The sequence below is a fragment of the Lupinus angustifolius genome, chromosome LG07, assembly GCF_001865875.1.
Source record: "Lupinus angustifolius cultivar Tanjil chromosome LG07, LupAngTanjil_v1.0, whole genome shotgun sequence".
Taxonomy (NCBI): Eukaryota; Viridiplantae; Streptophyta; class Magnoliopsida; order Fabales; family Fabaceae; genus Lupinus; species Lupinus angustifolius.
Window position 1 is genome coordinate 1,641,866 of NC_032015.1, and position 71,481 is coordinate 1,713,346.

Consider the following 71,481-nt stretch of genomic DNA (forward strand, 5'->3'; position numbering starts at 1 on the left):
AATGACCCATCAAAGGTAACATCTCACACTTGTATGGTGTAATTGATGATAAATCAAAGGGAAAGTTTAACAAAGCTCTTGTCAAGGAAAAAAACAATTGCAGTGATGAATGTAGAAGTGTGGAATTAGTGCATGCTTGACATTGTTTTCCTTTTTTTGTTTATAATTTTTTCTATAAAGTAAGTTTATTTGTAATAGACCTAGTTTATAAAAAATATTTTAAATCAAGAAAAACAACAAGTTATATGTTCAATGAGATAGGTTGATTAACCTTTTCATTTTATAATCACATTACAGTTTTAATTTATAATCATAATATACATCAAACATATATATGATAATAATGTTAATAGAACCAACAAAGTGTTAGTACAATGGTGTAAGACTTCATTAGATCTTAGGATGACAAAAAAGTTAAATATTCGATTCCTAAGAGTAACACTAATTGGGAGGGGTAACTACACAACTAAAAAAATTAATTCCTTACCCAAAAGAAAATAATGTCAACTGAAAGAACATACCTAATGAATTATATATCAAATTGTAACACAAACTTTAGGAGCATACCTCTAAATTATAAGTGTTATATCTAAAAGTCAATAATAAATGATAATGTAAAAAAATTATATTATGAGTGTATATATTTAACTATATTTCCACATTCTTTCACGGTAATTACAGCCTTCATACATATGATAATAATGTATTGTTAGTAGTTAACAGTGTAAATAAATTTATACTTGCATTAAAATTAAACTACAAAAACTTAATGTGCACAGTAGGATTAATTGCATAAGGATTAACCTTTGCAGTTACAAACTGACAAAGCAAACATTAACGTTTGTTTATACGTATAATCACATACAAACGCATGTGTTGACCCGCTAGGTTCATTGTATTAAGGCGTTACGCGTCTTAATAATTAACTCTTTAAATGTAGTTAATTTAGTATGGCTTTAAGCAGATTTGTCGTATGCAAGCATTGCTCCAGCTGTTTTGTATGTTCCTCCATGAAACAAAATTAAGAATTACAAATGCTGTCACATTCAAATACAAATGAGTACAAATGATTATACTCACAAAAATCTTAAGATTTCATCTCAAAATTGATCGAGTTCATAACATATCCCTTTATATAAGTATATCAATATATTTGACCTATAATTAAAGGACACATTTTATTTCATGACAATTAGAAAAAAGTTAAGTTTTAACTCTTATACAATATTTATATTATATCTCAAAACTAATTATTAATGAGAAGAGTTACTAACAAATATTTAATATTTAAAACAATACCTAAGATAATGAAATAACACAGGAGAATTTTTTAGTTATTGCATAGTTGTCCGCGCTAAATACAGGCTACTACTTCCCAATTACCAAGAATTGCACAATCTAATGCTGGTATACAACAAACTAAATTAATGTATTGAAATGAATACTATTGAAGTGGCTGCTTCCCCAATTACAATGGTTTAAAAATGTTCTGAGATTTTTATCTATGAGTTACAACATTTCTTCATGTGCTAAGTGAAAGAAGTATAGAAGTAGGATTGACATCATATCTTGACCCAAAACCTAAGATATTAAGTCTATGGGTGCATTCACACTTGAAATATCCAACATATTCCCCCAAGTGTGAGTCTCCCTTCGAATATTGGATACACCAGGGCTTAGCTCTCTATCTACTTGCATCATCGTTGGCGTATCTTTTCATCAACGGAACACACTCTTTTGACCTCTCATCGGGAAGACTTTCGACACAAGGATTCGTCATGAATCTATTGACCACTTGTCACTTTAATACTCACTTGAACCATCGAACCTGACTCTGATACCACTTGTTGGGAGATCTTCATCAATTGGTTACAACATTCCTCCATGTGCTAAGTGAAAGAAGCATAGAAGTGGGCTTGACATCACATCTTGACCCAAAATCTTAATGCATTAAGTCTATGAGTTCATTCACTTATACGCTCTTTAACTCATCCTTTTTTGCTCAATGTGAGATTTCTTCCTTCACACTTGGAATACCAACAAAAAAAAGGTAAAGATTTAGTGGAAAATAGTGTTGAAAATTTGAAATAATATATATTTAATAAATTAAGAAGTGATGCATTTAATTTTTAATAAAAATATATATTTAATTTCCTATCTAAAAGATAATAATAATAATAGAAACATAAAGCCAGTAATAATTATATCATTTTTAGCTGCATATTAAATTTTGAAACGATAAAATATAGTTGTGTGCCGAAACAGCTTTTCGAGAATAATGAAACAAATCTGACTTTTCAGCCAAATACTTCATCCACGTTCATTGTCTTAGCAGAACAAGGAATTATTTCATGAGAAATGATGGATACATGTTAGAATGGTATTCGTCAGTTCAAACATATTTCTATATTATATATTCCAGAATTCAAGTATGTAAAAACAAATTGACATTAATTTAATTATGCCATAAACTTATGTAAATATAAAATAATATTTGTATACCTAAAGAGTTTAATATTCACTACCGACACTTGAAGAAATTTCATATTGTTTGGACATTATTTATCTTTCTTTTATATAGATCATTATCTATTATTTATTTATAGGTTAAATATTGTTGATTCTTAAATAAAATTAATATAAATTAATTATATATATACTCAAATATAAATATTCATTAAGAAGCATAATTTTTATTTTAATTCTGGCAGCAGATGGATCGAAACCCTGACATTTTCTGCAACTTTTTGTTTTGTCATTTTCAAAATTTTACATTATTTAATATATTTAATTATGTGCATTATCTTAAATATTAAAAGATCCAGAGGAGAGGGAATATTAAGTTATACATAGAATATATGTTTACACTTGACAAATAAGGAGTAGGAAAAACATGTGAAGTCAACTATTATATGGTGGTGGGGAGTATAGAGAGAAACCACCAAAAAACTATTATATGGTAACAGCTCAGTTTTATTTGGAAGTTCACATCCCAATCTAGTATTGCCGATAATGTATGAAATTGGGTATGGATTGAGATGTTCTATGTCATTTTCTTATACCGATATATTATTATTAATAAAATTTTGATAAATATGTATTAAATAAATATTAAATTATTTTTGAAGTTAACAACATTACATATAGTAGTATTTGATTGGTTGAAAATAGAAAGAAAATTATTTTTATATAGATAGTTTGTATTCATTGGGTCTACCAATCATGTGTACTATAAAAATATGTACAAACTTGGTTTTCTTAAATAATCTAAGAAATGTCATAAAAATATAAACAAAAGAATATATCCCCATACTTAAAATTTGGCACTTGAGTGACACTCTTTTTCAATAATAACCTTATACATTTCGCTTCCCTAAAATGTAAAAGTTCACTTTAAAAATTTAAAAGCCAATACAATTATTGTTTGAAAAACTAACGGTTAATAATATTATAAGATACATAAGTATGTGTAGACTTATGAAATTGTCAAAATGTCAACCCTTAATTTAGGATTGAGGATTGTAATTCTGCATACCCTTTATAATACACCCTTTAGCTTTCTTTAAAGTGGACTCCTCATTTTTTGTAAGAGAATTTTAGGTCAGTGGACTCCTAATTAATCATGTATATGTTTTATCTTTACAATTTAGTATTTTATCATAAATTATATTTGTTATTATTATATAAAAAAAACCATGCACAAAGTACTTACATGTACCGAAATCAATTGCATTAGGAGAACAAGTGGTTACTCCTATCCACAACAACATTACACATGCCAATTCAAACAATTTGAAGGGCTCCACACCCAATCTATGAAGAGTAAGGGAATGGAGAAAATCGAGCAGAGAGAATGTTCTAAGAATGAAATTGAATAGCAAAAATTACCCCGTGAAAATAACAAGGAGAATGATCAAAATGAAATCAATTACTGATGGATGAACTAAACCAAGTTAGGACTTGATATGGACATACCTGCATCCTCTTTCAAGCTCAATAAGTGACATTGACTTGTACATTAGCTTGTCATGTATGTATCGGATTTTAAGGCATGTCATGAATTATTTCAAAGTTTGACGCAGCTTGTAAACTTATTTTGATGTGTATTATTATTATTCAATGAGACTTGTAAACAATATAAAACGTGTAAATATGTGAATAAACTTTACATGTAAACATACCAGTAAACTCAATAAATAGGTTATAGGTCAGTAGACCTTCACTTGAATTTGCTACTGTTTGAATTTGAGCATTACATTTTTAATTAAAGAGACTGTTTCCAAAGCCTTATTTTAGAAGGTATGGACAATTCTCACCATTATATATATTACTAACTATAGATATTTATTTATCGTTAAATTTATGTTCTATATTTCTTACTACGGTGGTAAGGTAAACTTCGAAAATTAAAGCACTCTAAATTTTCAATACATTTTCCATTTTAAATTGATACATATTTTATTTATCTCATATTGATACGAATACTTCTAAATATATGTAAATTGCAAAACTAACAATATAAACTATAATAGCTTTTATATTGTAACTATATTATATTATTAATCATTCATGTATATTTTTAATTGACAATGTAAAAAATTCTTCTAGTATATAAATTTAATCAACCAAACTATTTTAAGAGAAAATAATTTATAGTTTAACAGTTTAATTTTTTTTGTTAAATCGTTACCATCATCATATCATATATATAATGTTTTAATAACCATTTATTTTTAGATAAAAATAATATACATAAATATTGAATAATGTAATGATATTTAATTTAATATTTTCTCTTAATAGAGTACTTAATGTAGAAGGAAAAAGATATATTTTTTACACTCTTAGTACATGTTATCAATTGTGAATGAAATGATCTATCTTTTTTTTTTTTGTTTCCCACAGGTATCCTCTTATATTGGAGACAATCTTGTCCAAACCGGGAACAATAAAAGAATATTCTAACTATGAAAAGATATTTCATTTTTAATCTATACTATTTTCCAATGTGTATATAAACTCCCCAGTCTGTGTAATTCAGATCTATGAGCATGTACAGAGATAGACAGTCAGATTATTTAAGGAATGTTTTATTAAAGGATTAAATCACTGACCAAAGACATTAACGTTAGAAGGGCCACAGTTCCTGCAAAAGTGAGAGGATTTCAGGGATTTCTAAATTATACACCAGAGTATAAAATACCAACTCTATTTTCTTCTACAAGGAAGGTTTTGACATTCTTTGATTTTCATTAAAATCATTGATAGTGAATCGGTTATATGAGTAAACCAGGATTTGCGTCTTATATGCAACCCTTTTCTCTATAAATAAGAGAACAACAATATTGTTTATTCTCCTTTCCAATACATTTTTACTTTATTTTCCAATCTTGTCTTCTCTTTTATTCTGTAGAAACAATGGAAGACCTGGAACCTGTACTTAATTTCCCTCAGGTGGGTTACTCACTCCTACTCCATCTCTTTACTATGCTTCTCCTCTATCCTTAACTAAAATTCTATAGTTCTCTATTCTGATAACCATATTGCATTAAAGTTTGCATTGCATCAACTACTTCTTTCATTTATTTCTTGGTTTCTTGATTAATACTATTCTTTACGGGGATAAAGTTTTGGTCAGTTTAGCACAAATGATTCATTTCTTCTCCATCTATTTCGTTTTCTTTGGGTTGATTGATGGTGAATGATGAGAGTGTGAGACTATCTGCTGGGTAATACAATATTTGTTTCTTCTAGGCAGTGGAGTATTTTAATTTCTAAATATTTCTTATATTTTTTTGAGCATTTTGCGATTGATGCTTTTGGATGGAAAAGGTAACAAATTTTATTTAAAATTGATATTCTCAGTATCTTTGACTTTTGAAAACTTGTTTCTTTACCCATGGAGACACAGTAGCACAAGTAATTGTAAATAATATACATGGGTTCAGTTGTTTCTGTATGAAACTACCAATGTTATTACGGGAGAAGAACGATATTCATGTCTATTGTTTTTGTGTGTGGATGTCTTCTATGATCTTGCACCTGTGTTTTTTGATGAACCCTTGTGCAAGAATGTTGGGTTCCGAAATTCTATCGTTGACTCGTTTGCCCCTTAATTTACTAATATCTCCCCTAATTTTCTCTCTGTATTTTTTGGACGAATTTCTTTTATTAATGATACTGATTCATAATTTTCTTTACAAATAAATTAGTATGACCCGATCCTTGTTTAATATGGCCTTATCATTGTTTTTTGCAAATAAGTTTTTAATTTTTTTAACTAAACAATACACATTTGTGCTTATGGGGGATTGTTGAAACTGTGCTGTGTAACATGTCTTGTTCTTCCTAACTTAGAAACATTTGTGCATTTATTATGCAATGCCTAACTCATGCCAATGAGAATCTTTGATAATCCAAAACCAAAGTTAGTGTTAAACCTTACTATGGCCAAAAGCATAAATCATGCATCATATTGATCCTGTGTATTCGCACCAAAACTTGTCTCTTTCTCTATTTTTGCATAATATTCGGCTCAGATTTCATCCCTAGTATATTAACGTGCACTTGCTGGCATTTAATGATCAATATGTATTTAATATCTGCATTGATATGTTTGCATAATATTCGGCTCAAATTTCATCCCTAGGTGTACTTGCTGGCATTTAATGATCAATATGCAATAATGTCTGCATTTGTAAGTGTTTTTTATTTTCGTTTTAGCACATTTGTCTTTAAAAAATCCAATTAACATTTCCTTGTTTAATTTCCAGAGTGAAGAAGAGTTGCAGGAGAAGCTATTGAATGTGACACTTGAACTTGAAGCAATGAAAAATGTGAAGGATGAACTATTCAATTTGCTGATGCTGGCTTATGGAGAGAGGGATGAAGCAAGAGCAGAGCTACAGAAACTAATGAATAAGCCAATGCCCTCTAATACAACCCATTTGCAAAGCATATTTGGTAGTGTCCAACATGAAAACCATTTCATGTTCCCTGCTGCAAAAGCTAACTCAAGCATCACAGAATCTAATAGCCTCTCACATGGTTCACCACCTGTTGATTCATTTTTTGAAACAGTTTCTTCTCCTGAGTTTTCAAACATTAACATCACCAACAACAACATCAACAACTTAAGTTATAGTAACCTTAATCAGCATTTGGTTCCAGGGTTCAGTAATATTTCAGCATCTCATGATGCTGCTAATGCAATTATTGATTCTATTGCTAAAGTAAGGCCATTGCCTCAAAAGGGTAAACTTCTTGAGGCAGTGATGGATGCTGGTCCATTGCTTCAGAATGTTCTCCTTGCTGGTCCTGTTCCTAATTGGAGAAACCCCCCTCCTTTGCAACACATCAAAGTTCCTCCTTTAACCATCAAAGAATATGATACTACTAATAATACCAACAGTGACCTCACTTCTTCATATCTGAAACCAAAGGTTCCATCAAATGCTACTCTTTCTTGTTCAAGTTCAATGCTCAATTTTGCTACTCACAACTCTAGCTATTTCAAATATGCAAGGCAATTGAATTCAAGTGTTAGCACCCAATTCCCATCAAGGAAGAGGCAAAGGCGTCAGTGATTTTGAGGAAAAGTTCCTTCCCCAAAGTTCTTTTTTTCTTTTATATAAATTGAGTTACAACAATTGGTGTAAATGGCATACGGTGCTTGTGATTGAATTGGAGATTAGAGTATTTGCTAGTTTTGGAAATATTTTATTTTCATCTTACTAAATTTAATTTACATCTTTGTGATGCTTAAACTCAATAATTATCAGAATTTTCATACCTTCATACTTTATTCTTGTGACAAAAGTACAAGGGAAATTTGATAAGACCAGGCTGGTCCGAAAGTAATATTTTTACTAGGGAAAAGTCTATAATTAAGTTATATGGGGTAGGGTTTTTTCCTTAATATGAGAAGAGGACCATAATGAATGGTCTCACAGTTCTAACTACTTACTAGACTTTGAAACGATTTTAATTTACAGTCTTAATCAAATGAGGGTTGAAGGAAAATTACGGTTCAATCATGTTAAATCCGGTTAAACTAGATTAATCCAATAAATAAACTGGGCAGTTCACTTAAAATTTAAAAAATAGAATACTACTATCATATTTTGTTTTACTTCGGTCTTAAAAAGTTACTTCAATATAATTATACATGATTATTAACTATATAAAATTTTATATTTATATATAATTATATATTCCTAGATAACAATTATTATTTATGTATGAAATCGCTCAGTTATATTGGACGGTTTAACCATTTAAACCTAATATGTGACATCTTCCGGTTTGAGTCCGGCTTAGGTTTCATAACATCGCTTAATATCATCATCACCCATAATCTCTGTGGATTAAATATTATTGGTGAATAAAATAAAAATTGTTTAATTTAAATACTTAATACCAATATGTTTTTCAATCACACGACACAATTTAGTTTGTTTGACCTCAGGTTTCATCCCTATATCTGCATAGTTTACTTTTGCTACATTATTTTCGGTGTAGAAATTCCAAAACAATTCTCTTGGGCTGAATGACAACCACACTAAGTGGCATCACACCATATATATTGACCAAAACAGTCACGTGTTAGGTTCACAACTCCGTCTATTGCTTCCAGTTCCCACTATTTTTTAGGTGAATATTGTTCCCTCTTCTTTTTTTCACGTGGCGTATATTCACACTATGGGAAATTGGGAATACACTTTCATTAAAAGAGGCAGTAATACTAATAGATAAAGATAATAAAAAAAATGGAGTGTGAAAACATTCACCTTTTCCATGGTTTTAATTATTCTCATCTTAATAAGTGATATATTTAAATAAGCAAAAGGTTACGTACTTAATTTCCCTGTCACAAAATCCTTTTTTTTTCCTCGACTTGCAAGTGAATGTCTATTGTCTTGTTTACTAGCATAGGCGTATTCCATCTCCAAATCTCTTCTTTATACTTGCTTCAACATGTTTCTTCATTCAACTTTCCAGTTAAAACATAAATAGTAAATATTACAACTTAAAATTTCCAGGCAAGGAGCACATAACAATATTTGTGAATCATGATTGACATTTTGAAAACTTTTTAGTTTACCAATTATTAATCATAAATGCTTTATTTTCTATATACTTCCGCTCTTGTATTCAAAAACTTTTTTTTTACTTATTAACATGAGGATATACATTAAGAAGTAACCATTGCATGATCCATCCACCAAATTTTATGTATTATCCCCCTCAATGGGGACATGGAAGTGTTGGCTATGTAACATTTCCCATCAACGATCTTTATTACATTTTGGTTTAAGGTTTTCCAAAGTGTGAAATTTAAAAAATTGAGTTCCATCATTGTTGACCGGTCGAAAAAACTAAAGCTCTATGATTGTTGGTTTAGGGGAGCCGAAAATACAAAGAGATCTTCCATGGGTAAGGAAGAAAACATAATAATTAAAATATTGATTTTTAGCATCGAGTCTAAATATCAAAAGAGTTTAAAGCTGTACTTTTATCATTATTTTCAGTTACTGATGCATGAGTAAGAACCCCTGAGAAACCATGATCAACCGAAAATTCAACATGATGATCATTCTCTACAGCTAGGAAGAGGCATATCGAAGTTCTGTGCAGAACAACCTTACAGCATCACATTTTAAGAAGAATTAGTTAAGACGGAAGCCAATTAACATGGGTTGTGCAATTTGCCTGCAAGAGTTTGCATAACAGTGGCTATAACATCATCCAAAATGCAGTCATACACGTTTGCCAAGTGTGCCCTGCTTTCTTGTACAGATACAAACTAAATCTGAAATGCTTTCCATCACCCTAAGCTTCAATGTAACTCGGCCAATATTTAATAGAAGCAGTACACTATACCAACACGACTTATTAATTGAGTGATGGGGGGAAGAATATATGTATGTTTTTGATTGCTTATTTAGTATAAGAAATATTCACTGATAAAAGTTTTCTAATAGTTACTACACCGATTGTTTACATAATAATAGCAGATTCTGGCAAAACTAATCAACATTGCATTCAAAGACTTGTGTAACCGCTAGAAATTAAAGAAAATAAAATATAGCCATTTCAATCATCAATTTAAATAACTCTGAAGTCAAAATTGAAACACAAGGTCTACTACATGAGAATTGAACCAAAATACATCAAATAATAACAGCACAAAATGTAAAATTGACCCTGGTGAATACATGAACCACCTTAAATAATGCCAATCTTGTTTGCTACATCCAAAGCATCATAATCAGGTGTCAACCTGACATAGGCCTTCTTAGTGCCATCAGGCCTGCAACACAATAAATCAAATCAATAAATTGCAACATACATGCCTCATACAGAACCACACCAAATAGGCAAACACACCATTACCACATTCAAAAAGAATATCTAAAATCATTTGGTTGATCCATTACATCATAATTCAAACCATGCAAACAATTAACCTAGTGTTATTTGACTCAATTCCCTAAATTTTGAGCAATCCAAATAAACATAATCTGCTATAATAATTTAACTGATTTGTGATTACAGCAGAGAGCAGACCAAACTAGTATTAATGCCTGAAACTATAATTGAACAACAGAACTAGTGGATATAAGCTCAAATTGCATTAATCAAAACATAACAGAACCACAGATTAACATGAAATTAATATGAAATTACTACCACTCTGTCATTGTGGTTAGCAATAACAAAAATCATTAAAGAATGAGAGAACATAATTGCTGACCTGATCAAGGTGTTGACCTTCTTGGCCTGGATGTCATACATTTTCTTCACAGCATCCTTAATCTTCTTCTTGTCGGCACGAAGGTCAACAATGAAGACCAAAGTGTTATTGTCTTCAATCTTCTTCATCGCAGACTCGGTGGTAAGAGGGAACTTCAGAATCTGATAATGATCAAGCTTATTCCTAGGAGTAGCACTAATGCGAGGATATTTGGGGTTCCTATCCTTTGTCAATGTCTTAGGCCTATGGAAGGTAACCTTTGTTCGGATTTTCTTCGCCTTCTTCTTGAAGGTAGGGCCTGATTTCACTGCTTTCGCAGTTTTCAAGGCCTGTGCCTTTGGATCACCCTTCTTAGAACTATCAACTGAACCCAAAAAAAAATAATTAAAAACCCTAAACAAATTAACTAGCAATAAAATTCAAGCAAATCGCCCTGCTAATGTTTTTTATTTTATTAATTGTATTGAAAATGGGAATCAGAAAAAAGAATATGAATCGTAATAACATACCTTTAGCGGGAGCCATAGGATAAGATGTGTTCAAAGAGAGTGAAGCTGTAAAATAAAGAAGTAAACTGAAATGATCAAACGTATTATACTAAGGAATAAGCATAATAGATGGAAGAGGGAACAATGGTTGCAGCGTAATATAGATGAAGTGAAGTTACAAACCTGCACAGAGAGGTAGAAGGTGAAATTAGGGTTTGGGGTGTGCGTTCATTTATATATGTATTTACGAAATGGCTAAGACTATCCCATTTCTCATAAGATGAATGGGCCGGTTACATGGTAAGAGGTCTTGTATCCAAAGCCCACGTTGAGTGAAAGACCAATTGCATTTCGACTTCAGTCCATAAGGGATACATTTTAATTATTAAATATTTTTCTTATAAATATATAGTACATAGAGTGGCATAAAGTGTGGAACAACAGATGTACTCCCTCCCATAAGTTACTACAAAGCCGGGGAACAAGATAGGACGTGGTGTCCCTTTAAAAAAAACATGATATGAATATGGGTACTAAAATAAATTTTTGAATATTTTTTACACTTCAAGATTTTCTGAAAAATACATAGGTGACCTAACCTCCAGAATGAGAAAAAATCTTATATGTGAACTTAAATTCAAGTATGTATTTTCCAGAAGGAAAAAACATTGTGATAGTAAGGTTAAGGTCAGGAAGGAGATTTTTTTTTCATTTATGTGGCCTTAGGGTTGTGTATTGTGTCTCTCTAAAAATATTAAGGTCTACAACAACATAACAGAAAATATGTGAACCGTTAACCAATATTATGTAAAAATATATATATTTTGGTGCAACAAAAATTAGTAAAATGAAGAAGACTATATATTTTGGATGAGAAGTGGGGAATGAGGGATGATGAGTGAGAAATGGAGAATGGTGTTTTATAAAGTGAGGAAGAGGAAGGTTAAATATAAACCCGATTCAAAAGTTGAAATGAGAACTCTAATCACTTAGAATTTATTTGAATGATGATTTTGAGAAGTGGAAATGGACAAAAAAATAAGAAATGATTGTTGAAATGGGAGGGGAAGGGAGAGTAAGTTTCTTTTTTAATATAAAATGATAATGTAGTATTTTCTCATCAAAAATTAGTTATTAAAACTAAAGTGTGCAGTATAAATCTCAATTCCCTTGCTAAATATATAGAGGACAAGGTTTTGAAGGGTATAGTAATGCTAGACTGTATGGGCTCAAGCCCATATTTACGAGGACAAGGTTTGCGAAGGGTATGGTAATGCTACTGTATGGGCTCAAGCCCATTAGGAAGAATGAGATAGCTATAATTATTATTTAGACAATCAAATAAGTAAACAATTATCCCTTCTAAAATATCCTTAGGTATCCACAATAAAAGGGTTTATTGTAAGCTGTGTTTTATGGAATCAATCAACTTAAACAAAAGTTTTTTTTTAATGTAGTTTTCTCACCTTCTTTATTCTTTGGAGTGGTATAGTTGTTAGTTTAGTTTGAACTTCAAACTTCAAAGTGTTTTGCTTTCTATCAACCACCTTTAGTTTATTAAGGGTAAGTTAAATTCCATGTGTAAAATATAGAAATATGTAAAATACAGAAAGAATACAGTGTTGGAAAGAAATATTATTCAGATATGAATGACATACATAATAACCAGCAAGTTACAAATTCCATTGCTACACATGAAGAAAAGGAGTGGGATTCAATCGTGCCACTGGAATACAAATAAGATTATTAGCCCTAGGAGCAGTCAACCCTGGACGTTCATCCATATCAATGGTTTTACCATGCTCTACGATTTTACCATTAGAATCAAACATGTTCCACTCGAAGCACTGTACCAGAACTCCAATCATAGTTGGCAATTCTCTCATGGCCAAAGGCATTCCAGGGCAACCTCTCCTTCCAGTTCCAAAAGGCAATAACTCATAGTTATGTCCTTTGATATCAATACTATTCCCTTCACCTTCTAAGAATCTCTCTGGTTTGAACTCTAATGGGTTCTCCCATATCTTTGGATCCCTTCCCATAGCCCAAATGTTAACACATGTTACTGCGCCTTTTGGGATCATATATCCATTAACCACACAATCTTCTATTCCCTTCCTCATAATCATTGTTATGGGTGGGTGAAGCCTCATAGTTTCTTTTATGATGGCATGGATATAAGGAAGGTTAACACTATCTGCTTCACAAATTAATCGTTCCCTCCCAGTAACCCTATCCACCTCTTCCTGAGCTTTCTTCAACGCTCTTGGATTGTTGAACAATTCTGATATTGTCCATTCCACTGAGATGGCAGTTGTATCTGTAGCTGCTGTAAAGTAGTCCTAAGAAATTTACAATCGAAACGTTAGAAAAATTCTAATCAATTTTTTATAGATTTTGTTATCCAAGATTGTATTTCTACTTCTATTTGTTAAACTCAGCCTTAAGTGATGAAGATAACAAAAAAAGTCCTTCTGTTATAATGTTAGTAATAATATTTTTTTTCTAATCATTAATGATAGTTTTAAAATATTTATCTTAAAAAGGAAAATCGAAAAACCAAAATATTTAATCAGATAATACACCGCCTCCCAGTATTGATTTTCGTTCCTTATGTTGATTACTAAAACATTACCCTAGCAAACCAATTAACCATATTAAAAGTAATATGTAGTATAGGTAGTAGTAATAGTCTAGGTCAATTATCTAAAAATGTAATTGTCGAGCTAGAAAGTTGAGTTGGCAAATGGTTTGAACGGGTTTTGAGATGAAAAAAATATCTTCGATAGAGCTTGTGCCTTTTTTTCCTACTGAGATTGGAGACCTGAACCAATGATACCTCAACTCGAAGGTATCAAATATTTTGAAGCTATTATAATAATATATAATATAAAGGAGAGATCCTGCAACATACTCACCAAGATTAATGATTTGATATGGTTCCTAGTCATCTTGACCTCACAATCTTTATCCTCAGATACATCTAGCAAAATGTCAAGAAAATCTTTCAACCTGTCTTCACCATCTTCAACACCACCCTCTGGCTTAGTACCCTTTTGGATTTTTCTTGATTCCTCACGATCAGAAATGATCTTCTCCAATAGAGCATCATATCTTTTATGTATATGCATGGCTCTCTTTCTAAAACCCTGCAAATCAAGGTTCTTGAAAACTCCTATGAAATCAGACACATTAAATTCCCCGAATATTTGTGTCACCTCACGAACCAAAGCCCTTGCCTCCCCAGACTGGTCATCAGTACTCTTAATGCTCAACATCATCTGCGATATTATGTTGTTGGAAAGCTTCAACAACTCTTCAGTAAGGTCCACTCTCTCTTTAGCCTCTGATTTTTGTGCTAGAGTTCGAACGAATTCATGGATTTCACGTGTCCTAATGGGTAGGAACTGCGCAAGGGTTCGGTTACCTAAGAGCTCAGTGGTGCTGAGCTTTTTAATGAACTTCCAGTAAGTGTCATAAGGGGCAAAAGCAAAAGTTGCATTATCATAGGTAACCAAGTTGATAGCAGTGCTCATTTTACGAGAAGAATAAGTGAGCTCATTGATTTTGAGAATCTCTTTGGCAACTTCTGGGGAACTAGCCACAACAAATCTAGCATATCCTAGTTTAAGGTATATAAGAGGGCCATGTTTGAGAGATAGATCTCGAAAGGCTTGATGAATAATGGGTTGAAGAAGGTGAAGATGGCCAACAATGGGTAATGCGAATGGGCTTGGAGGGTGTCTCAGATGTTGTTCTGATTTGTTTTTTCTCTTAGAAGAGAGGAGTTTTAGAAAGATAGCAGATAGGAAGATAATGAAAGCTAACAAGAGAGGTTGAGAAATCATGATGGTTATTGGTTTGATTGATAAAAATCTAGATGGAGAAGAGTGGATGAACATGGCTTCTTGTGCATTATGGTACCGCTTTTTATAAAACATTACGTGCATTGTGAACATTGAATAAGAAAATGCACTGCACTAATTGGAAATATGTTAAATAATTGAACATAGAACTGAGAGCATATTCAATGACTTATTATTTCTTTACCTCCAATCTGTGTTTAAATGGCGGATTTTTATGGAAATGGTTAATACTTAAGTTTGACGGGTTTATTATGTTTTTTTTTTTTTTGCTTACTTTTTATTTATTTATTAAAAGTATAGTGCAGTTTTTCTTAAATAGTGGCTCTCTTTTCACACTTCCAATTTTTTCTTCACATTTTTTAGAGAGATCCCAACTACCACCCATAATTTATTGAGTGTGTAAAAATTCTGTTTGTCGAGTACAATTTCCATAAACATTTATTTATTTGCCCTAAATAAATTGTATAACCAGGACTTCACTTTTCAAATTATAATTGACAACAACGATGTAATATTCTTCTAGACAAGTTGTGTGAATTGTTATGGAGTGCACGAGTTGTGTATTTTGCATTGAATTATCATGCTTAGTGGAAGAGATGATTTGTGGTATCCACGAGGTAATGTTGGATGTGATAAACTTGAGCACACCTACCAACTGAAGATAATTAAACATATAATCAAGGTACCCTATCATAGTTAACAACATCGATGAGATATTAGCGTGAGCAACGAGTTCACAAATTCATAAAAAAAATTGAATTAGAGGGGATTGTTATAATAGTAGTACCTCTCGCAAGGGATGAGTACTTTTACATCTAGAATAACATTATTAAACATATATAATTTTAACATTCGAAGATGTAGCAATTACATTTATTTTATGCTTTGTTTCTTGACCCGATACCTTCATTTTATACATTTAAGTTTTTGTCGGTCGTATTTATTATTTCCTTAAGATTTTAGTAATCTGAATATTTAGTATAAAGCCATAAAGGTTAAAATCTTATTCCCATTCAACAACTATCTCGATCATCTGATTCGTAATAACAAATTGTTTTTTAACTCCGTTTGCCTCGAGATTGAGGTTAATTAACAAAATCATTCTTTTTTTTTATATATAAAAAGTACACTCGAGACTTGCGTAGATCTCGCAACGAAAAAAAAGTTGATTGATCATGTGAGCAAATAAACACCCCAGTGTTTACCAAATTAAAAATACTCAATCTTGGTGAAATGGCAGTAAGGGAGATCAATTAAAAGAATTAGACAAGCAGTGGAATTGTGAATATCCTGAAATAGAAGGAGAAAGAAAATATTTTAATTATAATTTTTTTATTGAAAAATAACTTTAAAATATAAGTGTTGATTTTTTGTCAAGTGTTACAATCCTTATTCAATATTAGAGAAAATCTTCATCATCCATATTATAGTAGTACTATATATCCAGAAAACTAAACAAGGGAATTTGATGTTAACAAATTATGCATATTTAATTTTTAGCAAATTTAATTTGATGTTAACAAATTAAGTATATTTAATTTGATGTTAACAAACTGTGTCCCAAATTATATATGGATTCAATGATATTGAAAAAACAAAAATATAATGAATATTTAATTTTTTAATTAACATTATATATTTTTATTTGAAACACAAGTTTTTCAATTAATTTTTGTATTATTTTGATTTGAGAAACAGTTTGAATAAGAAGATCATTATCCTCTCAAAAGAAGTAGGGCTGTTTAGAATACATTGCAATATAAGTTGAGTGTTTGTATAAGTACGTGCTTACACGACAAGTTTTTGGTTGACTCTAGATAAAATATACCCAAGCTGGTGTAGATAAATTATAATGACAAGTTGTGAACTACAATAGTCCATGCAATAGCGTTCCACAAATTATACACTATATATATAATTAGTTTATGATTGGTTAAAAAATATATTTAAATTAAAAAATTAATAATTAACTATTTTTTTAATCAATCATAATTAATAATATATACAATGACACAATTTATGAAACAATAGATATGTACCTTGTAATAGCATGCATTATTGCCAAGTGATATCATATTATGGTATGCTTAAGAAGATAAATTTTGACGATTAGGTATTTTATTAGTGTGTACCAAGCACCCCGGGATCTATCTTTTCCTCTCTTCAAAAATCAATTAGTTTTGTATAGTTAACTATTTTCATGGTGATACGCTAAATAGTGATTTCTGTCTAAATGTATACTTGAAGAACTACTATATGATATCATAGGTGAAGACCAAACTATTAATAATATGTAAATAAATCAAATAAATATCGGAATAATACCAACCGGTTGGTAATGTGTTATAATTAAATAATTACTAAACTATTTTTAATAATTAATAACCCGTTAAATATTGTCCATATATATCTTATTACTACTTAAGTACTTTGAATGTAATACAGATAACAAATCAAATTATTAGTCAGAATGTACCCAAAAAAGTTAACAATGTACCCAAAAATTAGTTCAGTGCTGGCTAATAACACGACTAATCAATATTAAAAGATTTAGACAACTAGTAACCATCTACGTCAACCCTATCCGACATCATACTTATACTTCCTCTCTCTCAAGACTGAAGAAGATGATAAACTTTTGAAAAATAAAATAAAGATAGAAATTATTCAATCACACTTAATAGAATGTAATTCAGAAGCATTTTTATTTATGGTTATTACTTTAATCTGATTCGAATTTTTATACAATTTTTAACATCTTTTTGGATTGGATGGAGTATAATTTTCTTTATCACATTAAAATCTAAATTGGGTGTTTATGTAAGTTTACTCGAAAAAATATTGGTCGACTCGAGTAAAATATGGCCAATTTGGTGGTGGAATAATAATAAGATAAGGCAACTAGAACCATAGACTTACAATGGAATCTCATCTGGTGCAGGTGGGAAAAGCAGTATCATTTTTTCAATATATGAAAATGCCCTTTTACACCTGACCAACTCAACACGAGAAAAAAACATATTTGTTGTCTCACTTATATATTATTACTTTTAATTAATTAAAAAAATTATATAAATTAAAATTAATATTATTAAAAAAAATTAGTCAATCATTTCTACTAACACGTAGAGTAACACAACATGTAGACCCACATCACCACTGCATCATATTACAAAAATTGGTATGCAAAATAGATAAACAAATAAGATTAAATAAAGAAAAAGACGTGGGCAAAACGTTGTCCACCTTCAGTATTATTAATTCACCTGACATAACGAATATCAAATGCAAAATCCCACGGGATTCAACACACTCAACAACAATAATTTAATATAATAAAAGAATAACAAATAGTCTATCAACTCTGAAACCTCAAAAGCAACCTTGCCTTTTCTCTTTGAACTTTGTGCACATATACCCACTTGCCAATAGCAATAAACACTAGTGACAGATACAAGAATTTTAAATTCTGGAACTAGTTCAACAAATTGTATTTTTTACTTGAAATTGTGGTATGTTAGTCTTGTCATTAAGTACTTTACTTTGACCAATTTTATTTAGTATTTGCCATCTTTTTTTCGTGTTAGCTATCCCGGGTGTGAAATTTTATTGTATTGGTTTCTACCGTTATTAGTAGTGATTTTGTCCCTTATATAGGAAAGTCTCCATGCTATACCCATTATTTTTTCCTAAATTAAATCTCGTGGTTTTTCATTCTCACATGCATCCAGAGAATTTTTTTCACCTTTAAAATGCGATATCTCTTTTGTACATTTTAGACTCCTTGTCGTTGCTATCTTTGTATTGTATCACACAGTTGTCTTATGAGTTATGATGGTTGGTTCTCACATGATTCAACTATTTATTCTGCAGTTATTATATCCTTGGACACTTTTCTGGTTGGTTCTCACACAATTCAACTATTTATTCTGCAGTTATTATATCCTTTGGATATTTTTCTTTTGTTATAGACAAATGTTAGTATATTAGTATTTTTATGGTAGATAAGAATTGAATGATCGATCTCCTTATCACTCTATTTCTTAAGTCTTCCAAACTTTGTTAGGCGCTCTTACTGAGTATTGTAAGTATGAAACGTGAAGTCATCCCACATTTTGTAGAAATTGATGACTTGAAAAATATCTAAGTGTATGAACTTATATACCCGATATCCTAAGATTTTAGGTCAGGATATAGTGTTAAGTTCATTTACATGTTTCTTTCACTTAGTCAATATATAAAGATCTCACAACAAGTAGTATTAGAACCGATAATTCGACAATTTAATCGAGCATTGAAATTACAAATGGTCAATAAATTTATGTCAGATTTTTGTGTCAAAAATCTTCCAATACCATATTTCCTTTAATAATAAGATAAGTCACTAACAATATAAGTAGATAGAACGAAACATATCTCGAAGTTGAAATTTCTTGATTTGGTGCATTTTGATTTATGTGGCCCATGAATACTAGAACACTTGGGATAGTTCATAATTTCTTGCTTTTTATTGATAACCATTCAAGATATCTAAATTTATACCTTCTAGACCACACATATAATCCTAAATTTATCAAGAAAGATATTATAAATAATAGGTTTCAGTACAATGTGAGGTAAAGGGCGAGTTTAATAATTTTTTGTTTAAAGTATGGACTGTTACAAATTTTAAAGACACATGTTACTATTTTTATTTAATATTTATTAAATATTGGAACTTCCCGAACTAGAACCATCAATACCGGAGAACATGTGATTTGATGAATAATATGAAATATACGGAAAAGTAATGATGGTGGGTATTATGAATCCTCATAGGATACTTGAATTTAGGGTTGAAAATGAGTCTAACCTAGTCAAATTAGAGTTTAACTCAGTTCAGCTTGATAAGGATTGGTTCGATTTGAAGCTCGGCTTGAGTTCGATATGAGTTATTTTTTTAACCCGAGTTCAGTTCGATTAAAGTTCGCGAACTTTTCGGTTCAGTTCGATTGGTTCATTTTGATAACTTAAATACTTAACTAATTTTAAAAAAAAATACTACAAAAAGTTTTATACATATAAATATAATCATCTTTATATATATAATAACAATATACATATATATATATATCAAACTAGCTTATGAAACTAACGAGTCGAACTGTATTCAACTCAAGTTTAGTTCGTTTATTTAACGAGCTCAATTTTCTGCTCAATTTTGACTAATTTGATACATGAACCAAATTTATTAAACTGAATATTGAATTGAGTTTCGAACGAATATCAAATTAGTTCAGTTCATTATTGTGAGCTACTCAAATTGAATGGTTTATCAAGACTAGCTTTAAAAGAAGAACATCAATAGATATGAACATTACGTAAAGGGAAAAAATATGGCAATAATAATTCTTAATATTTTGGAAATTTTCCAGGGGTTATCCAACGTTTATTTAGACGTAAGGACGGTAAGGTGGACTTTAAAATGTCTAAACGACATCAAAGTATTTTGTTAACTTGTGATACTTATATTTATTTATTTCTAAATCTTTTTAGATGAAAATTTCATCAGATATAGACTAAAATTCGATAATCATTATTAATTTAATATATAAATAATATAATATCTATAATAAGATCAAAATCACGAGAGGATAAGAGCTATTTCAGGAGCACTATTTATTCAGGTATAATAAGTTAATATTAATTATTAAGTAAATTTTGTTTTTTCTCAAGATACCATTAAAAAATGGAGCATTATCTAAAAGATGGGCCTAGTCACAGCATTATTGGTTAGGCCCTTGGGACGCCCACAACACTTTCTCATATTTTGTTGAATGAGTGATGTTTTTTGGATCTATAATCTTATTTTGGATTCCAATTATTTTGAAAATTCTTTAACGTCCATTCTATGAAATACATTTAGGATGGTAAAAATACTTATTTGGTGGGTACCCGAAAAAGTATACCTTTAAAAATAATTTATGAGTGAGAGTGAATATCATGATATCTGCTTAGAAGACACTCTTGCATCTATAAATTATTTTTTAATTAAATATTATATATATATATATACATATTATATTTTATATAACTATATATTATTTATATTAATAATTCTACTTGCTCATAACCACTATCAAGATTGATACACATACACATAGGATAATTCACACATATGATGCATATTGATCAAAAAATTACAGTTTTGGTGCACATTTTAGGAAAATTATAAAACTAGTGTAACTTTCCTGAAGATTTCAGTATTTTCTTTTGACTGACTCCCCCAAAATCGACACTAGTGGGAGTTTTATTAAAGTATAATTTTTTTAAACTTTCCCCCTAAATCGTCAATAGGGGGAGATTTATATTTCTTTTATTTTTTTTCTCCTCCCCCTAAATCGGCAATGGGGAGGAGTTTTTGTTTTTTTATTTTTTTTAATTTTCCTCCTAAATCGGCAATGTGGGAGTTATATTATTAGTTTTAGGGTTTATTTGTTCAAACACTAATCCTAACAACACATAACATAATAAAAAATATATTACCAATTTAGGAGAGGAGAAAAAAAAATATAAATCTCTCTCTTTTGACTATTTAGGGGAGAGAAGTTAAAAAATTATACTTTAATAAAATTTCTCGTAGTGCCGATTTTGGGGGAGTCAGTAAAAAAAATACATAAATCAGTAATTCCATTGCCGATTTCTAGAAAGTTATACTAGTTTTGTAATTTTTCTAAAAGGTGCACCAAAATTGTAATTTTTTGGTCAAGGTGCACCATATGAGTGAATTACCTAATATGAGATGAGTACAGGGGGAATATTTGTCTGGTCTATTGCGCCTTTCCATATAAAAAAAACCCAGTTAACTTCGTTTCCCTTCCTCAAAATAGTAGTTTATTGGTGGATAATTGTTTTCTTTTATGATGGGTTGATATAAGGAAAATATGGCATGATATCACCTCTTTTAAATGGTATCCCATTTTATGTCTAAGTTAATTAAAATATAAATTTTTGTTATTTTTTATTTTTAAAATTTTTATTTTATTCATGTGACAAAATATAATAGGTCTGTGACAAAGAACATGACATGATTGAAAACATAAGATGCTTGTCAAATATATCCACCGTGCTTCACAAACCAACCTTTGGTTCCTATAAATCTATCCACATCTTTTTGGACTTTCTCATTTTATCATCATCTTGGACCTCCCAATATGTCATCATCATCTGCTCTGAACCTGACAGCCACTCCCCTGAACCAACACTGCCACATGCCCACACCACCCCCCATAGTTGTGAGAAGGCATGCCTTAAGCTAGATTCAATAGTAACATCTCTAAAAAACTCTTAATATCTCATAGACTCCATTATTTCAATCTGTAGTAATTGAATATTAAAACTTATAGTATTTATAACTGTCCTCATGAGAGTCATTATCATCTCATCAAAGCACAAAATCAAACAATCAAATACTCCAATGGCACGCTTTCAATATCTTCCTATGTCCTCGAATGCCATAATCTTGATAGAATTTATATTCTTTGCAGTCACGTTCACTTCTTCAAGTGCCAAAAACACTCATCACATCACCACAAGAACATGATTCTGCAGAGTCCCCGTTTCGTCCAGTGTCCCTTCATTGGTGGCCACTGCCCCCGCCGCAATCACCACATACTATCCTTTTTGATGCATGACATTGTTGGTGGCTCAAATCCCACAGCTAGAGTAGTGACTGTAGTTGTTAATTTTTAGCCAACTTAAAAGATGTGGTTATGGTAAAACCAACTTTAGTGTTTCTTTCCTTTGCATATATAATCTTCAAGAGCTTTGGCTATAAATAGGAGTACTTCATGCCATTGTAAGACACACCAAATATTTAGCTTAGTGCATATTCTCTCTTCTTCTTATCTTGTTCTAATTGTGTGAGAAATACTTGAGTGAGAGTGAAATTGGGTGTACTTGAGTTTTGGGAAGTGAGTAAAACACTTGTAGTTCTCTTTTATCATAGTGGAATAATCATTGTTACTCTTCAGTTGTAGACTAGGCAAATTACCGAATCATATTAAATTTTTGGTGTCATTTTCTCTATTATATTTTCTCTATGAGTCTTCCACTCCAACAGTTCGGGATATAGATAAATTATAGGTCGTGTTGCAAACATCACACTCAACAACAACATCCCTCCGAGCAACAACAACAACAACCTTCATTTCATCACCGTCCTTAGTGGTAACACGAGGAACTCTTCAGAAACAACAGCTGGATTGGGTTCCCGGTGAGGAATACGAATAAGGTGCTACAAGGAATGACAATAAAGTAATTGATAGTGTTTTGCAGTTGCAGCTACAATTTTGTCGTGCTCCAATCTTTGGTTAAGGCATGATGATGAAGTAACATAAGGGCATTAGTTGAGATCAGGATTGGTGGGGAAAGCACAGGGATTTTACATAGCAAGTGTAGTTGATGGAACAAGTTACATAATGACTTTCACTGCCAAGTTTGAAGAGAATGGTTATGAGAATGATGTGCACAGAAAAGAATCGGAATGTTGAGGGATATGCTATCATTAAGAATAAGACCTTTAATTTCCCGTAACTGAACTCCATGGTAGTTAAAATCGCGATCCCACCCGTGGCGTCACACGTTTTTACGATCTACAAGACCTAACTCGTGCTCGATCTCAGTTTGTGCTCAACCTACTTGGAGTCGGATGAAATCATCGTGTTGGAGCGTGAAATCGAGGGAAATCGTCATGTTCAACCTTCTTAGAAACTTTCTCCTTTGTTTTCTCATTTTTCGTGCTCTGCTTTCTCTCCTTTCTATGTTCTCTCTTTCTTCACTTTCCATTTTGTGTATTATGATGTTCTCTTGCAAAATTGAAGGAGACAATTCAACTAAAATTAGGGTTTGACCAATTTTGAAAGTTAAAACAATGACAGGGTCAGACCTATTTTTAGTTGTTTGTTTAAGGAGGCTTATTTATGCATATTTATTTAAGTCTCTAATACTTTTTATGAACTAAGGAGACCCATTTCTTTTATGAACTTATTTTTTAAATGTAAAAACATCTATACTCTTAACTATACAAAAATATATAATTGCATAGAAGAAAAATAGTATTGAAACAAGTGAAACTTTTTAAATTATCTAAATTGGATACTATTTATCTATTCAAAATCTTAATATCCGGTAGTATATATGTATGCATTTTTGTACATTTATATTAATAAGTAGATCTTACGAGTCATCCTACATTTATGATTTTTGACTCCCTTCCTAATCCTAAGTAAAATTTTGATTTTAACTACATTGTAGAACTATGATGCACCTCACTGTTTATCTTTCTTGTATATCAAGATGAACTTCTTCTTTCAACTTACAATTATTGCGAAATGTTTGGATATCGTGGAATGAATATGACCATGTGAGCGTGTTGTACTTTTCAAGTCATAGAAAAGAAATGAATTTGACCTTGCAACAATTCACGCGACCGAAGTGTATTTGCTGCGGTTTTGTATTCTCTTTTTTATACTTATTATCCAGACATAACAAGTATACGGCTAAATCAGTATATCCCCTGTTCATTTCAATAGTGTTATTTGAATTACTCAAATTCCATAACTAATTCAACATATCAAATTAACTATTTCTTTTACTTTTCATATTTTATTACTGTACACTTCTTTAAAAATTCATCTAAAACCCAAAAAAAACTTAAAATTGACAATTTGATTGTGAAAATAACATTGTAGTTTTCATGTATAACATGCATTCTTAAGAGGGATATTTCTACTTCTTGTGAGCTGAAGTTCTCTTTGTCTAATAAGGTTGGTTCAACACAAGCTCTCACTTAGTAATATCTATGGGAAAGGTAGTTTTCGTTTTACCTACAAGTAGAGAAAGATAATATCCACTTAATTGCAATTTTATTTGTCTAATGACTTAAATATGGTAATATCTGATTCATACATATAATACCCTTCCACTTTGAATTAGCTTAAACTTATTTTTAATCAGTACTCTAAACTATGAATTTTAGTCATGCCACCTTAATAAATTCAATTGCTTTCATGAGACTAAGTTTAAGTCCTAGTTATGGATCAAAGGTCGTCACAAAGTTGCTCTCATGTCTTCGTTTGAATGGTACTCTAATTCGTTTTTATGTTTGGAATGTTATTGTTAGAAAAATTTTCTTAGTGGTTTGGGGTTATTGTTTTTGGTTATGGGTTTGGTTTTTTATTTATAATTGTATTTATTTCTTTGTTCTTTCTTGAATAAAAAATTTACTTATAATTTTTTCTTTTAGTTTTGGGGGAATATTAATTTTATTTTTTTCCTTTTTTGTCCGTCATTTTACCAAACTCAATGTGTTTTTAGTATATTGCTATTTTACCATGAACTTAAATACTATAATTAAATTTATTTGGTAACAAAAACCAAAAATATCAAATTTTAAGAGAATAAAAGTAGAATTAGAAAGGATAGTTCGATTATGACAAGTACTGCGTGAGATACTTATTCACGAGGTTTCATATACTGAAAATATTAGAGGAGGAAAAAATGTATGCACTAATAGCTATGAGTTTTATACACTATCATTGTATCATTGCCATTAATTTTTTATTATTGTTGATTTTTCAGAAAAAATAATCCAAATAAACAGTGAATGATGAAATGCACATATATAAATCTTTATATTATCAGAGTATATATTTTACACTCAAAATATTATTGGTATTATGTAAGCCAGACAACATGTTAGGTTGAAGATGAACAACAATAAAGAAAAAAATTGTACGTACTAAAAAAGTTTTTACAATGTTAATTCATCATTCACTAGTGATTTTAATTATTATTGACTTTAAAAAATATATAATATACTAACAATGTATATTAATCTTTATATTAAAATTATATAAATATTATACTACAAACCTTGTTTCAAATATGTTAGAGCTGGCAGTGTTCCAATGTGGATAAGATTCACCATGAAGAGTGAGTGATTAAGTATAAATACCCCACTTGATGGGATTTTTGGAAGAGTATAAAATCTATGTATTTATAGTGTAAAAATTTATACACAATTAGTATATTATCTACTAATTATCTGTATTACTTTTATTTAAAAGTCAATACTAAATAAAAATAAATGATAAATAATTGATGGTATATAAATCTCTTACACTATCAATGTATATATATATTTTTTTCTATTTTTGGAAATTCCAAGTGACATATGGTGAAGAAATCCCTCACTAAAAATGGGCAGTTGTCACTAACGATTTACTTAGCCATCAAATCTGCTTCAACAATAATCAAGGATACGTTTGTCAAACAACTGTCCTACCTAATTCTTAAATGCTCCAACTAACCAAGATTATACTTATATATACAACTTTTTGAATTATTTTTTCAATTTTTAATTAATTATTTAAGTTGTACCATTCGAACTGAACCGAACAATTTGCGAACTTTTATCGAACTGAACTCAAGTTAAAAAATAACTCGTATCGAAATCGAGTCAAGTTTTGAGCCAAACCAAACCTTATCGAGCTGAGCTCTGGTTCGGCTCGATTCGACTCATTTCCAACCCTACCCTATACTATATTAACATTATTACTTCAAGTCTCATGGTGGAAAAATTTATCGTATGAATTTATTGAGTAAGTGGGAATTTACTTGAGATATCATGATATTGTTAGTTATCAAGATTAGAAGAACCTTTCCGTTATCTATCAATAAAGTAAAAAAATTGCACGAATAAGAAAAATAAATACATTTTACTAGTTTTTAGTTTTTTACAGCTATTATAGAAATTCCATTTTTAAAAATAAAAATAATGAATACAAGAGTACATAATATGATGAAATATTAATTTCTTATAATAATTTTACATTGAAAAACAAATAATTGAATTTCCGTTTCACTCAACCACGAATAAGTTTGAATTCTTAAATGAACGACAAACAACCCTTTCAAGTTTTAATGTAGATACATTTTTCTTTTGCAATAATATTTTACTTTAAAACTATGATATAATTATGTTTGTTAAATTTTAATTAATTCTAATTGCAACCTCTGAAAAATTGTTTAATGAGTAAATAACACTGACACCTCCTGAGTTTTAATGAAATTATACAAATCATCATTTACTTTTCTACAAGTCTAAATAATATAATAAAGATACATTGATTTGTATATTATTTGTGGATTTGTCTCCACAATATATCATGTTTTGTTTAATTTAATTTACATTTATCACATTTTTTGTTTAAAAGATTACACTTGTTTCTTATACAGGGGTGGTCAATGTAATGAAAATATAAAAATTAATGGAGGTTTGTGTAAGTGTAAAAAAGTGAGGGACAATTTGTATAATTTCACTAAAACTCAGGGGTGTTAGTGTAATTTACTCATGAAATATATGTCACTCTTCTCTAGGCTGCATGATTTGAAGTGGTTCTCTTTAAAATCAAATAATTATGACTCATGGGCAAGGTTAATGTGGTAATAATTTACTAACAAGATGTTAATAGTGGTATAAGATATCGCTAGCTTTCTAGTATGATTAAAATGTCAATATTCGATTGGTGTAAAAAATTAGTTCTTTCTATAGGCTGATGAGATATTTTGACAGTACTAAAAAAAATAGTTTATCAATATGAGGATAATATTGAAGAGTAGATAGTAACAAATAACCAGAAAATAAATAAATAGGGATCTGACTAAAATTTTGGTGCAAGATTTTATATTCTTAATCAGATATAGAGGGGTTTAAGGATGTAGGCTTGTATCATCATGGGAGAGTCTTTGTGAGTAGAAAAAACCTAACAATGAACCAGAAAATAGATAAATAAGGAGAAAAATCTTTACAATATTTAATATTTATAATTAGATAGAGAGGGTTAATAATAATATATTTCTCTTTTTTTAAAATCAAGTGTTACCGACAATGGAAAACAAATATGACTTCGTCCACAAAACAGAAGCTGTAGAGTAGGCATTGCTTCAATCTGAATCACTCGTTATACCTACCAACCTTGTTTTCAAAAGGAAAAAAATGAAGTCGTCTTCAGTGCGAAAAAGACAGTGTGGTGAAAAAAATTAGAAAAAATATCAGTATCAAGCTGAATATCGGGATTTTTTTACCTAAAAATACATATTTATTATTCATCCAAATGTATTAGATAATGCAAATTCTTTTATGATTGTATGATATCTGAAAAGTCATGTGTTCTAATTTATAGAAAATCATAAATTAACGATTTTACTTTGTATCGTTCCTCTAAACTACTTTAAAACTTTAGTTTAGAACGTGAATATTGGAATATTGTGGACACTTATGCTTAGGATAGACTGATGACAATTTATTAATTTCCTGTTTTGTAAAGATTTGACGTTGACACTTATTTTTCTCCATCATTTGCTTGTAAGGGAGTTCTATTACTTGTCAAATCATATTATAAATAAATATTTCTCAAGGCAATTTAATATTTGTAAGTTTTAATATGATTAAATTATTAAAGAACATATAATCTTGCATCGGAATCTGTACAAAATCTAGAACCATAAATTTCTCCAAATTTCAGGACAATTCGATTGTGAGTTTGTGACACATGCTACATCATATTTGGCTTCATTTTAAAATGTGAACGTCCATGGTCTAATATCATCAATAAACATGATTATTACATTGGTATAGTTACCTAATTATTTGAACACACATGATACAAGATTAGATGAGAAATGGGGATGGCACTAAACAAGCCACGATGAAGATGAGAATATTGAGTATTTTCATCTCATCGTCAATTCTCGACCACATAAAAGTGGATTGCACAAGGTCCCAATAGTCACTTTTCATGAAATAGCAAAAAAGTGATTCAAAACTAACAAAAACGACGGAAAAAAGTGCAGAACATAGACGTTAAGCACGCTCAAATCAGCGCCACATCATGCTTAAGTAGTTGAAAATATTAAAAATAAAACTCAAATAACAAGTTCAAAGTCAAATAAATATAAAATACCAAATTCTAAGACATGAAGTTCAATTACTCTAATTACTTTAATTAATTAATATCAATATACTAGCCTAGGGATGAATACATCATTGGGTTGGCTATGATCCTTGCCCCTTCCCTCTATTGCATGTGGTGTAGAATTTATCCTTTTACAAAATTTCATTCAAATTATGACAAAATTTCCTAAAAACGTAACAAACAGTCATGTAAATGATGATCCATGGTTCATAACATATATAGACACAGTCAACCAAAATTTAAAAAAAGAAAGTTCTAGTTTCCTAAATCAGAATATTATTTTTTTATTAAATTGCTAACCAATATTCTTAAAACATTAGTCAGCATGAACCTATGAAAAATGACCATCTTATATTTTGTTGAAGAGGCTTAAGTTGGTATAAGTATAAAAGAAATAAGAAGAATACAGAAAAAATAATAAACTTGGTTGATGGTTATATTAAAGTAAAAGTTCTTTCATAATATAGGATATTTGTTGTTTTCATATCAGTGTATATACCAGTCGGAGTAATGATATTGTTATCACTTTTCTTACACGTTCTTTTATACATAACCCTTCTTTTTTTTATTCCTTTCTCATTACATTATTACTTAAAAAGTTGGTATAGGGAAAACATTTTCTTACTTGTGGCATCTAACTTTTTTCTTCACCAGTACAGTCTTTTCTAGTTTAAGAATGACGCACAGCTTGTAAAGAGGACTATCTCTCTTAAAATAAGTACGTGACCAATCATCTTTTAATAATTATTAAGATAAAAATATTATTTTTTTATTTTAAATTTTTTTAATTTAGCTTCACTTTTTTATTGGGTCGAGATAAAAAGTAAAAAAGTAAGACAGAAATGATGACATGTTATATCTATCATGTATTTTTTTCCTATATCTCAGGAAAACAAATGATGTCCACACATAACAAGAGTTATACTATATGTGTGGCTTCCTTAGAATCACTCGTTACTCCTACCTACTAAGCTTATTTTTCTGAAGAAAATAAAAATGAAAACTGCATTTATTATTGAAGAGACAGTACACTGCGTCCAGAACAAATATATACTGCTTTCTTCGTTCTACTTAAATTAGTATATAATATATAATTTGAATTGACATGTCATATTTTAAATATGCACAAAAAACAAGAACTTTGATAACTAAATTGACATGTGAAGGCCCCAAGACTAAAGTAAAAAAGAGTAATGTGATTTTGCAATTTGCAATATTAAAAGAAAAATGATAAGAATTTTGCATATGGCATTAAAAATGCATGTAGTCCGATCAGTGCTATAAAATATTTTTGGAGTTTAAAGTCTTACTTATAGGACACTACAGTATTTATACTTATTCAAATAATTTAAGAAGATTTTTTTAATTTAATTTAATTAATGAATGATAATTTAATAAATTAGATATAATTATTGACAAAATTACAGATGGTTCTATTTACTTAATATGCGTGAAATTATCTTACAGTATTTGTAGGACATATACAACTTTTTGTTTTATGAGTAAACGTTCAGAAAATATATGGATTAAAATAAATAAAGCTGAGATAATAAAATCAAATTTTGATACTTTTCTAAGGAACAAAAAAGGAGTGTAAAAAAAGTTTAATTGTCATGCTCTATTACTATAAAGAGTCAACGTGTCTAGGTGTGTGATCAAGGAATATACAATCTCACTTTCTCTACATTATTATCTATTAATATCATTACAAGTGAAAGTGATCATTTGTCCATAAAAGACTATATCAACGTCTATAAATATTTAATAATATAAAATATTAGTTTATATTTTTAGTCTCATCTCTAATAAATTTAAAAAATAAAAAGTAGAATTTTAAAGTATTTTAATAATTAGGACAAAGATTTAAAATAAATGAGTTTGACAATTTAAGTCTTATCCCTAACCAATAAAATACATCAATTTTGAATGGGTTGAGCTAATTAAAATCCTTGATGTCTCCCCACATTTACCCTTCAATGAACGTAATACTATAAGTAGCTGTTGGTAGTTGTGTACTACAGAGAAGCCGGTAGTAACCATAACCATGTCTCTGCCATTCTTGTTACTGTTCATTTTCTTCTTCTCAGTTTTTCTTCTAAAACTTCTTTCCCATAACCAAAAATCTAAATCAAAAACACACTTGAGACACCCTCCAAGCCCATTAGCATTACCCATCGTTGGCCATCTCCACCTTCTTCAACCCCTTATTCATCAAGCCTTTCGAGATCTCTCTCTCAAATATGGCCCTCTTATATTCCTTAAACTTGGATATGCTAGATTCGTTGTGGCTAGTTCACCAGAACTTGCTAAAGAGATTCTCAAAATCAATGAGCTCACTTATTCTTCTCGTAAAATGAGCACTGCTATCAACTTGGTTACCTATGATAATGCAACTTTTGCTTTTGCACCTTATGACACTTATTGGAAGTTTATTAAAAAGCTTAGCACCACTGAGCTCTTGGGTAACCGAACACTTGGGCAGTTCCTACCCATTAGGACACGTGAAATACATGAATTCATTCAAACACTTGCACAAAAATCAGAGGCTAAAGAGAGAGTGGACCTTACTGAGGAGTTGTTAAAGCTTTCCAACAACATAATATCGCAAATGATGTTGAGCATTAAGAGTACTGATGACCAGGCTGAAGAGGCAAGGGCTTTGGTTCGTGATGTGACACAAATATTCGGGGAATTTAATGTGTCTGATTTCATAGGAGTTTTCAAGAACTTTGATTTGCAGGGTTTTAGAAAGAGAGCCATGCATATACATAAAAGATATGATGCTCTATTGGAGAAGATCATTTCTGATCGTGAAGAATCAAGAAAAATTCAAAAGGGTGCAAAGACAGAGGGTGATGTTGAAGATGGTGAAGAGAAGGTGAAAGATTTTCTAGACATTTTGCTAGATGTCTCTGAGGATAAAGATTGCGAGGTCAAGTTGACAAGGAACCATATCAAATCGTTAATCTTGGTGAGTACCTAGCGCCATCTCCTCCTTTAACTATATATGACGATAAACGCTACTCCTCTAGTTAAAAAAAGATAAAATTTTGATAAAATCAAAAGAATGGAAGGAACAAATTTTAATCTTTCGTCTAATAAATCAATCATAAACCCAATAATTAAGTATATTTTTTAGTAATTATTCAGTCACATAAGATAGTTTTTCAAACATTTTTATTTATTATTATGACTTTAATTTGAGACAGTTTTCATCACAATTTTTAACCATTTTAATTTTTTTACAGTATAAATTAAAAAAACTACTTAAAAAAGGAAGTTTTATTTGTTATAGAGATTGATCTGCTTATTATTTTTGGGAAATTCTATGTTTTAAATATATATTTAAAAAATTTAATTGATATTATTAAGTTACTTATTGATAAAACTTCAATATTTATATATTACTAGTGTCTATGTCCTTTGACACACATTTTTTCTGATATAAAGTGTGTCATATTTATGTTATCATTCTTTAAGTAAAGTAAAATTGAAGCTGTGATATTTGGCATGATTAAGGGTGGTAACAATCCACGTGAAGTTTTGTTGTAAAGAGACTGAACCCATAAAGCAGTAGGAGCCTAGTCATGATTAATTAGTTTGTTTAAACAATTTAAAGCTTATGTCTCATATCTTCAAAAGTTTAGTTTATCAAGGTGTTGGTTCAAGTGGTATATGATTATTCCCCTTAAGTAAGATATTCGTTTCGAATCTTGTGGATAGAAAAATATTTGTTGGAAGAATTAGCTACACATACCTTTGGATATTCTCAGCTCGAACGTGATTGCCTCCGGTGGAAGGATACATGGGAGAAACCAAAAAAAGTTTAGTTTAACATGTTAGTATGGAGTTAGACTCCTCTCCATTAATGGAGAGGCAAGTTAGGGGGGAATATACTAAAAACTCAACAGACAATGACATTTATGACCTTTACTTTTCATTGAAATTACAACTTTGGCCTTAAAAATACACTCCAAAGTGTAACTTGCAGGAGTCTTACTCGTTAGTATGTTTAAAGACTTGTTATACTATATGGTCTTGAAATATGTCATCATCACTAAACTAAAATAGGTTAACAAAGCTACTTTTAACTAGTCACATCTAACACTAACAATTAACTTATATTTATAGGGAGTAGATCTAAACCATTAGATATCCATTAGATGAATAGATCACTGAGCAGTTTAACAAGTTTAACTTTTAACTAGTTTAACAAGTTTTAACTAGTCACATCTAACACTAACAATTAACTTGTATTTACAGGGAGTAGATCTAAACCATTAGATATTCATTAGATGAATAGATCACTGAGCAGTTTAACAAGTTTAACTTTTAACTAGTTTAACAAGTTTTAACTAGTCACATCTAACACTAACAATTAACTTTTAACTAGTTTAACAAGTTTTTTGAATCAATGAGTAAATCCAAACCATTAAATTTCTCCTCATATTTTTATATTGAAGTTATATATATATATATGATGAATACATTTACACCCAATTTAAGTTACACTAGTTATACTCAATCTCAACCATTCAATCAGTGAAATAAGTGATGAGAGAGAAAATGAAAAATCTTAAATAACTTTTAAGTTTCACTCATTTGGTGTGTTGGATTTGAGAAAATAAATGACTACAATTGAGTATGACTAATGTAACTTCAATTGAGTGGAAACAAATATCTTCTCATATATATATATACACATATACATGATATTACTTATAGTAAAATAATATAATATAAACATTTTTATACTATAAGGTCAAAGATTCATTTCTGGGAGCGACACTTATCGAAAAGGACAATCACATATTTAAATGATAGTTCCTTACCTAAAAAAGGCGAGGAAATATCTTTGGTAGTACAAAAAGTAGGTCGACCTGTTAGGCTTAATATGTATTTAGAACACCTAAAATCTGATATGTTAAGCTAAATGCTAAATAGACTTTTACAAAAATCTGAATCTAACAAATATATAATCTAACCTAGCCAAGTAATAGTCCTTTGATATGCAAACTAACCTATTTCCACCTTTAGGCATGATATACACAAAACTTAAACTTTCCATCTTGTGCCCCCAATAATTAATACAGACTTATGGTAAATGTTTTTTTGTGCATTGTTGTAGTTGTCAAATGTGTTCTTCTTATATCAAGGGAGAGAAATGACATAAGTAGGAGAATGAGTATAAGAAAGAAAAAATAGTGATTAATGATGGAAATAAATAAAAATTGGAAGTTTGTGCTAGATGGATGAGGTTACAAAATAGTAAATTTGGAATAAGAAAATTATTGTTACAATGGTTACTAATTGTTTTGGTTTTAGTTTTATAGATAGTATGAAACTATAGATTATAAAAGATTTGTAATTTTAGCAACAAGTTTTAAATATTATTATTTAATATTTTATATTTATCTTTGTTTGGACCAAAAATAAATCTATGTCTCGTCTATTTTTAATTCTTATTCTATTTTCTTTGTCTTGTCGTTATAAATCAATGTTGTTCAACCAACAATTCCCTTTCTCATAGGAGAAGGATCATCTTTTTCAAAACAAAAAAAATTCTGTTGTCATGTATTAAATCAATTACTTTATAAAATAATATAAAAATATTAATTTCTGTTATTATAATTTTTTATTTTTAATTAAATAAGTTTTTTGATTGAATAAGAATATCAAGTAAAATAAAAATGATGACAAATGATCCCATCCTTTCTTTTAACCTCAAAAGTCGCAATACTTATGAGGTAGAGGACTAATAGTACCTTTTAGTGGGGGACCTTTTAGTGTATACATCATTATACTATTTCAAAACAATTAAACAATTATTTTTATCTTGCCAAAACAATTATACAGTAATTACATATCTCTCTTACCTAAAAAGAAAAATCCTGAATTTAATTTATTACTATTTCAGGATTACTTTACAGCTGCTACTGATACAACTGCAATATCAGTAGAGTGGACAATAGCAGAACTATTTAACAATCCAAGTGTTTTAAAGAAAGCCCAAGAAGAAGTGGATAGAGTTACATGCAACAAAAGATTGGTTTGTGAAGCAGACAATCCAAATCTTCCTTATATAAATGCCATTATAAAAGAAACAATGAGGCTCCATCCTCCAATATCAATGATTATGAGGAAGGGAATTGAAGACTGTATAGTTAGTGGCTATTTAATCCCAAAGGGTTCAGTAACATGCATTAATATTTGGGCTATGGGAAGGGACCCAAAAATATGGGAAAACCCATTAGAGTTCATGCCAGAAAGGTTCTTAGAAGGTGAAGGAAAGTCTATAGATACCAAAGGCCATAACTATGAGTTGTTACCTTTTGGAAGTGGTAGGAGAGGTTGTCCTGGTATGCCTTTGGCTATGAGAGAATTGCCTACTGTTATTGGAGCTTTGGTTCAGTGTTTCGAGTGGAACATGTTTGATTATAATGGTAAAATCTTAGAGAATGGTGAAACCATTGATATGGATGAACGCCCAGGATTGACTGCTCCTAGGGCCCATGATCTTATATGTATTCCAGTGGCACGATTGAATCCCACTCCTTTTCTTCAATTGTAAAGGAAGTTGTGACTAACCAACTACTTATTTCATTCTGTAAAAAATAATAATTTTGGACACTCGTATCATTATGTATTATATCTTTCTGTATGCCAGATTATGTGGTATTTGTGTTGCAAAATTAGATGTTTTTTTATCTGTAATAAAATGAAATTTGATATCTTGAGTTTTGAGGTGAAACATTTTATTTTGGAATGTATTTGTGTTGTACTTTTTTTCCTATTATACCAATGATATACATTTTCCATATGGTTAAAGAAATAATCTATTTTAAGGTATATGTTTGACCCTCCATATAAATATCATTTTTAGGAATCGAATTATTGAACATTTAGTTTTTCTGATAATTTAGCCGAACCTTATATTATTAAATCAACACATCAGATAATATGATATACTTTAGGTAAAATGAATTTTCTCTCCCTATATAAGTTTATTTCTCTATAAAATTTCTTTAATAAAAATGAAATTCATCCTTCAAAAATCTATATAATTTGAGTACCCTCAAAATAAGTAAAACTGACAAGACTTTGTCATGACATTATTTTTTTCTTTAAGATTGACTGCAGACTTTTAGATTTTACAACCAGGTGCTAACCAATAATACTCCTGAAAAGCATTCTATTGTTTTTTTAACTCCACTTTTTAGTTTCTTTATGAGATACTCCGTATTAAACAGTGATGTGGACATAAAATAATACTCCTACAAAGCTTTCTATTTAATTGTTTTCTTCAATCTAATTTAGACTTGCTTTACAAACTAAACTCACTATTCGAGTTAAGTACATTTTTTATTAACATTGATATTTTAAATTTTTCTCTTACACTTCCCTTCACATATTACTCTGCAACTTAAATTGGATTGGGGATTGACACTGCTACAAGAGAGAATGTCTTCCATATCATCTGAAAACTTTTCCTCTTCTATTAGGATAGCTAAATTTGAATAGGATGACTCAGCTTCAGGAAAAATCAATTAAGTAAGTCCCCTTTTCACCTTGAAAGAACTGTTCTTTTTATCTTTCTCTTTCTTTTCTATAAATTATTATTACATTTCATTAGTCTCTTTCTCCTTTTCTCCTTGCGATTAAAAAGGTAGTGTGAGTTTAACATTTTGTTTTTATATATCAAGGATGTATCTAAATCTATAGTTGCAGTCTGGTCCTTTCAAAACAGAAAAATTATGTAAGTAAATTTTGTCTCTAAATCCAATTATCTGTAGAATAATTGTATATCTTGTATATATATCTCCTATTGAAATTCTTTTGCATCAAAATTAACTATTGTTTGGTACGGGCTACTATGGTGACACGTACATTAAAATCGAAGCAATGTAAAACATATATTAATAGTATATAGAACTTTTGCACAATGAATACATACATTTATCTTATATTTAAAAATCTTTTACACTATTACTCTATATATATTTTTATTTTATATCATTTATTAATTTCTTAAAATGTATGGATAACTTGGGTAAAAAAAATAATATTGTAATATGATAACATTGTTTTTTTACTAAATCCATCAAAACCAAACCAAACTCAATCTATAATATAATCTCTAGCAAAATAAAATCAAGAAGATAATAAAAGAATCTACTTATTCCGGTCACAATCTCCCCCGTGCCAAACACAATATTTTTCTTTCTCTCACTTTGTTCTTTTTTCTCCAACTGTCTCTCTCCTTGGTTTCTTCTCATTCTCACTTTGTTCTTTCCATTTTCTCAATAGTCTCTTTCTCTTCTATCTCTCACTTTTTTTCTTCTCTCTTTCTCCAAATTCTTCAAATCTAAAACATCATCAAAATCTTACCATGCTGGAGCATAACGTGGAAAACAACCAGTTTAGCACCCAAATTAGCTAGTTTTTTTTTAAATGCAACAACCGGTCGGTTAAGTACCAACTCGACCACTTCATTGATTTTGAGGAATACCAGCCAGTTTCAACTAAATCTAGTGTATATCTGGTACAACAATTGTCCCATACTGAGAAGGGGTCTAGTTCACCGACATTTCGGTTGAACCGATCAGTACAATACAATTTTATTAACACTTGTTGGGATTATCACTTGTTTTTGGATCCCACCAGAACGGCTCATATGCGGTCTCAAGAAATCGTATCTTTAGATGTTTTAGAGTATCTCAGTGGTGGTCGTGAACAAAAAAATGAGGTACCTTAAAATTTGATATTAGTGGGAATGATATATTTTTATTATTAAATAGAGAATTGATATGCAATTATAGCGTAGTTTTCTTAGATGCTCTTTAGAGTATAATGTAGACATTTAATGTTACTCATTTAAATAAACATAGTTATATATAAAAATATATATTTAATAACATTCGCTTATGTAAACGCTACTGAATATATAAATTATGTGACCTATTTAACGACAATGGAGTTGCACATGTATGGATGCTCTTATAAAGTTAAGATAAAATATATGTTATATTTATGTCTATTTTTATTTATTTCTATATTTTCCCACCTAATGTAACAAATATTCTTAATTTCTCTTTCAAATTTTTGTTTACTGCACTATTTTTTCAATATATATGTGGGTTTGGGATGAAACTGCTTTTTATATTTCTCTCCACCTTTTAATCCAATTTTTTCCTTCACTAATTAGAATTAAAGTTGAAAGTAAAATATGGAAAATATGAAAATTTAAAAGGAATATTTTACTCAAATAGAATTCAATTTTCAAATTATTCAATAGTTTCTTAAATTTTGTGAATACCTGTAAATACTTTTTGAAATACAATTACAAACACAAAAGCTTGGTATTAATATTTCAAACTATATTAAATTTATTTAGTATTTTCCTTGTTTCCCATTTATATTTCTATCTCATAATTATATTCATTACTTCTTAAAGTGTGATCATCTATGGAGTGCAACAAATATCCTAAATATTTGTTGGTATATTTGCATAACCATTTAATTTTTAAAAATTTTAAAAATAGTGATTTAACGAAAATTTAATATATATATATATATATATATATATTTTACTTGGTTCATCATTCACTGTTTATTTTAACTGGGACTTGGGAAAAAATTATGTAATACGAACCAAATCAATAATTTCATTTATTTTTATCTAAAGCCAATATCACATACTGTAAAGACTAAAGACGGACAAGGTAGGCTCTAACGTCATCAACTACAGCGATTGATCTAACCTCACCTTCTGTTAAAAATACGAGATAATGACTTTGTGGAATAAGAATGTGATGAGTCACCAGTCCCATACAAAATATTAGACAAGTAATTTCCTATATACTCGGGTTTAAACCCATTAACTGAAGCTGACCCGGACCGATGCCTCTCGTAAAATTCCTTATACCTGCGCACCAATTTTGAACCTATCGAAATTTTAATTTCTTCACGCAATTTCGGGTCCGATACGATCCACGCAGACTGTTTTCTGCACGTTTCTTGAAACGCTGCGTTGAAGCTCATATAACAGGCCCTAACTTGCTCCGCCGGCATCTCCACCGTGGGATTTTCCGGAAGAAACGATAACACCTTGCTCCATCCCATTCGTTCAAACTTGGACACGTACTCTTTAACCTTCAATTTGTGCTTTGTCAACCAATCTTCCCCAAGAAGGAACCCTAGGTTCGATTTACGAACCTTTTCGACAACGTATTGCATGTTATTGGCAAGGAACAAGTAAGAAAGCGCCACGTCCTTGTATAGTTCAGCCTTTGCGTCGATTTTGCACAGCACGACGAGGATTAACCATGCGATTCGTTCTGATATATCAGACACCAACGGATTTTCATTGCGCATTGGACTGCGATAATAATTTTCCGGCAGTGGAGATTGTGGATAATCAGTGATGATATCACCGAGCACGATGCTGTAATCGGCGAGGAACGTGATGTAGTTCAAGACGTAGCGCGTGAGGGGGTGTATACCACCGGCCGGAACCGGAACCTTTGACGATTCCTTTTGAATAGCTGATTCGAACTCCGATAACATCGCACGAATGGCATCGCCGAGTTTAACCATTGAATTTACCGCAAGTGAACGGACAATTGAAGTTGATTCAAAGGAGAAGATGGATTGAATTTGAGGCCAATTGTCTGATATGGCTTCGTACAAATCAAGAGTTTTAAATATTTTCTCAGGAGTTTTCTTGGACTTCGCCACCATTTCCGGGAGTCCAAAGAGTAGTGCTGCGCCCTCTCTTGTAATCTCAGCAAAGCATGACTCCGCGATTCTCTTCTCCGATGCAGTGGCGAAAACGTGATCGCAGAGGATTCTCTCACCGTGAAAAAGAGTGCTGACGGCGATTTTCACCGCGTTCAACCACGTCTTGACCTTCAACTCAACTACCTCCCAGTCCATCTTGTTGAACTGAGAGAAGCTCAACCGTTCCACTCCGAGATGGAACAGAGCTTCATCGACGATCGATTTTCTAATGTTGATGTAAACTTTAACGCACTCTTTGCCATAGCCGGAGGAAATCATGCAATCAATGATGGCCTTCAAATCCGCCATGGCGATCATTGACATTCTCTCTGTCTCCGATATGGAGTTTCCGGCAACACGAAACTCATCGTCCACAGAGATTTCATCATCGAAATCGGAAAAGCTGCTCCTCCGATCAGTTGAGGAACGGTTAGAAACGGTTTCTGGGTCCAAGTGCTCTCTACTTGAAGATAAAATTTGACATAACTCTTTCTCAAGCGTCTTCATGGCGAGTTGCATCAAGAATTGTAATCTCACAAGTGTCTCGGAGGTAGGATCCTGTGAGACCAAGTGCTTCATAGCGGTTTGTAGTCTCTTGACGGCGTTAAGGTACTGTTTGGCTTCAAAGCGTGTGCCACTGAAAAGATGCGCGGGTTTGGTGTAAGAGGATGATGAATGGTTCGTAACGGAATCCCATTTGGTTATAAGCAACTCTGCGGTTTCGATGTTTTCTTCCTCTACGGAATCTGAAAAGGTTCGGTGAGGAGACGAAGGTGACAATGATGACAATGATGGAAAGGGTGAAGGTTTGTAGAAGATGCTTCTCATTCCCTTTCTTGGCATGTTTTCAGGTTCAGTATATTTGTTGTTTTCTATTGTAGTGAGAATAAAAGTTTTGGTGCTTGTGATTTTGAGAGAATAGTGAGAGAGAGAGAGAGAGAGAGAGAGAGAGGTACTTATAAACGTCAAAGATTTACGTCAGAATACGAGTTTTGTTTCATGTGTTGCTTTTCTTTGAAGCACACGGCTTTGTCCACGAAGATTCCAGTAAGATGAATAATCAAAATTTGCTGCCGTTTGGGCTTCATTGAATCCCAACTTATCATTCGCTATTTCTTTACTGGATTGAAAGCGAGTATTTATGGTAAAATAATTAATATTAATTATATTTATTGATAATAATTTATGAAAGATTTCCAAATAAATCCATTTAAATAAATTATCTTCCAATTAATTTTGAATGTCTCCGTCACATAAAACTAGGAAAAGTAAAAAAAATAAGATACACCAATAGTTTAAAGGTTTTTTACTTTGTCATTACATCATCACTATTAATTTTTAGTCATTATTGACTTTTAAATAAAATTATTGCAAATGAAGGGTGAATAATACACTGACTATGTATAAGCTTTACAGTGCACACATTTTACACTCATGATTTTATTAAATTTTTTCATACCTAAAAGAAAATAATACGTATCACTTATAAATCTCAGTCATTAATAAATAGAGTATTATAATATACGATATTATTTTTTATAGGTAGAAAAATTAGTACAAAAATTTAATAGGATAATATATTTTCCAATACTGTAATATAATATAAAGAAGAGGAAAGAAAGAAATATAAGTCCTTACATATACGAGGTTTATACATTGCATTATAGGATATAATGAGTCTACTTAAATCTTTATATTCACACTAGATATTAAACTTACCTTCTAAGAAAAATGGAAGTTGAATAATGTAATGATAGCACAAGTATGATATAGAAATAAGCGTAAATTAAACTTGTATTCCAACAAATTTTTACCGATAAAATAAAAACGTTTTAACATCTCTTCACTTTTAGTATCTTACATGCTATATGCACATGAAATAATGAACATATTAAATAAGATGACTTATAAGAAATAAAACTACTATCTATGGTTTTTTATAGGATCATTTTTTGATCTTGATTTTGGATCCATTTTAAGACCCTTATCAAATTTCTATGTAAATTAATTGATTTTGTACTAAAATATTATCATTAATTATCTTATGCTAAAAATACATAGGGATTTTATATTATGTTCGTAGGACACATATTATGGATACAAACAATTTCAAGATAAAAATTGCAATAAGAATCACCAAAATTATAAAATGTCACAGCTTATTTTCTAAAACTATAGGTATTTTGAAGTGAAAGTAGCAGGTAACGTGGTTGTTTTATTGATATAATACAACTTTCTGATGCATTTTTTGAACATTTAAGATGATGTTTTTTGTAAATTTAATAATAAAAAAGTCATGAAAAGAATAAAAATACTATCTATGGCTTTTTATTTGATCATTTTATGAGATTGATTTTGAACCCTTTTATAAGATTCTTGTCAAAATTGTAAGTTTATTGAGTTTTTCCTAAAATATCATTATTAATTATCTTTTACTATAAATAATAAAGGGATTTTTAATGTTTTCAGACGTGCTAAGAATAGCTAATGAAATAAATGCTTATGGGAGATGTAGAAATATCACATTTTAAAGTAAAAAATAAACCATTTTCCATGTAACCTTCCTTTCTTAAGTATTATAAACATCTGTCCTGAAATTCATTTTTGAAGAAACTTATACACATAATATTGCTTGTATATTCCATATCCTTTAACATTTAAATTTTTCATATATTATTTATTTATTTTTGATGTTTTAGAAATTTAGCACATATTTATATTGATTTCTCAATCATACGTTTATTTACTTTTATTTTTCGTCCTATATATATCTAAATTTTTATTCAGTGTAATTTCTAATGTAGATTCAAATACAGTTATTATAGTCAAATTATTACATCAACTTTTTATATCATTAATATCTTCTTAAATTATATAAATAACCTTAAATATCAAAATAATTGTATTAGAGGATAAGTATAAAAGTGGGGATAACACTGATTTAGTAATTTAATAAGGTGGAGCAGAAAAAGTCACCAAAAAATTGTTTAATGACAGCTTATTTCGAAACACGGAAATAGGTATTTTGAATTGCTACATGGTTGTCTTAATGATATATAGTTTTGGTAGATGCTCGTTTTTATGATATAATAATGCAACTTCCGATGCAATTTTTGATTTTTAGCATTGAAGATAAAGATTTTCTCTATTTCTGTTGAACCTTTCATATTAAGGTCAGCAATTTGAAAACTAAATTTAATTTAATATTTTAACACATATATGTAAATTATTTAAGTCTCGTGATCTTTTCTAGAGATTCGGTGGATGATTCAGCTAATACATGTCTATTTTCTAGAAGTAAATAATTTTTTTTGCTTTGAAAGCTAAACCCCATTACGTTGTTGATGTTCCTCACTAATACATGTCTATACATTACCGGTCTATCGTTCATCGTTTATTTTTAATTAACATTAACTTTAGAAAAATTGATATAAATAAATAATGGATAATATAATAAATGTATACAAATTTTTATATTAATGGAGTATAGATATTTTATACATAATAAAATTGACACAAACCAACCTATCATTTATGACTTGGAGGCCAACAATGTGAGATTGACGTATACATGAAACTAAGTGACCCCTTTAACGTTGATAATAGAAAAAAGACATGGAAACTTAGACGGGTTGAACAAGATCATTCAAGTGTTGCTTTTGTTCTTTTTCTACATGTCAGCAGTGAACATGCATGGTTCAAGATGAATCATGTTTAGGCAATAAATTCTCATGGATATGCTCAAGTGGAAGTAGGAATTGTGGGTCATATAGACATTGAATTTCAAGGTTTATATATAATAATGGTCCAAATATCAGTCAATGGTTGGCAGCCTGGTAAACCAGAGATAATATTACGATCATTTTTTATCTGCTGACATGCAATTTCAAGGCATAATCACTAAGATTCACTTTCGATATTAAAATAAACGAAACAATATTGGTCTAGTGGTGGTATAAAGCCTAACTAAATCCCTGAGGTCGAAGATTTGATTTCTGGAAGTGACACTTGTTGGAAAAAACAGTCACAAAACTCTGAAAGAAGAGATTAGTTTGTTACCCAAACAAAAAATTGCGAACAGTAATTGTACTATTATATTATGTGCTCCAAAAAACATGGATCAATCATGAGGTTGAACCAAGCATATTTACTTTATCCGAAGCCCAATAGTTCCTGAGCCTATTATTACAGTTTGAACTTTGAACGAGCCCAATAGCTTAGGGGAGACCAGAAGAAGAAGAAAGAAAAACGAGCCTGTGTCTGAGTTCGTACCTGCATCATCTTCTTCATTGGCATGGAGAAAGAAGTGAGTGGCATTGACCCTTCTTCGTTTACGCTTCTGGTGTCGTGTCCTTCTGGTCTTTCACCCACACAGGTAGGTTCTCTCTTAAATATGATTCATTATCATTTATTTTTGGCCTAATCAAACACATTTTCTTATATATTTAATTGAAGGTGTCTGTGACATTTAGTGACACATACGATCGGATCTCTCACCCCGACATCAACTTGGAGAACTCAATTTCTGAGGTGGATCGCATTCATCAACATTCATTTATTCATATGATTTATTCTTGGCGTTAGTATTAGGCATTACTCATTAATTAGTTCATTTTCCAATTCTGTTTCGTTATATATTCATGATTTATTTTGCGAATACAAACATTTCATCCTCCAATCAAATTCAAAACTAATAGTTATGCACTTGAGTTTGTGATCATGTTTTTGCTTTCCTTTCCTTTTTCGCGTGTAGATATGGGAGCAGAGGTCTCAGAATAACAAATCACTATTCAATGGAAAGAAGTTCAGGGTATGGTAGCCTTACTTGTTGAAATTTTGTTATGTATTGCCTACAATACTTTTATTTTGATGGTCTCATATTTGTATTATTTGGTTTCCATTACTACTGTTATGTTTCGCATAAAATAGAAATAGCTAAGATGAACAAAGGAAGTTTTTAAATTCATAGTACAATATATACAATAGACAGTGAGTTTGGCGTAATTGATAGGGTTGTTGCTTAGTGGTCGTGATGTCATGGGTTCAAATCCTGGAAATAGCCTCTCTGCTTGTGAGACTGAGGCTGCAGGTTGTGTGCATCTACCCTTCTCAAAACATCACTAAGTGATAGCCTCGAGTGGTCATTTTTAATATAACATGCACAATGCATATGTTCATTGTTGTTAGTAGTAACAATAGTAAAATTTGGCCCCTCCATGTCTATATGGTTTGAGATTTTCTTTAGCAAGAGGCATACTTTCTCAAAGGACTACTGTTAATAGAGCGTGTCTATCTTTTTCTTTCTTTGTTGCAATTGCAAACATCACAGTATGGAGGGTGTACTTTGCACAATGGAGGTGGATCTGACCCTGAACCTCGTTTATGCCTCCAACTAGGTTTGACTGACTATAGGTCTCTTCTCAATGCCGTTTTGTAAATGTTGCATTCTTATTTAGCATATTTAGTGATATTGGTAGGAAAATAATATAAATTCCTGTAGTCTGCAATGATAAGGTGTAGTTTCATTTTTCAAGTGAGAACTGGTGATCTTAGTTGATATTTTCAATGTATGTTCATGACTTCTAACATGCATTCATAATTAATATGTAATTAAAGTAAAGTTGTCATATTGGGTAAATTAGTTTGAAACTTATTTACGACACATAAAAGGTGGTCTTTGGCTGAAAAAGTATGTGCATGATATATTAAAACATTTTGAGCATTATGTATATTAGCAATCAGCTAACGTGCCAAATTTAGATGCATAGTTAGCTTTTGTATTAGTTTGAAACCAATCGAATATATTTCTTCAATTCTGTCATTACACAAAAAAATTATTTTTATTTTTATAACATTGTCTTTAAGCATAGTTTAATCTTAATTCTACTGTTTTTGCATATTTGTTTATCAGTTCTCCTTTCCCTCTACTTATTAACTATTGTTTAAGCATGCTTCCAGGACTTTTGTGGGTACAAATTTAAGCCCCTTATGGGAAAGGTTCCTGGTTCCATCAACAGGTAGATCATTATACTTTTTATCCGTTCTTTTTAGGATGGAGCTATTTACACTCCTAAAAGCCTGTTCACACTTCCCATTGACCAATCACAAACTTGTAATATAAAAAACTAAAAATGTAATTGGTTAATGTCGAGTATGGATAAGCAATTTGGAGTGCCAATAGGACCACTCTTCTTTTTAACCCAACTACTATTATCATGGAGGTCCATGTGATCTTCTCTTGTAAGCTCCTTAGTTTAGGGTAATGTTGCATGTGATCTCCTAGCTGAAGTTACATTGTATTAATATCCAATAATAATATTATCACCAGGGAGAAGGTTTGAGTTAATGAAATTTGCACCTAGAGACAGCAAAAGGGCATCTATTTTTGTGACCCTGCTCTGATACAATGGACTTTCCCTTTATGTTTGTAGAGGAGGTATTACTAGAGCCAGAAATCATTAATCACTTGGGTATTGATTGGTGAGTTTAGCATCAACTTTAGCATCTCATCAACATAAAGCTGTCCGATTCCAAACCACTTGACTATGATTGCCCAATTTCAGTCTCAGTGGTATCTGATTTCACTATCGGTTATCTTGGTACAAACTCATACAATCATTGGGTTGCCACTGAAACTACAACTTAAATCAAAGTCATATTTTTTTAGGTCCTACCTGCCTCCTTGGTGTCTTGTTTGAAATTGATTTCTATTTTATCGTCAGAAGATTGAATAGGAAAGTCAAAAATATTGTAAAGTCACATTTCTTTACCTTAATAGAATGAAGTGCTTATAATGGAAATCAAGTGAAGAAGAAGTTAAGTTGGCAAGTTACATGTATTGGTTGTATAATTATTTAATATGTTCCATTAAAAGTTAATGAGGCATTGAGCTGTGGTGGATGGAATCAGAAGGACCGAAATAGCAGAGCCTTTATGCTCCCTATGCCTCTTTCTCCTTCCTTTCTTTTTCTTTGGAATCAGTATTAATGGGTTTATCTTAATCTTTTAAAGTGATCATGTCTCTCTTTTTCATCAGATGATCCTGTTCTTTGTCAGCATACCTCCAGTCCACTAGGAAATGGTGCAGTGGTGGAGACACTCGACAACAAGATAATTGTGTTACAACGAAGTAATAATGTTGGTGAATTTCCTGGACATTTTGTTTTCCCTGGAGGCCATCCTGAGGTATTTCATAGTGTAATATAAATGCTGGATCCTTTCTATAGCTGCTGTATAGTAGTGTAGTTGTAGGTTTCTTTTATACAGTAAGGCAGTTAAATGAAGGAACTCTGTAATTAGTCTTTGATTTGTTTTTTGCGTGAGCAATGCAATTCTTTGCCATGATGTTTGCTCATCTTGGTAGTACTTTACTGTCTTCCATTTAATATTAGTTTAGATGTAAAATTCCTTGTAGATTTTACTCAATGTTGAAACTTCTAAATGATTGACAGCCTCAAGAAATTGGTATAGCATCCCATCAATATGATAAGGAGTTAACAGATTCCATTAACGGAGAGGTTTCACGAGAAATGTTCGACAGCATAATCCGTGAAGTAGTTGAAGAAATTGGAGTGCCACCCTCATCCCTTGTAAGTTTCATCTGTACTTTAATAGTATGAATATGATCACAGTATGTGGTTTTTGCCTTTCAAGTGAGTGAACTTCAGAGCTAGATTATGTTAGTTGACACTGTGATATATTTTTTTGGTTCGCATTCTACCCCTGTTGTTTGGGTGGATTAATTGTTAACAATTTTACTGCTTTTGTTGCTTATTTGTCTTGTTTTCTTTTCAGTTAGGGGTTGGATGGTGGATAGACTGAGTATCTAATTTGAACTTTTAACTGTCATATAGGGCTTTCCAGCTTTCATAGGTATATCTCGCAGGGATTTGAATGTGAGACCTGCTGCATTTTTCTTTATCAAATGCAGTCTTGACTCGAAGGAAGTTCAGCAATTCTATTCTAGTGCACAAGATGGATATGAATCAACTCAGCTATATGCTGTTTCAATGGTAAGTCTTAAAGCTTGTTTTTTTGTTGTCTAGCTACATCTATCATCCACATGAAGCAACCTTGATCGGGCTGGGAATATCCGCAATACAGCAGGACTAGTTTTCTCAATAGGTTTTTTTCATACGTGAAACTCTAATTCGGGTCCTTGCTTAAAGGGAAGCAGACATATACCGACTACCACCTGAACCGCCTGCAAGTTGGTAGCTTGTTTTTATTGTGTTGCCATGAACTCAACTCATGATAGTGTGATTATTTTTTGGTTGTTGAACATGTCCGTCTTATTTTGATAGTCACTTTACCAAGAGCCGTGCATGTAGCCCTTGGTTGTAGTGTTGTTTCTTTGTTTTGGATTGACGGAAGACCCATCAAAATGATTATAAATTCAGAGGAGATCCCATAGTGGGGCGTGGCTGTAGCGTGAAGAATTGAGGATAGTAAGATAGCTACTTCTTTAGTGCCGTTTACTCAGTGATATCTTTATCCCCAAGTTAAATTTTATGGGATCTAATTGGGGATTATAAACTTATTTTAAAGCTTAAAAGTTAGTTTGTTGTTACTACAATTCTAAAAAGAGATCATTTAAAATACCTATACTTACAAGTTACAACCACCCTTAAGCAAAACTCACTACTCTAGGCATGTTCGATGGCTAGTTAATCATAACTTGTTGTACAAGCTTGAAACAAGTACTCATGGATTTGGTAATTATCAGGTTGATTTACAAAACATGACTTCTACGATGCCTGGCTGTCATCGAGGTGGCTTTGCTCTCTATAAATCAATGGTTGAAAGCAAGAAGAATAATATTACTTGATGCAAATTTGTAGCATTCACAATTGTCAAGTATGCTTCTGTGGTATTACATGTTCCCCATTCTCTTTCCTTTGTAATTTAGTTTGATGCTGATATTGCTGCATTCAAGATGGAATGCCATAGGATTTAACAGATCTCAAATATTTCACAGGAATTTTATACATATGTTCAATTTCATGCCCAAATATACAACCTAACCAATCTAATGATGTATTTATATTGACTAGCAAACCATATGAATCATAAAACCTGTTTGGAGATCTATCCTTTAGCTTCAATTATTGATTGTTGGGCCGAAGTATATTTGAGGTATGATTTACTTTAGGATTTTATATGTATACACCGATAGTGTAATAGTTTTTATATTGTCAGTAATCATATATCATTGATTTATTAACCACTATTAATTCTCAAATAAAAGTAATAAAGATCAATAATGGGTGATGTGTTAATTTACATTGTTAGTGCATAAATTTTAAACTCTTGGTTATAAGTCTTTTTTATTAATTCATACATATTAAGAAAATTATGTAGAAATAGTTATTATTCTCCAACTTATTAAAAATTGTATCAACATTTCAAAACTATGCCTCCATTTATTTCTCTCTCTAATTTAATTGTCACTTCAGAATATAGTCTAATTTAGTATGTTGGATATGATTTTTTAATACTTCGTACGTATCATAAAGCCACTTATATTTAGAAACATATAAATCTTTTAGAGGGTAACTTATAAAAAGAGATGGAGGAAGTAAATATCTGTATATACAAGCCTTTTCTAAGGGTTGAACTAGGTATGGACTAGGCTCAGGAGGGGTAGCCTTTCTCACCCAAAAAATTTGTTTGCAATTATAATCCTCGCTAGATCCTTGTATATAATGTATTTGTAACTAATTTAGGTATATGAAGAAAAATATGTAAAAGTGGTTATGATTCATAAATTTATCAAAACACGTTATATTGCTATTTCAAAATTATTTCTATGGGAAAATGAAAGATTTATTAAAATATGTTAAAATTAATAAATATATAAAATATAATTATGAATGTGTAAATTTGATATATATTAGTATTGTGCCAATATAAATTAACATTAATAACAAACAAATTTTTAAAAGATGAGGTATAATTTGAGTGTTAAAGTATAATTGTTTGGCTTTAGTGGTTCAATTTTTATTTTTATGTAATCTTACCAAATATTTTGTAATTATACCTCCTTGGTGGGTAAATTATCGCTGTGGCATGGCATTAATATTACTGACACTGCCAAAAGTGATGCTGTTGGTGGTGGGGACTTATGAATGATGGTGTGCCTGATAATTCACGCGAGCATGCACTTAGCACTTCCGTTTCTCATTTGTAATGATTTAACTTACCAGTAGTTTCTCTAGCTGTTTTGCACCATGTCAGTTACTTTAAGTGATTTATGTTCGTTTCCTATTAAAAAATAGAAAATCCTACCTAAAAAGTTAACTATTGCAGGATAGATATTTCTAGCTCAAATATTAAGCTTTGCCTAACACATCATATTTAGGTCTAATCAATTATTAGTTGATAGTACCTCACTAAAATATAGGTCCCACCAACTTGTCATCTTCTCTTTACTTTTGCATCCGAGGAAGAACATTTTAACAAGAGAGAAGAGTTATGCATTCCACAAAGCAGGTATGGGCCAATTCTCATTTATGCATCCATCTCCTTAAGGTCTGCTTGCGAGTTTGATTAAAGAGAGGAAGGAATGAAAAATGAAAACTTGAGAATCATCTCACAAATGTATTTCATAGCTCTCAAACTTTCATTTTTCCTCCATTACATTCCAACAACCAACTCCCAAACATAGCTTAGAGTTTTTATTGATTGATTAGTGTAAGCACAACCATAAATATAACTAGAGGAATAAATATAGCTTATCACCAAAAAAATCGAAAACTCTTTTTCATCATGAATGTAAAAGGCTCCTCATCCTGTATCGTTTGATGAAAGAGATTCATTGTCTTTTATATAAAAATAAATAATACTAAAACCTCCATGATTGCGGTCGAAGAAGGTCATGTCTATGATTAATTGTTCTCCATCGATGAAATTAACCGTTCTTTGAAGCATTCTTATGTGCGATTGAAATGAAGCGTTTGTGAAGAAATTCGCATACCCGCCTTTTACTTTAAATGCAGCGTTTATAATCCGAATGTTTATTTCTTTTTTATATTTCTAGAAATGGAAAGTCGATCACGCAAAGGAAAGTTGGCAAATTTCTTCAAGTGACAATTCACTTAATTTCTATGTTAATATATAGGGGTTTATGGTTTTTTTTGTACGACCCTAAAAAAATTACCAATGTTATATATATATATGACACGTGTATTATTTTGTTTAGTTTTAGAAATATTTTTAAAAAGAAAATGATTAAATATGATACACGTCATTATTTTATTGGTTGGATAAGATAATCTATCTCTTTGTACCATGATATAGTTTATTCTATATATATATATGAGTTCTGTTTACACATGAATTAAGTTATACTAATTATATTTAATTTTGGCCATTTATTTTCTTAGATTCAATAGACTAAACGAGTGATCACAGTAAATAATGAAAGATAAAAATAAAAATCTTAAATAACTTTTAAGTTTCACTCATTTGGTTCATTGAATATAAGAAAATGAACGAGTGAGATTAAGTGTTAATGTGAAGTAAAATGATTCATCCTCATATATATATATATATATATAGAGGTTTAGAATAATGGATTTTCAGAAATAGAATATTTGGTAATCCTATGAACTAATTTATAAGTTAGTCAATAAATTTATCTAATAAAAAATAATAGACTCTAAACTTATAAATCAATATTTGATTAAATTGTAAAAGGTAGCTTGTAAGTGAGGCTAGCTTTCAGGTACAAGCTTATAGGTTTATTTCATAACGTATGAGTTAATAACTTTATTATTTTGTGTTTTCATCTATATTCTCACACTAGTAGTAATCATGTCTGAACTGAAAACATGTGTAGATATGTGAGATTAACTCTTAGATATTTTTTATTAATAAGATTTAAATCCAAGACCTTAATTAAGTAAGAATCAAACATATATCATTTGAACTAACTCACGTAACTCCTTATTTGAGTTTTAGAACATGAGATACTCAATGAGCTTATAATATAGGGTTTTTTTTAATATATTTTAGGAGTATCAATTGAAAAAGTAGTAACACTAAATAGTTGACAGGAACCTAAACTTGTGAGAGTCAATGTGAAAACTATCCTGTCAAGCGAAAGCGAGTGCACTCGCGCCAGTGGGAATAAAAGTGCGCGTGGTTCTGTTACTTCCGTTGGCATTCATTGGACATATTCGTTTTTGGTCTAATGGTTGTTCTTCAATGGCCACCACTATTGGTTATTGTCACTTTCTTATGTTCTCCTTATTTTCTATTCTTAAAACTCAATCATACTTTCTCATTTCATTATCACTACCGAGTCAGGTTCATTTATATAATGAAATCCTCCCTCTGTTTTAGATTTTTACATAAAAAGGTTCTTTCCTTACATGTGCGTTTCATGTCTTAATTCTTAACCCTTAGCATCTTATATTATTCTATACTATCTATTACTCATATCTTAATGTTTTGTTGCTTTTTCTTTCAAAATATTTATTAGCTTTCTGATATCACTTTTTTGCAAACCTGACTTATAATATATATCTCTATTTATCCCGAGTGTTAGTTACAGGGTGCCCAACCAACTGCTATGGTTCCCTAAAAGTTATTCTCTAATTCTTTTCCCATTATAAGATGTAGAACAGAACAAGGTGAGTTTCTTCCTTCAAACTCCAACCTTTTGGTTTTCACATAATGATTTGGTGAATGCTCTTGAACCCAGCTATGATTTTATTATAATTTATGCAGCTTCTTTTAAAAGTTGAAACTTTATTCAATTATGCCCTTTCCCTTTTTTTATCTTTCCAGAAAAAGAAGAAAATGCAATGAAATATTTTATTTTATCTTTGGTGAGTGGTTTTAAGTCTTAAACCTTTTTCATGTGACCACAGCAATGATTGTGGAGACAAGAAGAGGAATAACAAGTTTCTATGAGAGATGAGAATTAGTCTGTAAGGTTTTGGTTTTGATTTTCTATGTGTGATGATTTTGGATTTTGCTAATCCTTTGAGCTGCTTCAGGGAGATGATGATAATCATTATTTGGGATGAAAGATGGTAGTGTTGATTTGGATTTTTGCTGGAAGGAAGAGAAGAAAGTTGAGATATACTAATTACAGTGAAAAGTAGGAAGGGATTCATTAATTTTTGAATCCGATGGCGCAGCCACAAGTTGTGCCTGGGTCAGGGAACATCCCTAGGAAGAAAATGACCAAACAATTGACAGGAAAAAAGGATGATACACCTTTACACTCTGCAGCAAGAGCAGGAAATTTGGATGTAATTAAGGACACACTTTCTGGTACTGATGAGGGTGAAGTGCGCGAATTATTGGCAAAGCAGAATCAAGCTGGAGAAACAGCACTTTATGTTGCTGCTGAATATGGTCACATAGATATGGTTAGGGAGTTGATTCAATATTATGATCTTGCTGATGCTGGAATTAAAGCAAGGAATGGTTTTGATGCACTCCACATTTCTGCTAAACAAGGACATTTAGGTATGTAAGTCTTCACTCTATGATGTTGTAGTTTCATTTTTTGTTCTTTTGTGGTGTTTGATGTTAAGGGTATTCACCGTTTCCGTTCTGTTTCCCCTATTGTAGATGTACTGAAGATCCTTATAGAGGCTCATCCTGAATTGTCAATGACTGTGGATCCATCCAACAGCACGGCTTTGCACACGGCTGCAACACAAGGGCATATTGAGATAGTCAAATTTCTATTAGGAGTGGGAAGTAGCCTTGCAACCATTGCTAGAAGTAATGGGAAAACCACTTTGCATTCTGCTGCGAGAAATGGACATTTGGAGGTTGTGAAAGTAATTCTGGAGAAGGAGCCTGGGGTTACGACACGGACTGATAAGAAGGGCCAGACAGCACTTCACATGGCAGTGAAGGGACAGAGTCTTGAAGTGGTGGAGGAGTTGATAAAAGCCGATCCTTCTACAATAAACATGGTTGATAATAAGGGTAACACAGCATTACATATAGCAACCAGGAAGGCCAGATCTCAGGTAAATAGAATATGCTTGCCATAATTTTGCCATAGTTGTAATGATTAGAGCTGGATTATGATTTTGATCATCATCCGCATGGATAAATATGTTCTTTTCCACGGTGTGCCTATCTTGTGTTGAAAACTACTGATAGTAGTCTTATGAATCAGTGACTGCACTCAATCAGTTTGAATGATTTCTTCCAGTTCAGGGAAAGTAAGTTTGTTAGTTTAAAAACTGAGTCCATAAACTTTATTGATATATGAAAACAAATAAAGTGGAAGTTCAAAAAATTTATATATTTGGCTATTCATTTTGGTAGCAGTCATTTTAAGTTACTTTGAGGCATGCATTTTGCTAACACTATGATTGAAACCTGATGTTATGACCAATTGCCTAATTAGTCCTTTGAACTCTTCTGCTAACATTCTGATGTATGTTCCTCATAGCAAAAATTCTGGAGTCCTTTTCAGATTAGCTATGGCAGGACCCTGCAATGGTAGTATGTGGGACTGACTGATTCATCTCAATATCTTGGTCTAGACCAAATCATTTTCGATATTCTTTCATGCAGATCAACTGCTAGAATAATAATGCTATTGTTATAGATAAGGGAACAATCTGGCTGTGAAAATTAATTTAATAATTTTGCTAAAGAATTATTGGATTAAGGGTAGAGGCTGAACACTTGATTTCTGTTTGTGCAGATTATTAAACTACTTCTTGGACAGAGTGAAACAGATACCAAACTGGTTAATAGATCGGGCGAAACTGCATTAGACACTGCTGAGAAAAATGGGAACTCCAATGTTAAAGCAATTCTGCTGGAGCATGGTGTTCAAAGTGCAAAAGCCATAAAGCCTCAGGCAACAACAACTACAGCCCGTGAATTGAAACAAACTGTTAGTGACATAAAGCATGAAGTCCATTACCAGTTAGAACACACCCGCCAAACTAGAAAGCGCGTTCAAGGCATTGCCAAACGTCTAAACAAAATGCATGCCGAAGGACTTAACAATGCAATCAACTCCACAACTGTGGTTGCGGTCCTCATTGCCACTGTAGCATTTGCTGCTATTTTCACAGTTCCGGGCCAATTTGTTGATGATCCTAAAGACATTCCTCCGGGGATGTCCCTTGGTGAAGCAAATATAGCTCAAAATGCTCCATTTCTCATTTTCTTTGTATTTGATTCCATTGCCCTCTTCATTTCTCTGGCAGTCGTTGTGGTGCAAACATCGGTTGTGGTTATAGAAAGTAAAGCAAAGAAGCAGATGATGGCCATCATTAACAAGCTAATGTGGTTGGCTTGTGTACTTATTTCAGTGGCCTTCTTGGCATTGTCATTTGTTGTGGTGGGGAAGGATGAGAAGTGGTTGGCAATTCTAGTAACCATTATAGGCGCCACTATAATGGCTACAACATTAGGCATCATGTGTTATTGGGTAATTAGGCACCACATTGAAGCCTCAAATTTGACGAGCATTCAGAAATCTTCGATGGGAAGCAGGTCAAGGTCGTTTTCAGTGTCAGCGCCTATGTCAGATTCTGAGATACTAAACAACGTGTTTAACATAATGTATGCAATTTAGAAGTGCTGAGCCTTGTTATCTTCTTCACTAGCACTCTTTTTTCCAGGATCTGGTTGATCTATATCCAACTAGAGTGTATCTTTCCATTGTATATCACAAGACTAGAGCTAATGTTAATAATATGCTTAGTCAATTAAATGTGAAATGTGATATAGTTAGTATTTATTAGTGTGAAATGTGATATAGTTAGTACTTATTAGTGTGAAATGTGTATATAGTATGCTGAGTGTTGATGAGGTAGTTTGAGTTAGGTAACAGGCACCCTTCATAAAAGGTGGACTACCACTCTTCAACTCTTATGCTCTTGTTTGGATTATTCGGGTAATGGAAAACTTTTACATTTTACCCCAAAAATAATTAGGCTGCTTCAAGAAGTTACATGACCCAATGCAATTGTGAATGCCCTCATCAGAATTCTGTGAAAATTTCAACTAATGTGGATGAAGAAATAAGAAGGAATGAAAGAGTTGAGCAAAAATATTTTTGAGGAAAACAGACCAACGAAAAAAGGCTGAACTGTTAACCTTGAATTTCATTTTTTTTAAATCTCAACTACCATCTCCTTTTCCCTGAGTCATTTTTTCTTCATTTCCCAGCCTTCACATCCTATCCCACTAAAAAACACTGACTCAACATTTACTTTCCGAACAACTTAGGTGTAGAAAAAGAGAGTAACTGTTAGAAATGAACATGATAATGAGCGTAAGAGATGAGGAAGATAATGAGCGTAAGAGATGAGGAAGATAATGAGTATGAGATAATTACTATGCGAGATATAATAAAAGGGTTGGATCTTTGATTAAAGTAGCAATTTGAAAAATTAGGTTGAACTTTATAAAAACCCTGAAAATCTTTAGATTTTTTTATTGTATAGATACTTTCATATTTTATCTTTCATTCAACACAATCCTTGAAAAGAAAATTGAATTTAAAGGTATCCAAAGCAAAAAGGAAATCAACGCCTACCAATTTCAGCAACAATTTGAGTTGGTACCGCATCGGATGATAATTCGAAACGAAATGTCGTCGATTTGATCCAAAAACCGCAGCAACTTCAAATCATTGATTTCAAGCATCTCCACACTACTTCTAGCAAAAAGAGTATATCACTCTCGTAGGCTCTCCCTCACTTCGCTTCAATCCCACGTCTTCGCCATAAGACAATTTTTCGGTTTCGCCGTTCGCAAATTTCTTTTAAAATAGGTTTCAATTAAGTAATCATTTCATTTATATGCTTAATCAAATTTTATTTATGCGCTGGTGTATATTACAGGAGCATCAAGTGAGGAATCAAATGCTGAATCCCATGTAAGTGTTTAAACAAACAAAATTTAATTAGTGCAGACTGATTGTAAATATAAAGCGTAGAACAATATGTAGTATAGTGATCAAATTACATAACTGGAAGATGAAGATTACTCACCACACATACATTTAATTGTTTCAAACCCTAAAACACCGCCATAGCTAAACACTTGCACCAATTCTTTTGTATTTTTTCTTGACAGCAAGACTTTTCCCCAATCCTCGCCCACATAATGTGCTAACATTTAAAAGAAAAAGGAAAAACATAATAAACAAAAATAACCCTAACCACCGAATCCGTACAGTGTCCTACCCTGCCTCTTGAGGGCATAGACAACATCCATCGCCGTAACGGTCTTCCTTCTAGCGTGCTCAGTGTAAGTAACGGCGTCACGGATGACGTTTTCCAAGAAGATCTTGAGGACGCCACGTGTCTCTTCGTAGATAAGGCCACTGATACGCTTCACTCCACCACGACGAGCTAAACGACGAATCGCTGGCTTAGTGATACCTTGGATGTTATCACGTAACACCTTACGGTGTCGTTTTGCTCCTCCCTTTCCCAATCCTTTTCCTCCCTTTCCTCTCCCAGACATCTTTCTTTGCAAAATAGAGATCAACACAAAATGAATATTAAGTGATGAGTTTTACGAAGTTGCTTTGATTTGAATGCATTTTTTGTGTATTTATAAACACGTGATCTTCGGGGTGTGGGGGCAGTAGCTGGATCCGCGGGAAATTTTGAGCGGTGGATGGATGAGTTATGTACGGTGGCGATGCAAGATGGGCCTGCATGCGGATCGATGACGTGGATGGGGTAAGACTGACCCAATTCCCGCACTGTTTGCAATTGAAATTTTGAAAGTAGATTTTGGTTGCCGCCTTAGCGGAATTTCAAGTATTCAACTTTAGCTAAAACATAGTCCACATTTTTGCAATGATTTTTTATAATATTTTATAGGGAAGCATCTTTATATAAAAATAGGAAAGAACTAAATATTTTTCTGATAAATTACAATAAGGGACACATGAAGTAAGAAACTTTATAAACAAAAATATGCTCTCCATTTTATAAGGCCTATTATTTCGACCAATTTTTTTTACAAAACTAGGAAATCTTCATAATAACATAAATAATATAAGAGAATAATGTTTCTCCTAGTGTGAGGAGATAACTCCCCTCCTCATACCAATTGTACGATTACATATGTCACACTATTTTAATATTATTTATTTTATTTCCTATTTTCTAATATTTTATTTTTATGAAAAATCATCATCTTGTCTTACCAAAAGCATAAAAGTTTCTATATCACCCGTCACCAATGTTCTGAAGTTCTGAACTTTAAAGAAAAGTTTCTCTTTCATTCAAGCAATTCACTTATTCATTTTGAAGGTTTTGAAGTTTCTCATCATTCAAGCAGTCCTCATCGATCTCACCTTCCCTCTTTCATCAAGTTTTTGAAGGTTTCCTTTTTTCATCATTATTCATCTTCCTTACTTATTTCCCCAATTATCCATTTCTCATCAACTTTTTCTTAATTCTTCTCAAAAAATAATCCCAATTTCATGTTTATACTTCATTTGCTTATAATTATTTGCAGAACTTATTATATATAGTTTGACTTTATTACAGATAATGGAGATAAGGTTTAATGAAGATATTATTTCCTAAGATGATCAAATGCATATAATGGAAGAGATGGATGAACAAGTGCAATCCCGAGTTCAAGCAAATTTTGAAAAGAATGAAGCCCCACATGTCGGTATGACATTTACAACTGATAAAGTAGCTTATGATTTTTATAATTCATTTGCATTCAGATAAGGTTTCTCCATTAGGAAGAATTGGAATTATAAAGCAAGGAATACTGAAATAGTCATAACGTATCACTTTGTTTGCAATAAAGAAGGATTTAAAAGGCTAGATAAGAGATTGTTAGGAAAAGAAGTAAAACGTCGTCGTGATGAAAGGGAAGGTTGCAAGGCTCATATGCACATTGAAAAGACAAAAGAAGGAGACTGGGTAGTGAATAAGTTTTCCAATACACGTAACCATGAATTGATTATAAGCCCAACTAAAAAATGTCGACTACGTTCTCACAACAATGCACATAAGAGCTCTTGTATTAAGAGTCTTGTAGAAAACATTAATGGTTGTGGATTAGGTCCAGCATAAATTTCACGTCTTGTTAATGTCATGAGTGATGAATCAATCATGGTAACACCAAAGCAAGTTGTTGGACAGCTGAGAGTAAATAGGAAAAATAATATTGACAAAGAATGTATGGTTGTTCTTAAAAAATTCTTGGAGAGACAAGTATTAGACTCTAAATTTTTTTATGCCATTGAGATTGATAAGGATAATGTTTGTCGTAGTATATTTTGGGCTGATGGTAGAACAAGAAATGCATACCTAAAATTTTGTGATGTTATAGTTTTTGATGTCACATACAAAACCAATAGCTTTTCAATGCCGTTTGCACCATTTACCGGTGTAAATCATCATAGGCAATAGCTCATATGATGATCATCATGTTTTGAGGGAATAGCTCTTCCAAGATAAGCACTTGGCGAAAAGCATCAACTGCTATCAACTCTTCTGTAAATTTCATTCTCAATTGCAACAGACATGACCCTGTTGTGTCTTCGCGTCCACTAAGTCCAGATATATAATAAGTTATGCAAATAATTATAAGCAAATGAAATATAAACATGAAGTTGGGATTATATTTTAGGAAGAATTAAGAAAAAGTTGATGAGAGATGAATAATTGAGGAAATAAGTAAGGAAAATGAATAATGATGAAAAAAGGAAACCTTCAAAAGCTTGATGAAAGAGGGAAGGGGAGATTGATGAGGACTGCTTGAATGAATGAGAAACTTCAAAACCTTCAAAATGAATAAGTGAATTGCTTGAATGAAAGAGAAACTTTTCTTTGAAGTTCAGAACTTTAGAACGTGGGTGACGGGTGACAGAATGGTGAAAATGAAGAGGTGGTACAGAAACTCTTGTGTTTCTTGTGAGAGAAGATAATGATTTTTCATAAAAATAAAATATTAAAAAATAGGAAATAAAATAAATAATATTAAAATAGTGTGACATGTGTCATCGTGTAATTGGTACGAGGAGAGGAATTATCTCCTCACACCAGGAGAAACATTATTCTCTTAAGATAAACTCATCTTTTCCTCTAATTTTAGATGTTTACATAATTTTTGCAATCACACTTTTCATGTTTAAACAAGGAAAATGAGGGTTTAGGGTTGCGATCTAGGAGATTTAGCGATTTAGGGTTCATATGTTTAGAGGTTGAAGAAAATGTTATAAACGTAGGATGTGGTACAGATATTAGAAAGTAAATATAAATATAGTTATTTAAGATATGATCGACCTTTCACAAATTCAGGAATTAAAAAAAAAATAGAGAATTGAAGTGAAGGACCATAAAGCTACATTTTAATAACTCATTTTTACTTTTAATAATAGATTTTGGAATATTGACTTAAAGCATGCAAAACCGCAAAATAATTTTTAAAGTGTATTATGGGATTGGTCCTTCCAATGCAGCTGACTTTAATGCTTCATTTGGTTGACAAGAGAAAATAAGAAGAGATAAAGAAGTGAGAAAGAAAGAGGTGAGAAAGAGAATAATTAGAGTAGATTTTTGTGATGTTTGATATAAGAGAATAAGGAGAGAAAATGAATAGAAAGAGACATTCTCTTCTTTTACTCTTCTGTTTGGTTGAACATAAAATAAGAAGAGATGGATGATATTATGGTTCAAATGACAAAAATGTCCATAAAATAAATAAAAGACAAATAAAATTATTGTTTTATTATTAATTAAAAATAAATTTTATAATTTTATATTTTATTATAATTTCAATTTTTAATTAATATTTTATATTTAAAAAAGATTTATGTATGTTAATAGTATTTAAAGCAAGAGAAAATATGTATGTAATGTTAGCATGTGAGTTTTCTATGCTGTCACTATATTATTCACTATTCATTTTCGATCATCATTTACTATTAAATAAAATTAATACAAAAGAATGATGGATAATTGATGTACTGGTTTTGTATAAATTTTTACACTATCAAAGTATCAATCATATATATTACACTTTTAAAAAAAACAAATAGAAAAGTTTGAGGGTATATTTAACATTTCAAATAAAGTCACAATTCTCTCTTCACTTTCTCACCACACTAGAGGAGAAAGAACATATGGTGAACCCCACACCTTTTTTATTCTCTCCTCTCCTCCCTCCACAACCAAAGGGGAGAAATCTTCACTTTCTCTCCAACCTCTCTCGCACTCTTTTCTCTCTACTCTAATTTTATCCTACCATAAAGGTCTATTTGTAAGCTGAAGCATGAGAGGGAAACAAAAGGAATGACTATTTTATGTAGCTTACAACATTTCTGAATGATATGGAAGCAGTGATTTATGAGTTTTTTTTTTATTTCACACATAAAAGTCTCCACTAACAAAACATTAATCTAGTAGTATAAAATTTTCCTAAATCGCAGTGTACAGAACAAGGCCACCACATACTCAATAAAGATTATTTCAAAGATATCACCAAAATACATCAAATTATACACACTTGTCTTGCATCAATTGTGATCAAATTATATCAACTTTCAATTGAGACCCTTTTAGTTTTACTTTCTTTTTCCCGGATATCGTCTATAAAGCAGTCCTAACAGATTAAGATTGAATCATTTAAGCAATTAAGAACAACTCCCAAACATTTCATCCGATTTTGATTCAGGAGTTTTTCTCTTCGCATTTTATTCTGGCCATACAACCATATGTCAGACAGCTAGGTTATCCTATCACCTATTCATCTCAATAACTGTTCATATTCGGCAAAAAAAATACTAAGCTTGGATCAGTCAACCCATAAGATTGCTAGAGACCCGCCTAATTGAAGGAACACTAAAATGTCTCTGAGGAATCATAATCGAAACTTTACAATAAAGGTGTCCCTCAATGTTGAGAAATAAGTGGTCTCTTTTCAACCATTTCATAATGAAGAACAAGATTATCCTGAAAGGAGGTAGTACATAATTAGAGGCTTAGAATCAGACAATTAGCCGCAGAGCATGAAGAATTTAACACTGATAAAATATATTTACAAAAACTAACCTTGCGGACTGTTTCAAATGTGGTTGGATCAAAGCAGTGATATGATCCTCTCTCGTATGTGGCTGTTTTAACAAGTGGCTCCATGTTGGGAACTCTTATAAGCCATAGATGATGCAGCTTGTGATAAAACCAACCTCTGCTGTAACTGAGAGCAAAACAGCATTAGTACCTTGTTAGAAAATATTGAATCAGGAAAAATAATTTAGATTTACAATTTAGGAATTCCTGTTAAAATATATTGAGTTCATGAATACTCAAATTGGATAGGCGGTTAACAAATAGTCGTCAATGTTTAAGACGCTCATTGAGTTTATTGATCCCAAATTGTAATAATCTCAATAATGTAGAAGCACAAATCATCCAAATATGAAAAAGAAACAACAAAAAGGGATGGATCGGAGAACATGTGCATACAGCTCATATGCAGCATAAAGTTGTGCTTCATCTTTGGGCATGCTGGGAGGAAAAACAAACCATAATTGATTATCATGCCAAGCAAGTCAATGTTAAACCAATTAAGATTCAGTTTTTCATAAGTACCTACCTGTAAAATATGTAAAACAATGTTTCCAACGAAAATTTCAAAAAGTAACCTTGCTGCATCATGCAATAACAAATTAGCCCATTGAAAAGGTTTGACGTAGGGAAACAAAATTAAAAAACTCACATGTAGATCAGGTGGTTGTTTAGCATAGTAACATTGTGGTACATTAATCTCCGGATCACCCTTAGCTTGTTCGTCAAACCAAGGAGACCCAAAAGTCTTGTGAAGATTTTCGGTTGAGTTCAAATTTAACCCAAGTATAGTAAGATCAACTCCAAGAGCAAGAGATGTCAAGTCAGGATCACTCATCCTGATCACACTTAACAAACCAAGCAAACCAAATGGATCTGGTGTAGATTGTGTAGTTTGTGTAGACTTCATTCCCTGATCCCGAAAAGACTGATTTACAGTTGACATTTGAAGGCGGAACTGGGGCTGGTTCTGGTGCTGTTGATATTGCTGAATGAACTGGTCGTATGAACCCATACCAGAAATTGCATTTGCAGAACTTGGAGGCCTTAATCCAATGCCTGGAGGTCCACTCTAAACCAAAATCCAGAGAGATTGAGAGTGTCAGAAATACTTGCTTCACTGAGAATATGGAAGACACGCTAAACTAGAGAGGGAGGCTTATTAATTACAAAAACATGTTCCCACATTCATGAGTACAGAACTTGCAGACCTGTGATTGATAGTTTGAGTGTGAAGATGGAAAAATATCTGACCCATGTAGATGGAGAAGATCCTGCTTGTTCACAGGTGAAAAAGGGACACTCCCACTACTCACTGAAGAAGCATGCTGCTGCTGTTGAGCACGATGAGATGAATATGTTCCCCCCGAACTAAAATCAGCAGACCTCCCCATCTGCAGAATGAAATCATGGAAAGATTAGGGACGATAATATTTTTGATCCATCAATAGTGTAGACATGCATACAAATATAGAAAAAGATTTCTTAATCCTACAGCATAATTACTCACAGAGAAATGCTGCGATTGCATCATTGGCACAGCATTATCATGAAGTTGCTCTTTCTGGTGCATATCCATCGCATAATCTGCATTACCACCTGTACAATAAATGACATGATAAAAACAAAAACTGGAGTAAATTGAGCAACATTTACTCAAGTAGAGTTCTGCAAATAAACACATACGACCAAAAATATTTAGAACACTAGATTGTTGTTACTATCAAGCAATCAAAGATTCATCAATGCAAATCTAAAAAGTGATTAACCCCTCAGCAATAATAGGAGACATGAAATCATTCTGATTAAGTCTATGAAAGATAAATTGCTGAACATGACACAGAAACCAGGAGCATGTATATCTATCAAAACCAATCAAGAAGCAATAATGGGAATAAATACATAAAAGTAATAAAACCAAGCACCAAAAGTAAATTTCATTCAAACCTTTGAATCCAGGTAAGGCTGGGAAGTCTTCATTTTGAATACTAAACTCTTGGTTTTGTTGAACAATAGGACCAATACCAATACCCTGTTTTCTTAAAGAACCTGAAATTTGTTTTATATAATTCTATGTAAGAAGGTTAACAAATTTATCAAGTCAAAGTGTAAATCATTTTCATCACATACCCAACTGCCCTTGATGTCCTCCAGCGGAACTAGGCCGACTTGTCAGTTGAGGAAAGTCATTGATGTCAAAAGGTGAACTGTCATTGGTATTCATATCATTCAACATCCCCATAGAGTTCAAGTTACTTCCTGCTTCAACATGGCTTTGGGAAAGCGGGCCTCCAGCACTAGGGTAAGAATTTCCTAGCATTGAAATTACCTGCGGAGATCCTGAATCGAGATGTTGTCACCATAAAGTAGCATATTATGTCCATGTAAAATCAACTCAATAATAAATGAGGAAAAAGAAAAATATATGTTCAACATGCAAATCAAACAAACAAATGATTTGACCATGCATTTTATATAAGCCTCACACAAGCAGCCGTTCATTAAAAGGTTTTCCAATCAAATCTTGCTGCCTTAGTAACAGAAAGAAATAGCATTGAGACACACGAGACAAGTTTAAAGAAGGTCAACAAGCAGCAGCAAATGCAAACATAAATATGACCCATGATCTAAACCTAGATTATCCATTTAGAAAAATGAAATGAGTTATGGATTTCCCTCTCTTCCTGAGAAAAAATAGTCCAGTCCTATCTATGGAGTTCACCATGGCGGAATGGTGTATGGGAATGGTGGTTCAGGAGCTATGAAGCCCCGATACTTCAATATTTCTCACGTATTCGTATCCGATTGCTGACCGATGTGAATGAGAGCACATGAAATTAGTAGCAAGGAATATGCCAAAGTGAGATATTGCTGACATATGGGAATAACTTTCCAAACATTCCATTTTCTCTACTCCAGCCTCTCGGATTCTTACTTTAAGAGTTTGGTTCACTGTTTCCAATGATAAAATCAAAACATTAAAAGAAAGACAGCCCAGAATACTTGCAACGTTGCCACTCAGACTCTCAACACCTGGAGATTTATTGAGTATCTAATCCCTGAAATTATAGGATTTTTTAGTGTCCGCCTTATTCAACAAGATAGCTGCCATCCCAGCAACTACTGTGTCATGGCAATTTTAGCACTTGCTGCATAGCATTACCAAGGACAACACTGTAGCCCACTTCTTTCCGCAAAACAAGAAAAGATAACACTTTTAAAATCCTTATAAAGGGTGGAAATAAAATTTGCATAGATTAAGATAAATCTTGTATCCGAATATTCCCCAAAAAAACCATGAGGAAGATAACAAGTATAAAGGGTGGACAAAACACTACTATGCATGCTCCAGTTCACTTTTCATACAAAAGTGAACAAAAAAAGGTATAACATGCTATGCAAGTATGCATCAAGGAATATAAACATCAAAAAAAGATAATCACAACTAGCAGTCCAAAGCAGAAAGTAAACCGCTCCCTATCACAAAGAAAGAGAGAGGAGGTATAAGAAAGGTATGTCCACAATCATTATAAAGGCCGAAGAACCAAATTAGAAAATCAGATATCTCTTAGGGGGAAAGTTTACTTTAACACCATTTAAAAATGCATTTATGACTATAAAAATGCATACCATGTGGGAGCACACCACTCATTAAACGGCTCTGTCCCTGAACACCAAGGCCACCAGATCCACTGTTTGTACTCAAGTTTAGACGAGAAGCAAAGCCAGGCATGGACAACCCCCCACCATTTCTTCCAATATTACCTCCTACCATATTTCCAACAGAACTTGTGATTTGAGGGCCTGCATTTCCTAGAAATTGGGATACTCCCAATCCTGGAACAGCATTCCGGTTACCAATTGCAGCAGATGTTGGAAGAGTCCCAGGAATAGAACCGCCAACTCCATTTGTGCTACTACCAAATCCAGGGTTTCCTACACTTATACCCCCTCTATTTGTGACTCCAGAGTGAGATAGCTGAAAATATAATTAAGATATGAAAAACTGGTAAAAATGTAGCAGTAGATATATTTGCCAGAAAGAAAAAGTGAAACTATGCTATAGTTACTCTCCGAATGTATAACAACACAAACACGTGACACAACTCGTACCTGTGACAGTGCAGCAGGGAGGTTGTTGGATGCAAATCTTCCACTAGAAAGGTTACCGGTGGGTTGCTGAACGCCCCCGGGTGGAATGTTATTTATTATTGAGTTTCTTGATGTGAGTGTACTGGACATATTGGGAACATTGAAGCTCCCATGAATAATGTGCAATCCTTGGTTAGCTCCTGCAGGAAGAACATAGCAATTATACAACTAAAAAGAGGGCAAAAATTAAGTAACTCCGGCAAAATCTCCCTACCACTGTGATGAAAAGCAGAGGAGGCTGCACCAGACTGACCAGAGAACGTTGTAGCAAAAGACCTCCCAGCACCATCTGGATGGTTCGAAGCAGATCCATTCAGAGAAGACTGCAAAGAGAACCTCGTCACCATTTACATCTATAATTGAGACCCGTAAAAGGGGAAAATCCAGACATGCGAATCAACATGTTAGAATATTTTTAATAGTAACAACAGTACTTAAAAGGTTAAATTACTCTTTTGGTCCTTACAATTTTACTAAATTTTAAATAGATTTTATGCTTTAGTTTTTTAAATCAGGTCTGTATACTTCAAAAACGTTTCTAATAAGTCCTTACTAGTAAAAGCTTTCGGGACTTAACTACAAAAAAATATAATTCGTGGAGATTTAATTAATATCTTTTAAACTATAGGGACTATTTGAAAGCCAAAAAATGTAGAGACCAGACGATTAATTTAATCCTATAAAAAGGAGGTTCTCTCATGCTAATTGATGCATCTGAGAAGCATAAGACATGTAATTTTCGTCAAGTGGCTGAAATTTTTTATCTTCAAAGTTTCCTAATATTCAAATTTACTAACCACACAGAGGCAGCAGCCAGTAAACCAAAAACATTCGAAAATAAGGTATCAAAAAATTAAGACCAGGAACTAGTATTAGCACTCAAGAATTCCTCCCAAACCCAGTTGGACGTATTACTGTGACGCTCCCACCACACATAACCTAGAATTTAATGGATGTCACTTTCGCTTCGCATAGTTTCTAACTTAAAATTGAGAACAAATGCCGTGTTCAGGCTTATAATTCAACTAGCGAGACAAAGTAAACATTTGAATGGGAAAATCATAGTACTATATTATAGCAATTTGGTAGCAAAGAATGCAAAAGAAAGAAGGGAACGGTCAAATATTTAAAAGAGACTCCAAAAAGAGAAAAAAAGTTCAGAACGCAGTGGAATACATTAAGTAACCCTGACATTGCATGAATTTAAAAAGTCCAAGCCAAAAGTCGTTCCTTTGCTGAAAATGATCTTCCCTTGTACTTGGAGTTGTCAGGACAACCTGAAGAGTGTTACATGCAACCAGCTAAATACCTAAATAGGATAAGACGGCATCAAAAGCAATATTAGACATGAATCAATACAGTTGTAATCATCCAACTTAAAACAATCTAGATCAAAATGTAACAAGAAGCACATGTAAAAGATGAAAGCGAAGTCAGACACAACATTTTATCCTATTAGAATCTTGCTTCCCTTCTCCAAACTACTGAACCTGAAAGTTATTCTGGTTCTACCACTTAACCTTTGTAACTAAAACATGCTACTCTGTAAAACACCATATTTAATTCCTGCAATCATGGTAAAATTTAAAGTTTGATTCCAATAGATCACTGAAAACATTCTGAACCCTTTTTCGTGGAAAAACTAATAGAAAAACTGAAGCTACCATCAAAACAAATTGGCCACATACAATGGAACTCTTGTAAATCAAGAATAAGAGGGTATAAAGACTTAGCCTTACTAAAAATTCAAGACATTAAACAAATGTAGCGCTGCACTAATGTAAAACCACCAGAGTTCTAACAAGAAACAATAAAATCAAACTCATGAGTCAGGACTCTGGAAAATATACTAATCAAACATTCAATTGCATATTCGTCGTTGCTTTAATATTCTAAATTAAAAAAGTATAAAAATACATAAAGAACTAAACTACACACTAGAAAACAAATAATAAATGGCATTATGCATATACATCGAAAAACGAAGCTGAAGAACTCGAACAAAATCATTTAGAGCGATTATATAAAAAAATATGATCAAAATGGAGAAGTGATAATGCAGTAGATCGAAGTTGGAACGAGTAAAAGGCGAAGAGGAAAAGAGAGTACCTGAGGAACAGATCAGAACTACGATTCTGAGTCAGTGACCGAGTTGTGCCCTAAATCGAAAATGAAACGAAGAGAAAGTGGGGAGCTACAGAGTGAGAGAAAGAAACTTCACGTTCGGTTTGGGAAGACAGATACAAAGACTAGCTTTATAAAACTCTTAGGACGAAAATGTTCGTGTGGCAGGGGCCAAATTGCAAATACGAATTCTTGTCGTCACCTTGCCCAAAATTGCATACTTTATATTATCTTTCTATTTAGGCAAACATAGTTTTAAAGGGAAAAGAGATAGCACGTTTGAACCATCATCATTTCCTACTTCAGTGTAATAATATATATATATATATATATATATATATATAAAAGTTATGCATACATAAACATTATATCATTATTTATTCTATTTATTTTAATGTATGATGTAAGTGTGGCGTATAAAACTCAAATATTACTCGAGATAAGATTAACCATGAAAAAGAAATAGCTTCAAATTACTTTTACCAGTTCAGGTGAAAAATCAAGATTCATTATACCAAAATAATATTTGTTGAAAACTAATATTATTATTATTATGCAAGCCAAAGTAGTAAAGCCATCTAAGAAATAAAGATCAAAAAATAAAATAAGAATCATGACCATTCCATATTCATTTATATTACTCTTTTTATTTATCAATAATGATATCAATGGTAGATGTTGTGTAGTAATAGTGTAACATACATTTTTTTTCCTGTACGGTGATAATACCTGGCACATCCATGACTTTACCAACCTTTAATGGTTCATTCTTACACAGACCCACAAGCGGAAAGAAGTATACCCAGATATTCTATACTCATTCCTAAGTTCAATTAGCTGATATCATCACATGACAACAGCAACATTAACTCTTTCTTTCATTGCTTTTCAGGCAATTACTAACTCACTTCTGTTACTTTATATCCTTCCCTTCTCTATTTACATGTCACTTAAGATTCATCGATCATGGCTTCACAGGGAAGTATTAAAATCTTGAACCGACACCTAAGATTCAGAATCATTAATTCTTTCTTTCATAAATAAAAGTACATAAAGATTACAGGACATTCTTTTTTGCTTCGCACAGCCATCAGTGTATACTACCTTTTGAGAATGAGGTAGAGTTTCACGATGAACGAGTCACTAAATTTTTCCGGCATCATATTCATTTAATTCCTTCAACAAACAAAAGAGAACATCTTGAACATAAAGATTTGGGCAAAGTCTTGTGTTAAACTGTCATAATTGGTTTCTTTATTACACAAGATAGGCGACAGCACAAATAGCCAATTGCCAACCATCTAGTTGATCTGAATTCTGAAATATTTCCGTATTTGTTACTTTGAGCAAGAAATTCAAGAATCACGTAATTTCCTATTTAAGTATTTCATAAACTACCTCTCCGCATTGCACAATGCTGTATATATGAATTCTTCTTCAACTCAATAATTAGAAGTACCATACACCAACCTCTCCCATGCTTCCATGAGCACCCTCATTTTCTCTTTACTGGGTTATAAAATCTCAAAACAAGATCAAGGAATGAATCTTGCACTCTACTAATATGATCGTTTCAATTCACAGCAGAAGAGGAAGAGAGAACCGTACTTGGAGATAAAGAGACGTCCAAGAAAAGCCCTTCGATATAAATGGATGACGAGGCAATAAACATAATGTTAAGCAATTCCATATTGATCAAAAATACACTATCCAGAAACAAAATCTCAACGAGCATTCTGAAAGATAATTGGTCAATGTAATACAAAATTAATCACTTAATTAACTAAAGTTAAATATTGATCCACCAAGTTCAATCTTAGTCTGACAACCTAGAAGAAGTCGGATCAACCAAGTTCAACGAGCATTGAAAATTTGAATTCGGATCAAGAATAGAGGCCTAAAATGGGTCGTTCATTCCTTGGGTTTATGCATTCGGCAGGACGATCAATAAACAAAATCATAGACAAAATCCAACAAATATTAGCCAAAGTATTGAAGATCAAACGGAGATAAATCTAGCAATGGAAAATAGTATAGCAATCAAATTACAGAAATGATGACAGTTGCAGTTTACACGTTAACATTACATAATTCATCTCCTCTCTAAGACACAACAACACCAAATCCTTGCCTCTCTTTTTCTTTCTTGACAGCAAGACTTTTCCCCAATCCTCGCCCACATAATGTGCTAACATTTAAAAGAAAAAGGAAAAACATAATAAACAAAAATAACCCTAACCACCGAATCCGTACAGTGTCCTACCCTGCCTCTTGAGGGCATAGACAACATCCATCGCCGTAACGGTCTTCCTTCTAGCGTGCTCAGTGTAAGTAACGGCGTCACGGATGACGTTTTCCAAGAAGATCTTGAGGACGCCACGTGTCTCTTCGTAGATAAGGCCACTGATACGCTTCACTCCACCACGACGAGCTAAACGACGAATCGCTGGCTTAGTGATACCTTGGATGTTATCACGTAACACCTTACGGTGTCGTTTTGCTCCTCCCTTTCCCAATCCTTTTCCTCCCTTTCCTCTCCCAGACATCTTTCTTTGCAAAATAGAGATCAACACAAAATGAATATTAAGAAAAAATAAGATGAGAGATTTGGAATGTGGTTTGGGATGAGAGGCATGTTTTGTATTTATATATGATGTTTTGGGGTTTGATCCGTGGGATGCGTTTTCTTGACGCTTTTGGGTGGTCGATGTTTTATTAATTAAAGGCTGGGATTAGAAGTTGGAAAGGCACGCGGATTGATGACGTGGATTGGGCCACTCGGTGACCAAATTGCCGTCGATTCAACTTTTAAAAATAAAAAAGTGGCTCTTGTGGTTGGCGCCTTCGTAGTTTCGACGCAGGGTTTTGGTTCAATAACGCTGCCAAAATAATTCAAACATTGTCCAAATTTTGACAATGTTCAAAAAATATAGGTATTGTTAACATGGCCATCAGGAAACTAATATGTTTTTTTATATATGTCTCACCATATAAATTGATTAACATAAAATTGCAAAAGAAACTAAAAAACTCAAAATCACTACATTTATTTTTGGATCAGTTGTTTTGGATTAAACGAATACTAAGTCCTAAAAACCATATTCTCATAACATCACTTAACATATTACTTACCGTTTACATTGTATTCCACCCTCGTCAAATGGCTACCTCGTTAATCGGACTGAACTACTTAAGGTTGACCAAGCTCATATGTCTAACGAGGACTTATGTTAAGCCCACAATACA

General features: G+C 31.9%; 10 protein-coding genes across 16 annotated transcripts; 4 read left to right on the forward strand and 6 right to left on the reverse strand.

Annotated features, from left to right (window-relative positions):
* LOC109351876 lies at nt 5,054–7,791 on the forward strand. The gene is made up of 2 exons (XM_019593551.1): nt 5,054–5,454; nt 6,774–7,791. Exons 1-2 carry the CDS (start codon nt 5,419–5,421, stop codon nt 7,584–7,586), a joined length of 849 nt encoding a protein of 282 aa, XP_019449096.1. The 5' UTR covers nt 5,054–5,418; the 3' UTR covers nt 7,587–7,791.
* Nucleotides 10,071–11,468, reverse strand: LOC109351611 (60S ribosomal protein L23a-1). The gene is made up of 4 exons (XM_019593118.1): nt 11,428–11,468; nt 11,266–11,310; nt 10,757–11,120; nt 10,071–10,312 (listed from the first exon to the last, which is right to left on the reverse strand). The coding sequence occupies exons 2-4, from the start codon at nt 11,279–11,281 to the stop codon at nt 10,228–10,230; spliced, it is 465 nt and encodes a 154-aa protein (XP_019448663.1). The 5' UTR covers nt 11,282–11,310; nt 11,428–11,468; the 3' UTR covers nt 10,071–10,227.
* On the reverse strand, nt 12,858–15,212 carry LOC109351612 (licodione synthase-like). Its single transcript, XM_019593119.1, has 2 exons — nt 14,163–15,212; nt 12,858–13,586 (listed from the first exon to the last, which is right to left on the reverse strand). Exons 1-2 carry the CDS (start codon nt 15,201–15,203, stop codon nt 12,933–12,935), a joined length of 1,695 nt encoding a protein of 564 aa, XP_019448664.1. The 5' UTR covers nt 15,204–15,212; the 3' UTR covers nt 12,858–12,932.
* On the forward strand, nt 31,138–35,879 carry LOC109351614 (licodione synthase-like). Of its 3 annotated transcripts, none has more exons than XM_019593124.1 (3): nt 31,138–32,099; nt 35,046–35,738; nt 35,790–35,879. In XM_019593124.1, exons 1-2 carry the CDS (start codon nt 31,173–31,175, stop codon nt 35,697–35,699), a joined length of 1,581 nt encoding a protein of 526 aa, XP_019448669.1. In that variant the 5' UTR covers nt 31,138–31,172; the 3' UTR covers nt 35,700–35,738; nt 35,790–35,879. The 3 variants fall into 3 exon arrangements, with proteins under 3 accessions (XP_019448669.1, XP_019448670.1, XP_019448668.1); XM_019593125.1 differs by having other exon boundaries at nt 35,046–35,731; nt 35,783–35,861; XM_019593123.1 differs by lacking the exon at nt 35,790–35,879 and having other exon boundaries at nt 35,046–35,777.
* On the reverse strand, nt 38,861–40,943 carry LOC109352509 (exocyst complex component EXO70B1-like). The gene has a single exon (XM_019594521.1). It carries the CDS (start codon nt 40,748–40,750, stop codon nt 38,891–38,893), a length of 1,860 nt encoding a protein of 619 aa, XP_019450066.1. The 5' UTR covers nt 40,751–40,943; the 3' UTR covers nt 38,861–38,890.
* On the forward strand, nt 44,152–49,055 carry LOC109351801 (nudix hydrolase 9). 2 transcript variants are annotated; one of them, XR_002108290.1, is made up of 10 exons: nt 44,152–44,282; nt 44,363–44,437; nt 44,661–44,717; nt 45,237–45,319; nt 45,866–45,924; nt 46,944–47,092; nt 47,359–47,496; nt 47,761–47,919; nt 48,633–48,807; nt 48,840–49,055. XR_002108290.1 is itself a non-coding variant. In XM_019593422.1 (9 exons), exons 1-9 carry the CDS (start codon nt 44,202–44,204, stop codon nt 48,732–48,734), a joined length of 903 nt encoding a protein of 300 aa, XP_019448967.1. In that variant the 5' UTR covers nt 44,152–44,201; the 3' UTR covers nt 48,735–49,055. The 2 variants fall into 2 exon arrangements, 1 of the variants encoding a protein (XP_019448967.1); XM_019593422.1 differs by having other exon boundaries at nt 48,633–49,055.
* On the forward strand, nt 52,056–55,611 carry LOC109351617 (ankyrin repeat-containing protein At5g02620-like). Its single transcript, XM_019593130.1, has 4 exons — nt 52,056–52,542; nt 52,783–53,389; nt 53,495–53,904; nt 54,594–55,611. Exons 2-4 carry the CDS (start codon nt 53,047–53,049, stop codon nt 55,476–55,478), a joined length of 1,638 nt encoding a protein of 545 aa, XP_019448675.1. The 5' UTR covers nt 52,056–52,542; nt 52,783–53,046; the 3' UTR covers nt 55,479–55,611.
* On the reverse strand, nt 56,837–57,451 carry LOC109351618 (histone H4). Its single transcript, XM_019593131.1, has one exon. It carries the CDS (start codon nt 57,377–57,379, stop codon nt 57,068–57,070), a length of 312 nt encoding a protein of 103 aa, XP_019448676.1. The 5' UTR covers nt 57,380–57,451; the 3' UTR covers nt 56,837–57,067.
* On the reverse strand, nt 61,518–68,410 carry LOC109351615 (probable NOT transcription complex subunit VIP2). 4 transcript variants are annotated; one of them, XM_019593128.1, is made up of 14 exons: nt 68,221–68,410; nt 67,288–67,420; nt 66,326–66,434; nt 66,073–66,251; nt 65,605–65,938; nt 64,090–64,299; nt 63,907–64,008; nt 63,470–63,558; nt 63,171–63,353; nt 62,612–63,031; nt 62,489–62,541; nt 62,359–62,400; nt 61,945–62,089; nt 61,518–61,845 (listed from the first exon to the last, which is right to left on the reverse strand). In XM_019593128.1, exons 2-14 carry the CDS (start codon nt 67,303–67,305, stop codon nt 61,786–61,788), a joined length of 1,944 nt encoding a protein of 647 aa, XP_019448673.1. In that variant the 5' UTR covers nt 67,306–67,420; nt 68,221–68,410; the 3' UTR covers nt 61,518–61,785. The 4 variants fall into 4 exon arrangements, with proteins under 4 accessions (XP_019448673.1, XP_019448672.1, XP_019448671.1 ...); XM_019593127.1 differs by having other exon boundaries at nt 63,470–63,546; nt 65,590–65,938; XM_019593126.1 differs by having other exon boundaries at nt 65,590–65,938; nt 68,221–68,409.
* LOC109351619 (histone H4) lies at nt 70,242–70,841 on the reverse strand. Its single transcript, XM_019593132.1, has one exon. The coding sequence runs from the start codon at nt 70,779–70,781 to the stop codon at nt 70,470–70,472; it is 312 nt and encodes a 103-aa protein (XP_019448677.1). The 5' UTR covers nt 70,782–70,841; the 3' UTR covers nt 70,242–70,469.

Bases quoted from the DNA above. Each gene is read 5' to 3' on its own strand.
- LOC109351619 (XM_019593132.1), bottom strand. From the start codon at position 70,781: ATGTCTGGGAGAGGAAAGGGAGGAAAAGGATTGGGAAAGGGAGGAGCA.
- LOC109352509 (XM_019594521.1), bottom strand. From the start codon at position 40,750: ATGCCAAGAAAGGGAATGAGAAGCATCTTCTACAAACCTTCACCCTTT.
- LOC109351612 (XM_019593119.1), bottom strand. From the start codon at position 15,203: ATGTTCACAATGCACGTAATGTTTTATAAAAAGCGGTACCATAATGCA. The intron at 13,587-14,162 runs GTGAGTATGTTG...TAAATTTCTTAG, and splicing joins ATATCAAATCATTAATCTTG to GACTACTTTACAGCAGCTAC.
- LOC109351876 (XM_019593551.1), top strand. From the start codon at position 5,419: ATGGAAGACCTGGAACCTGTACTTAATTTCCCTCAG. The intron at 5,455-6,773 runs GTGGGTTACTCA...TTTAATTTCCAG, and splicing joins CTGTACTTAATTTCCCTCAG to AGTGAAGAAGAGTTGCAGGA.
- LOC109351801 (XM_019593422.1), top strand. From the start codon at position 44,202: ATGGAGAAAGAAGTGAGTGGCATTGACCCTTCTTCGTTTACGCTTCTG. The intron at 45,925-46,943 runs GTAGATCATTAT...CTTTTTCATCAG, and splicing joins GTTCCTGGTTCCATCAACAG to ATGATCCTGTTCTTTGTCAG. The intron at 47,093-47,358 runs GTATTTCATAGT...AATGATTGACAG, and splicing joins TCCCTGGAGGCCATCCTGAG to CCTCAAGAAATTGGTATAGC.
- LOC109351614 (XM_019593124.1), top strand. From the start codon at position 31,173: ATGTCTCTGCCATTCTTGTTACTGTTCATTTTCTTCTTCTCAGTTTTT. The intron at 32,100-35,045 runs GTGAGTACCTAG...TTACTATTTCAG, and splicing joins ATATCAAATCGTTAATCTTG to GATTACTTTACAGCTGCTAC.
- LOC109351617 (XM_019593130.1), top strand. From the start codon at position 53,047: ATGGCGCAGCCACAAGTTGTGCCTGGGTCAGGGAACATCCCTAGGAAG. The intron at 53,390-53,494 runs GTATGTAAGTCT...CCCCTATTGTAG, and splicing joins TGCTAAACAAGGACATTTAG to ATGTACTGAAGATCCTTATA. The intron at 53,905-54,593 runs GTAAATAGAATA...CTGTTTGTGCAG, and splicing joins CCAGGAAGGCCAGATCTCAG to ATTATTAAACTACTTCTTGG.
- LOC109351618 (XM_019593131.1), bottom strand. From the start codon at position 57,379: ATGTCTGGGAGAGGAAAGGGAGGAAAAGGATTGGGAAAGGGAGGAGCA.
- LOC109351611 (XM_019593118.1), bottom strand. The intron at 10,313-10,756 runs GTCAGCAATTAT...ATTGTGTTGCAG, and splicing joins AAGGTCAACACCTTGATCAG to GCCTGATGGCACTAAGAAGG.
- LOC109351615 (XM_019593126.1), bottom strand. The intron at 64,300-65,589 runs GTATGCATTTTT...ATCTCGATTCAG, and splicing joins GAGTGGTGTGCTCCCACATG to GATCTCCGCAGGTAATTTCA. The intron at 62,401-62,488 runs GTAGGTACTTAT...TTTTCCTCCCAG, and splicing joins TTGTTTTACATATTTTACAG to CATGCCCAAAGATGAAGCAC.